Source organism: Bidens hawaiensis, unplaced genomic scaffold, assembly GCF_021521415.1.
Source record: "Bidens hawaiensis isolate Kalapana, Puna unplaced genomic scaffold, B.hawaiensis_p1.1 tig00004539_1, whole genome shotgun sequence".
NCBI lineage: Eukaryota > Viridiplantae > Streptophyta > Magnoliopsida > Asterales > Asteraceae > Bidens > Bidens hawaiensis.
Window position 1 is genome coordinate 262661 of NW_027491276.1, and position 72089 is coordinate 334749.

Here is a 72089-nt window from a genome sequence, read left to right on the forward strand (position 1 = left end):
GCGCAAGCTTCATTATTATTATAGCTCGTAAGTCGCCTCACGCGCAAGCTTTATTATTCTTATAGCACATAAGTCGCCTCGCGCGCAAACTTTTATTACTCACACAGCTCATAAGACGCCTCGCGCGCAAGCTGTTATTATTCTTATAGCTCGTAAGCCGCAACTCGCGCAAGCTTCATTACTATTATAGCTCGTAAGCCGCAACTCGCGCAAGCTTCATTATTATTATAGCTCGTAAGTCGCCTCACGCGCAAGCTTTATTATTCTTATAGCACATAAGTCGTCTCGCGCGCAAACTTTTATTATTCACACAGCTCATAAGACGCCTCGCGCGCAAGCTGTTATTATTCTTATAGCTCGTAAGCCGCAACTCGCGCAAGCTTCATTACTATTATAGCTCGTAAGCCGCAACTCGCGCAAGCTTCATTATTATTATAGCTCGTAAGTCGCCTCACGCGCAAGCTTTATTATTCTTATAGCACATAAGTCGCCTCGCGCGCAAACTTTTATTATTCACACAGCTCATAAGACGCCTCGCGCGCAAGCTGTTATTATTCTTATAGCTCGTACGCCGCAACTCGCGCAAGCTTCATTACTATTATAGCTCGTAAGCCGCAACTCGCGCAAGCTTCATTATTATTATAGCTCGTAAGTCGCCTCACGCGCAAGCTTTATTATTCTTATAGCACATAAGTCGCCTCGCGCGCAAACTTTTATTATTCACACAGCTCATAAGACGCCTCGCGCGCAAGCTGTTATTATTCTTATAGCTCGTAAGCCGCAACTCGCGCAAGCTTCATTACTATTATAGCTCGTAAGCCGCAACTCGCGCAAGCTTCATTATTATTATAGCTCGTAAGTCGCCTCACGCGCAAGCTTTATTATTCTTATAGCACGTAAGTCGCCTCGCGCGCAAACTTTTATTATTCACACAGCTCATAAGACGCCTCGCGCGCAAGCTGTTATTATTCTTATAGCTCGTAAGCCGCAACTCGCGCAAGCTTCATTACTATTATAGCTCGTAAGCCGCAACTCGCGCAAGCTTCATTATTATTATAGCTCGTAAGTCGCCTCACGCGCAAGCTTTATTATTCTTATAGCACATAAGTCGCCTCGCGCGCAAACTTTTATTATTCACACAGCTCATAAGACGCCTCGCGCGCAAGCTGTTATTATTCTTATAGCTCGTAAGCCGCAACTCGCGCAAGCTTCATTACTATTATAGCTCGTAAGCCGCAACTCGCGCAAGCTTCATTATTATTATAGCTCGTAAGTCGCCTCACGCGCAAGCTTTATTATTCTTATAGCACATAAGTCGCCTCGCGCGCAAACTTTTATTATTCACACAGCTCATAAGACGCCTCGCGCGCAAGCTGTTATTATTCTTATAGCTCGTAAGCCGCAACTCGCGCAAACTTCATTACTATTATAGCTCGTAAGCCGCAACTCGCGCAAGCTTCATTATTATTATAGCTCGTAAGTCGCCTCACGCGCAAGCTTTATTATTCTTATAGCACATAAGTCGCCTCGCGCGCAAACTTTTATTATTCACACAGCTCATAAGACGCCTCGCGCGCAAGCTGTTATTATTCTTATAGCTCGTAAGCCGCAACTCGCGCAAGCTTCATTACTATTATAGCTCGTAAGCCGCAACTCGCGCAAGCTTCATTATTATTATAGCTCGTAAGTCGCCTCACGCGCAAGCTTTATTATTCTTATAGCACATAAGTCGCCTCGCGCGCAAACTTTTATTATTCACACAGCTCATAAGACGCCTCGCGCGCAAGCTGTTATTATTCTTATAGCTCGTAAGCCGCAACTCGCGCAAGCTTCATTACTATTATAGCTCGTAAGCCGCAACTCGCGCAAGCTTCATTATTATTATAGCTCGTAAGTCGCCTCACGCGCAAGCTTTATTATTCTTATAGCACATAAGTCGCCTCGCGCGCAAACTTTTATTATTCACACAGCTCATAAGACGCCTCGCGCGCAAGCTGTTATTATTCTTATAGCTCGTAAGCCGCAACTCGCGCAAGCTTCATTACTATTATAGCTCGTAAGCCGCAACTCGCGCAAGCTTCATTATTATTATAGCTCGTAAGTCGCCTCACGCGCAAGCTTTATTATTCTTATAGCACATAATTCGCCTCGCGCGCAAACTTTTATTATTCACACAGCTCATAAGACGCCTCGCGCAAGCTGTTATTATTCTTATAGCTCGTAAGCCGCAACTCGCGCAAGCTTCATTACTATTATAGCTCGTAAGCCGCAACTCGCGCAAGCTTTATTATTATTATAGCTCGTAAGTCGCCTCACGCGCAAGCTTTATTATTCTTATAGCACATAAGTCGCCTCGCGCGCAAGCTTTATTATTCATGTAGCTCATAAGACGCCTCGCGCGCAAGCTGTTATTATTCTTATAGCTCGTAAGACGCCACGCGCGCAAGCTTTATTATTCATACAGCTCATAAGACGCCTCACGCGCAAGCTGTTATTATTCTTATAGCTCGTAAGACGCCACGCGCGCAAGCTTTATTATTCATACAGCTCGTAAGACGCCACGCGCGCAAGCTTTATTATTCATACAGCTCATAAGACGCCTCGCGCGCAAGCTGTTATTATTCATACAGCTCATAAGACGCCTCGCGCGCAAGCTGTTATTATTCTCATAGCTCGTAAGACGCCTCGCGCGCAAGCATTATTATTCTTATAGCTTGTAAGACGCCACGCGCGCAGGCTTCATTATTCTCATAGATCCATAAGTCGCCTCGCGCGCAGGCTTCGTTATTTTTACAGCTCGTCACCATCATGAAGAAAACCTCCCAAAACTCAAAGACAATAAAGAAAAGGCCAAAGAACAGGGAAAAAACCGCCTCACAGCCTAACACACCTCATAAAGTCCAGCGCTCCACCTAGACGCTTGCGCGTCCAGGAGCAACACTGGACTTGGGGGGGCTTGTAGGGGTATGGTACTAAACCCGGTTTTACGACCCTAAATTTATTATGTTTGGCTTATTTTATTATATGGACTAATATAATGTTATTGGGCTGAGGGGGTTTTGTGGAGGTAACCCTAATTGGGCTAGGCCTATCAGGGTACCATGATGGTGGCCATGAGACTCTCTATATAAGGAGGTCTCCACCTCCTTATTAAGGGGTCATGCTCAATAAGAGCCACCACCACTTTTTGTGTCTGTAAACAAGAGATCCTAAGTTTTTCTTAGCAGTCACCTCCACACACCCGAAAAACCATTGCAGGTCTCAAGCAGGCCGAAGAAGAAGAAGATCAAGACGTGGTTCGTTCATCTCAAAATCCGTGGAAACATCGTCATGGATCAGGTCAGATTCATTTCGTGTTTCGACATGCATCATTGACGTTCGCCCCTTTTGAAATGTGCCTTAATTTATAATAATTGATTGGAGACGCAACACATTAACATGGACGAAAAAAACTGCTTGAAAAAATACCCTCAAACGTTACTTATTGTTGGTAAACAAAAATATACACATTCGGGAGTATCGAAAGTAGATATTCGAATTTGATTCGCGTATAATTTGTTGCATAAGAATATACATTTTGTAAGATAAATAAAGTATAAACTGTAGATAATTCGTGTTTTAATTTCTAGTATGTTTTTCCGTACTATTCTCATTATTAAAATCCAACGTACTAACATACTAGGTTTAATAAAACTAACTTATATATTATAAGGTTATTATTTCCATCCATAACTATAAAAACAAATACCGTAACATCTATCCTTATTATCCACATTCCTACATTCACATTCACAACCTTAACCATATATATATATATATATATATATATATATATATATATATATATATATATATATATATATATATATATATATATATATATATATATATATATATATATATGTTCTTGACTATCAACCCCGGCCTGCTTGTAAATTAATCCCCTCTCTTATCCTCTTTGTTTTTGGTGACAATAATGGAAACAACAACCGTAACGGAGCCGCCTACAGTAACTCGCATCAATGGCAGCCGGCGTCGTTTTCTCCACCACCACCATCACATTCAACCGGAAACCACCATCCTGGTTCCCATTGTCGTCGTCATTTTTCTCCTTGCCATTTCTCTAGCTGTCGTGTTTTTTCGTCGTGACAAGTCTCCAAAACCGAATGGAAGCTCCGTTGGCAGCAAAAGTTGCATGTTCAATGCTCATAGCATCATAACATTTAATGCTACAACAGGTACTTTTTTTTCTTGAAAAAAAAAAGTTATAAATACAATAACATATCTACTTACACCACTCGGTCCTAGTAATTATGCATTTTCGGCTCCTTTTATATATATATATATATATATACACACACACACACTGTACGTGAAATGTAAAATATCATCAAATAACGTAAACTAAACATAAACACGTCACTTAAGTTAATTGAAGTTATAATATAATAATAGTGAAAAACAGTGGATGATTAATTCATTAAAGTATTTATTTATTTATATATATAAATAAATAAAACATTATTTTTAATTATTAGATATGAAGAAGGGATGTATGTATAGAGGAAGCCCATCAGCAACATCTAAAGGGGTTCAAGTATTCACATACAAAGAGCTACAATCGGCAACCGACGACTTCAACCAAACTAATCTCGTCAGTAAGGGCGGTTTCGGGTATGTCTACCGTGGGATGCTGCGCGATGGCACTCTTTCCGCCATTAAAATGCTTCACAGGGAAGGCAAGCAAGGCGAACGCGCATTTCGTCTAGAGGTATTAATTAATTTACTTCAAATTTATTTTGTGTTGAACGAGCCTCTACATATGAGATTTATGTTACATAATTATGATAAAATGACATTAATTTTTAGCTATTTTAAAAAGTTTTTTTTTTGCACCAAAATGTAAGGAACTTCTAAGTTTTTTTTGCATGCTTATGACCGGCAAAAATGTGACGTCACAATGGTTTTTCATTTGTAAAAAGGTTAAACATCACGTAAAGTAAAATGGTATAAAAGTTATTTAATCGAGTCAAGCTTAAACGAGCTTCTTTAATAAACAAGTGCCAAGTCTAATCTCATTATTGGAGCTGAGCTGTCTAAATAATCCTATTATATATACAGTTTTACTAGTTTTTATCCACTGTATTACGGGGTTGTTTTATATTACTCCGTATTTGTTTATAATATTTACTTAACTTTTTTTATTGTATATTGTTTCACAAATAAATGAGATGTTATAACCCGGTTTAAAAGCCATATGGATTTGATTAGACCCAATACATTTTTTTTACTATAAAATTGGTTTTAAAAATTATAAATAGTATATATATCTTTTATATAAATTAGATATTATTTTTAGTATATCCCTACTTTATAAAAATTTTATATCAAATATTTGGTGAGATTAGTTTTTAATTTAATGAGATGTTATAACCCGTTTAAGAAACATCTGGGTTTGATGAGACCAATACCCGTGAATTCGGGTCAAATGCATGAAAAGTCTCTATTTAAAAATCAAGCAAATCTGATGACTTCAAAAAAATGGGGAGCGACCACATCGCGCACATAGGACTTTTATAGTTTCGTTTATATATATATTATAGATTTATTATATTAGTTATATATCTATATAATGATTATTATTATAGGGTAAAGTTAAAATATAAAGGACAACAACAATGAGAAGGGTGAGAAGGAATCCGGTCCATTAATCTAAGAATTGAATAACTAAGATTATTTTAATAAAAAAAATTGATGGAAATGACATGAAGGTAATAACCCACATTTGTTGACTTTCTCTCTTCACATGCAAGACACATGTCAATTTCCCCATCATTTTAAAATGTCCATAACTTTTTTATAAGACATTTTTTTTTAAATTCACCATAATAATAAGCGTTTTTATATATTTAATATGAGTATCATATTGTTATATAAAAATAAAAAAAAAATTAATGGGTTTTTAATTGTGTTTTTTTGTTGTTCATTGTGTCATTGTGTAAAATGTTGTTTCCATTGTGTTTTACGTTTCAATTCATTGTGTTATATATATTCATAATTGTGTCTTACGTTTTAGGTCATTGTGTTATACGAATTCACCATTGTGTCGTTTTAGGTCATTGTGTTATACGTATTCACCATTGTGTTTTACGTTTCAAGTTAATGTGTAACATGTATTAATCATTGTGTTTTATGTATTAGATAATTTGTTGTTATTTTATCGTTAATTTTAAATATTATTATTACACAATGGTGTTATTAGTATTTAAAAAAAACATAATGATGAGTTGAAAGACACAGTGACGAAAAAACACAATGACGAAAAAAGACACAATGATAAACGAAAAGACACAATGGTGTGCGAAAAAGGACATAATGGTGTGCGAAAAGACACAATGACGAAAAAATACACAATGATAAGCGAAAAGACACAATGGTGTGCGAAAAGACACAATTACGAAAAAAGACACAATTATAAGGGAAAAGACACAATGGTGTGAGAAAAAACACAATGACGAAAAAAAAACACAATTACGAAAAAAGACACAATGATAAGCGAAAAGACACAATGGTGTGCGAAAATACATAATGACGAAAAAAGACACAATTATAAGCGAAAAGACACAATGGAGTGCGAAAAGACACAATGGTGTGCGAAAAGACACAATGGCGAAAAAAGACACAATGATAATCGAAAAGACACAATGGTGTGCGAAAACACACAATTATAAGCGAAAAGACACAATGACGAAAAAAGACACAATGATAAGCGAAAAGACACAATGACGAAAAAAGACACAATGATAAGTGAAAAGACACAATGACGAAAAAAGACACAATGATAAGCGAAAAGATACAATGACGAAAAAAGACACAATGATGTGTGAAAAGACACAATGGTGTGCGAAAAAAGACACAATGGTGTGCGAAAAGACACAATGACGTGATATTTATTTTAAATTTTATATAACAAAAATCATACTCATATTAAAGATAAAAAACGCTTGTTATTATGATGATTTTTTTTAAATATCATACGATAAAGTTATAAACGTTCTAAAATGATTGGGGTATTAACATGTGCATTGCATGTGGGGAGAGAAAATTTGTACAATTACCTTTATACCATTTTTCCATTGATCCTCACTTGACACATGTCAATTATTTATGGCTTTTCACACTTCTCATTTTTATTACCCTTTGTAGAATAACTTGACCCCCTATTATTATATAACTAAAATATGATAAAAACAACTAAATAATATATAATATATTATATAGAGTTTATTCTTATATATGTAAACAATAGTTAAAAATGTTAATAATTTAGTCAATTAATCAATAATAAATGAGCTGAGTCTTACGGGTCTCGAGCTTGAAAAACTACTCATGAACTAAACTCAAACAAAAATATGAAATGCAGGTGGATCTATTAACTCGTTTGCATTGCCCATACTTTGTGGATCTGCTTGGATATTGTGCTGATAACCAACACAAGCTTCTGGTATTTGAATACATGCCAAATGGTACTCTTTATGATCACCTCCACCCTATTGATGGTCGACCTCAATTATTAAGTTGGGGAATCCGAATGAGAATCGCACTCGATTGTGCACGAGCCCTCGAGTTCCTCCATGAGCATACCACGCCATCGATCATACACGCTGATTTCAAATCCACCAACATCTTGTTGAATGAAAACTTCAAAGGAAAAGTATCTGATTTTGGGTTGGCCAAGATTGGTTCGGACAAGCTCAATGGCTTGATATCGACCCGTGTTTTGGGAACTACTGGATATTTGGCACCCGAGTGAGTTGTTCGTCTTTTGAGTCGTGGGTTGTATTTTTTTAAACCGGTCTTTTGAGTCATTGGTTAAAACGGGTTCATATCAAAACATATACTTTTAACACGGGCCAAATAAGGTTGGGTTGGGCTGGCTTGAAACATTTAATATTTATAAAAATAGAAATTTTTTGTATTGTTGGTGTGTCAAATATGATGTTTGATGTGTCACATCATTTGTGTGACAATGGCGTAACCAGATTTGAGGTATTCATAGAGGTACTTATTTTTCTATTACTAAGACTGATTTACCTTTTACATTTTTAAAATTTTGACAATGGTAGGTATGCTTCAACTGGAAAACTTACAACTAAGTCAGATGTCTATAGCTACGGAGTTATTTTGCTAGAGCTTTTAACAGGACGCGTACCTATTGACACCAACCGCCCACCCAGGGAGCATGTCCTTGTCTCGTGGGTAAGTTGGTATATTATTCATTTAAATACGTGCTTCCACATTTTCAAAAAAAGCAAAAAGCCCATCTTTTTCCTTGCGCTTTATGCATCTTAAACTTGGTTGATCGCAGGCTCTTCCAAGATTAACGAATAGGGCTGCGGTTGTAGAGATGATTGATCCTAATCTACATGGTCAATTTTCAAGAAAGGACCTAATTCAGGTTAGTTTGGTTTTACTCGTGCTAAATTATGATAAAGTAGAGATGGTAAAATGGTAAAAGGTAGCTTCTTTTACATTAACTGGATCAACCCGCAACCTGTATAAAGAACATAACCCGGCTCATTTTCAACTTTACTTTCAAATTGGCCCGTTTGGCACAACACCTGTAAAACTGACCACAATAAGTAAAGAGATGATCAAATCAAAGTACTTTGTTTCAATTGCAGGTAGCCGCTATTGCAGCAATGTGCGTGCAAACCGCAGCTGATTATCGACCTTTGATGACAGATGTCATTCAGTCGTTGATTCCTATAGTGCACAGCATATCTTTTGGCTGCTCCACGGGTTCTTTCAGGTTTAGTAAACGAATTAGCCCAAGATCATAGGGCCACTTTGGTTGTTAATTTGTATTGTAGTTCATATATTCAGTTATATTCAAATTTCAATACATTAAACGATGCATTGACTAAACTAATCTAAATTACTCGATTCATTACAAAACTGATGTGGCATATTTTCTTGTACACAATAGCAACAGAGTGCGCGAATAAAGACATTAACTAGATTAAACTTCCTAATCACATTATTATTTTGGGTTTTCATGTTCTTTTTGATTATTTTCGGTACCAACTTTCTCCTTGTATTTTGCAAAAGCTGCTGAAAGAGCTGATTTAACGGTTAGATTTGGTTCCTTTTTATCGCGCTTGCTTGAACGCGTTATTTCCTTCTCGTCTTCTTTAGCTTCAGTTGGAGTGAATTGTTGTGCAGATGTTTCAACTGTTGAAGGTTGTTTAGGAACCGTGCGTTTAAATGGCTCGTGAAATGTGTCATACAAACGCTTTACCTGGTCAACAATAATTATTACAAGAACTGATTATTACTGAAAATAAATTAAACATAATAAAAATATAAAAATGCATACTTTACGCTCTCCAATGCCGGGACAATGAGCCAGGTCTTCCATTGAGGCATCCATAATATGAGACAGTGACTGAGAACAATGGTTAAAATGTCAACAAAACAAGATTATTATTATTTTTTCAAAGTTAGTTGTTTTAGCTAAAAATATATTATATAAAGTACCCCAAATGTAGAACCAAGAGTAACCACATCTGTCTTATTGACATGTCGAACTGATGTTAGCGCATGTGAAAGCTGCAAATGCATAATATTAGGACAGTAACAGATGTATAAAAATCAGGTAAAACCCCGTTAAAAATGTTGAATGAAAGTGAAAAAAAAAACACAAAATCGTACCCTTGATAAGTAGTCTGTATCCATTTGGCCTTGAATGAGGTCTGCAGACTTGTTTTCATAAACTTTTATTGTCTCCAAATACCGACCACATTCTTCCAAACTGAAACAATTAATATAAAGAGTTTGGTTAGTTCTCTAAATTTTTAACAAAATAAGATTCTCACAATGATTTTAGTTAGAATTGGGAATTTTCCCAAATGGGTTAAGTCACTCAAAAGTGCATTTTTAATTAATACAACTTACTAATAAGATTAACTAAAATAATACTATTGTAATACTGCTGTATAAAATTTAGATTTGTACATTTACATCATACCTCCAACCACACAAGAGGGTGCAGTCATGAAGTAGAGCTGTTCTTGTGACTTCTAACAGCGGTTTCACAACATCTTCCTAAAACATGAAACAAGAGTGTAAAAACAAATTAAAAGCCACTATACCGTCAAATAGGTATACACTCAAAATAATATAAATTGAATCACTATTATCCAATTTGAATGAAAATGTTATAAATCATAAATAATGGTTGAAAATACGTGAAAGTACAATGACCACTTCAACAACTTTTGCCAAATCAGGTTGCAATGTTGTCAGAAATAAACTATGCTATAATTTATACCGTAGTAATAAATCAAATATTCAGCTGCAGGTATACAGATCTTACAACATCAACATGGCATAGCACAACACGAAGCTTGAAGTTTTTTCCCAATTCCCTTATTCGGTAATATAAGTAATCCGGGTGAAGCAAATGATACCTAAGGCTGCATTTGAAACATCATAATGAATAAATAAGATTAAATAGAAGATAAAGTTCAAATCTTTCCAATAAATAATGTAAAAACAAGTGCATCCAGCTAATTACATACAAACCTTAGATAAAGAGCACATGAATTTTTCCCCAGCATGTAGTCACAAACAATATCTGAAAAAGTCCATTTAACATTTCTTATATGTTTGAGCAAAGGATTCCCCTTCTGCATAAAACATTGATAAAAATTAAGACAAGAAAAACGAACCTATAAAACAGAACAACTTTTTCATTTAAACTGCTTAATGAGATCAGCGATCTACTCAATCTTGAGTCTTGATCATACAAATATATTACTACTTTTCTTCATGAACAATTTATTAAACACATTAAATTGAAAGAGAAAACTAAAGAACTCTATACTCCATATATTCTGTTATTGGAGCATATAAACTACTTATATGCAGTGTTGAAAATGAATCCCAAGAACATGAACACAGAACTTGATCTCAACTAAGATCAACTCTTTCTATTCACTATAACTTTTGAAACACTAAGTGCATACCCCTAACCATCTATTTATATTAAATAACTCCTAAACATACTAGGACTCAAACTCCTAATATCAGTAATTCAAACAGCTTGCAAAACATTCAAAAACTAATAGTAAACAATTTAAACTTTCAAACCCATAACTAAACTCGTTCTAAATACCCCTTTAACTTTCACAGTCCTTCAAAAACGCCCGTTAACTTTCTTGATGACCCGTTTTAAGATTAACTTCTAATATGCATTATATGTAATGTAGGGCTGTAGACGAACCGAAGTAAACCAGACGAGACCTTGTTTGTGTTTGTTTGTTAAGCTTTTACCGTACAAACAGACATTTACCGAACGAAATTCTGTGTCCGTGTTCGTTTGCTAAAGAATTGCGCTTGTTCATGTCCATTCGTAAACGAACGTAACCAAACACAATGAACATATATTAATTTTGGAATGTTAATCATCACTAAATCACCCAAAAATCCCAAAGCGCATCACATAATACTAAAAAAAGCTTAACATAGTCATCATAAACATAATTATATCAAAATAGTAGCCCCTAGCAATAGTAAAAAACGTAAATGAACATTAACCAACGAACCTAAACAAACACATTACCGAAACAGTATTGAACGAAGGCAGCCTCTATTCATGTTCATGTTAGCACAATTATTAACATTTGGTTCATTTAAAGCCCTAACTAAGTATATGTAGTGTGTATGATAAAAGTATCTGACCTGTCTATTACTAACAAGTATCGAATTCCGATTGTTATTATTTGTAGAAGCCGAAGACGGAGGAGTTGAATTTTCCCTTTCCCTAAAACCATAAAAGAGAAAACCCTAATTTAAGAAAACCCTAATTTAAGAAAACCCTAATTTAAGAAAACCGAGATAAGAAATCAAATAAATCCGGTACTACCTTGAAATTGACGGCTGGGATTGAGGCGGAGCGTAAAACTCAGTGTTCTTAATGTAATTAAACGCTTGAGTGAAAGATGAAGGAGAATTGAAGAGAGATTGAACTGCTACTGGGGCTTTTGATTGAATTACTTGTTCGTACGAAGGGATTTTGATGACGAATGAATTTGAATTGTTATTGTTGTTTGGATTTTGATTATCGTTGTTTGCCATTTCCTTTTTATTTTTATGTCTTTCTTCCCTCCACAAATCATTCATTTTTATAGACGCCCTAAGATTATTCAGGTTTCGGGTTATATTTTGTTTTATCGAACCGGTATACCCAACGCGTATTTTAACAAAACCCGAAACCCAATAGGTAACTTCCCGATTAAAACCCGACGGGTTTGGAACGGACTTTCATAATCGGGTATGAATTTAGAAATACTTAAACCCGACCCATTGTCATACCTAGTTTTATGTTATAGGAATCCTACATGTTTGCCGACCCCAAATAAGATTCTGGTCACAAGTTGGAATGTGTATTTTAAAATTCATTGAAATGTCATATATAAAAACACCTGATGTGATTATTCGTTCAAACTCTGCAATAAACACACACGTTACCTAAAAAAATGTTAACTTAAATAGGCATAAAGCTAAACTGTATCAACAAATTGTGTAAACTAAAAAGAAAACGTCAAATCGTCATATTCACAATAGAGAAAATACATCATATATCTACATGCATGCGTACAAACAAAACAGCATATGGGAGGAAAACAACTATACTCTTTTTAACCCAATTACCAAACTAAATGTTGCATCCGGATTTTGGGTTCCAACTTAATCGGGTTCACGTTGTTCCCGTTCCGTCTTAATCGGGTTCGGGTTAATTCTGGTCGGGTTTCGATAAAATTGACACCCCTACTCAAACGTGTTTCTAACTACAAATCTCCCTCAATTTTAATCTTGTTCCTAATGAGTGTATTCGTATCCCACCCTCCTTAAACCATGCTATAAACAATAACTTACGAGGTTTTATAAACACTAACACTAAACTTAAGTGGTCATATGGAAAAGAACCATAGGTATGGAACTTGTTTTCTTTTAAAAAAAAATTCAAGTTTAATTTGAGATATCATAATAATGTATCTGTATAAAAAAAATTTATCAAATAATAATCAAGATTGATAATTGTATATAACAAGGGTTATGACCGTGTGATTGCATTCATGGAGGAAATGAGAGAGAGAGAGTATTAAGATTAAGATGAAGAAGATAAATGATAGAGATGCAATGAGAGAGAGAGTATACATGTGTGGCTGAGGAGAAGAGATGGAAACATAATGTGTGGCTGAGAAGAATGGGATTTCATAAATAGTGGATTCATGAAACTGATAATAAATTGGTTTTTAATATTTATATAATGATCGTTCAATTTAAACAATAACAGGAAACTTCATAACAACTTAACAATTTCAAAACTTAATAGTTATTTATAAATAAAAGGAAAAAAAATTACTTTATTGAAAAACAATAACTTGATTGCTAAAGTTTGAATGATGTGATTCTTGGTTTAAACTTTGTACAATATACATTCTATACCTGGGTTTATATTTGCTAGTCGAGGCGAGGCTTCAATGCAAATAGGGAACTCCAATGGGCAAACCCGAAAGCCAAAAATTTTGTACAACAATGGGATGGATGTTCGGGTATGGAAACCGTTTTAAATAATTTACGGTATGAAACATGTATAGTGTTAGATGATACTTAATTGGACCGATTACCAAAATATGCATGTCTGTTTACTAGCTGAAGAAACGTGGATCGACTTACTAGTAGACGATCAACTTTCCTCGGGTATGAGTATGCTATATCACCGATGGTTTTCCGGAGTATGAATTCTTCCACCTACAAAACGAGCAGCACCGTGAACTTACCCCTCAGAAAGGGACAGAGGGGTCCTCTTTGGGGTAACCGTCCGGTGTGAGAATAAGATATTGTAGGAGAAGATAATAATAATCTGAAAGTGAGTAAGGATTTAGAGTGTATTTTCTTGCTTACCTCCCACTGTGGAGGTGGTGTGGTATTTATAGTGTTAGGGTTTCCAATGATTGGGCTCAGACCCAATTAGGGCCTTTTTGGCCTCCTCCTATTGCTTCGCGCCACGTGTCCTTAGGACACCTGGTGCTTTTTCATTGATTATTCTCTAACCAAGGTATTTCACCTGACCCATGTGCAATCACGTGGTAGCACATGGGTTTTGCTGAGTTGTCTACCTTTCATTGGCAGCTGTCAACATCAGCATATTCTTTATTCCTTAAAGGATACCTTCTGGAAGGTTTTCTGATGAGCACAATCATGGTTGTCCTTATCCTGATTTGGATAAGGACGTGGTTGATTATGTGCATGTGTGATATGCGCCTATCCTGGGGATGCGCGAGGTCTTCTCTTTATTCTCACGCGCAGATGTTTCATGCGCAGATGTGATATGCGCAAGCATATGTAATATGCGTGAGCATATGTGATATGCGCCACGCGCAGATGCGCCACGCGCAGATGTGATATGCGTGAGCATATATGATGCGTGAGCATATGTGATATGCGCCACACGCAGATGCGCCACGCGCAGATGTGATATGCGTGAGCATATATGATGCGTGAGCATATGTGATACGCGTGAGCATATGTGATGCGTGAGCATATGTGATATGCGCCATGCGCATAGGTTTTGGCTTTGTGTCTTCATGACATCCTGATTTCAAGCCTCTTGTCTATATCTTGTGGGTTGACCCGCCCCGCTCGATGTTAAGGCGGGTGCATACCTCTTCAAGCCCCCCCCAATCTAATGTGTGTCTTGTCTCGCGCGAGCGAGGTAAGACAGATATTAGACTTAATAGTTTGCTCTTTAAATAGGGTTTGTCTTTTCTCTTTTTTTTTTTCTCATATGTGCGTTGCGCGAAATTCTATCCTTTTGGTTGAAATGAATCGTCCATGTACGTGGTTGGTTGGTGCTGACATGCGTCAGAGATGGAGACGTTATGTGTCAGACTTTTCGTGTGCTCGAGGTGCTACAGTGGCCTGTCATGTCTCCTCATATAGTGTCAGGAACACGTGTCGCGCTCATGTTGGCCTGCACCTGCGAGTGGGGGCGCGTGAACTCTGATCAGTACCTGTTTCTTTCTCTCTCCTGGGCCTATTAAAGCAAGCCTTCTGAGTGGTTTTTCTTCATCTTCATTGTTATTTCAGAGCTCTTTCTCCTTCAATTTTTATTCCGATTAAGAGCCTTTGTCTTTTGCTTCCAGATTTCTGTGCTTAAAGTAACCGCTGTTTGATTCACCTTTGTATGTCTGATAACCCAGACACCACAATTTCCCCCAGCAAAGGCCGTGTAAAATCATTGGTTATGTCCACTTTGAAGAAGACCGGCAAGGGTAAACGGGCTGCCGAGGCCTCGTCGGAGGAGGTGGGGAAGAGCAAAACAGTGAAGAGATGGGATGAGATTCCCAGCAAACTGAAACAGTCTGATTTCGACAATCTCATCGCCTCTCAGGGTTTTCTCCCTGAGTACAGCTGTCTGCTCCCGGCGGCCGGGCAAACGGCGGCAGATCCGCCCTCCGGCTATATCTCTTTATACTCCCACTTTTTCACTCACTGTAACCTTCGTCTCCCGATGACAAGGTTTATGGGTGCGCTGCTTCCATTTTATGGGATTCACATATCCCAAGTCCATCCTTGTGGACTAGTGCGCATGACTCATTTTGAGTTCATGTGCAAAGCTCAGCGCGAGGAGCCCACTCCTCGGCGCTTTCAATATTTTTACAAGCCAAAAATCCAAGATTCTTGGTTCTCATTCATACCGCGCAGTCAGAAGGTTAAGTGCTGCACTGTTTCCTTCAAAAGCCTTCATGACTGGTCTGAAAAAAATTTTTATATTAAGGCTGGTGTGATTCCCATCCGCATGACCATGCGCGCGATCACTTCTGCGCCCGCGGATGAGAATGTTCTTAAAAACCCAACTGGCACATGGGTTAACAAGTTGACTGCTGAACCATCCCCCGCCAAGAATATTTGCGAGGAGGCGCTGGTGGGGGTTGGTATGAGCAAGAGGTGGACCGACAGCGCGACTGAGCCTGTCATTCAAGTTGATGGCTTAGGTGAGTTATTAGCTCATTGCATTATTTCTGCGCGAATATAATTCGTTTTGCTGATATCATTTGTCTTGTATTATGCAGTAAGCAAGGAATACGTCCACGCCGCCTATGATGAGCATATGGAGGGTGGCTCTGTCGCGCTGGGCGCTGGGGAAGTTGCTTTCCCCGATCGCTTCGATGATATGTTCATCCCTGTTGATTTGGATTTTGCTTTGACAGCGATGCGCCTGGTAAGCCTTTGTACTTATGCTTATGCCTTTAGAATACCAAATTTGGTTAACATTTCTGTTGCACGTATTGTAGATGCGCTCGAGAACTATGAGCTGGAGCTTGCGGAAGAAGAGGTGGAGGAAGAAGCTGAGGCGCCACAACTCAAGCGCAAAGCTAAGGGCAAAACTGGCGCAGGGGCCAGTAAAAAACAGAAGAAAAATGATGCCCCTGTTGCCCAGGATCCTCCTACCCAAGCGAAGGGACTTGAGAAAACCAAGGGATTTACCTCCAAGTTTTCCTCGTCTTCTTTGCCTCGAGGTGTGGGCAATCCTCCTGTCCACACGAGGTATGGTGCTGCCACCTCATCTCTTCACGCGGCGGACAAGGAAAGCGGCGCTGCGCCTGCTGTTTCATCTTCTCCAACAGGTATACTTTGTTTATATTTTGTGGTTTTATGAGCGTGATTCCGATAGAGTTATTAATGAAGCTTTGCTCACTCAAATGTTTGTAGAGCCGGCGACTTTGGTGGCTCAACCTCAGGCGCAGCAAGGTACCGAGGCTGCGCCGAAGGTTGCTTTGAAGTCCCCTGTTTTACCCTTGAAGAGGGGGAAAATGGACTTCATGGCGATGCTCAATTCGCGGACGGCGGTGTGCCAAGGTATTTATTGCGCTTTGATTTTCTGATTTTTTCCTTTAGATCAAGTCATGAATCATTTCTCATTGTTGGTTTTTCATAAGAATTATAGCTGGCACACAAGCTGCTGGCGGCACTGCTGGCGCCGGCGCCATTAGTTCTGCTCCTGCTCCGACAAGCACTGAATCTCCTCTCATTGGGATTACTAAGGAGCAGGAGACTATTTTACGCGCTGATCTAGCGGCGTCAAGGCCTCCCTCACCTCCTCCTGCGCGCAGCCCTCCTCGCGAGACTGTTTTTGATTTTTCCAAGTCGCAGGAGAAAAGACCTGTTACAGAGGATGATGAGGAGGTCAATTTTGAAGATTCCGATGGTGGCCGCGCAAGCCCTGTAGCGCCACGAGATTTCGTGGCGCAGCCTTCTTCTCGTGGGGCTGGCGCTGACTTTTCTGCAGGCTCTCCGCAGGTATAAGTTTGTTTTTTCTCCGCTGTGCGGACTTCCAAATTAGTGTCTAGATAACTAAAACGTTTCTTTTGCGTTGCTTTGTGTTTGCAGGAAGCCGATCACATATACCGCCCGAGATGGAATATTACTGAGGATAGCTCATTTCAATCCATAGGCGTGTGTGAAGACTTCTGGGCTCACTCTGTGCCTCCGGCTGAAAGGAGGTTTCAGGAGGACCGCGCTCGCGTGGACTTGCTCAACGACCACCTTTTTGCTGGGTCTGCGTTCTTTGCTGCCTCCCAAGAGCTTCGCAATGATTATATAAAAGTGCGTGATGCCCTTGTGGAGGCCAAGCAAGAGGCTAAGATTTCTGCTTGGAATCTTTCTGACGCTCGAGAGAGAGCTGAGAAACTCCAAGCAGAACTTAGCGAGAACCGAGCAAGTGCCAACACTGCCTTTGTGAAGCGCGGGCATGAGCTGCAGGCTGCGCGGGAGAAGCTGCAGGCGGCAGAAGCGGATGCGGCCAGTTACGCGCGCCGAGCGCGTGACTTGGAGTTGGAGGCAGAGGCGCGTGATCAAACTCTTGTGCAGGCTATCACTGACAAATCTTTATTAGAGAGTGAGGTTGCGTGCCTGAAGAAAGAGCTCGAAGCTGCGCGAGCAGAAAAGGACGAAGCCTTGGCGGCAGCAGCGTCTGGACGAGAAGAGCTCGATGCTGCGCGAGCGGAAAGGAATGAGGCCTTGGCGGCAGCAGCGTCCGACAGAGAAGAGCTAAAACAGACCAAGGAAACTGTTGAGTTGTTAAACTCTCAGATTCCTGCTCTTGAGACGTCTGTTTCTTCCCTCGCGCAGGATCGCCAATGGCTAGTTTCACAGGGTATGACTTGTTGCGCTTATGCGATGAAATACTCAGACGAGTTTCAGACCCTTGTGATGGATTGCAATGCTGCGTCGCGCTTGGTGGGTCGAGCTTAAGGGTTTAAGGATGGCTATGAATATGGCATGTGAAGAAGAATCCATCCGACTACCCTTATCAGCTCGACGTTGTCTGCGCTGACATGGCCGAGGTGGGGGAGAAGTATATGAATACTCCCATTCCCATCCTTGAGCAGGTATTTTAACCTTAATGAGTTTATCTTGACTTATTTTCCTAATTTTTTGTACTCATACTTTTCCTTGTGACTTGCAGATAGCCGCGCTTGCTGACCAGCCCGATCTCGGCGCGCTATAGAAATTACTTGACGAGTGTGAAGGGACTGGTGGCAGCGATGATGGCGCGGGCAATGCTGCCTCTGCTAGCGGCTCTGGCATGGCCAAAGGACCTACTCCTGACACAATCGTGATAGAAGATGACTCCATTCAAGACGAACAGCTTGATTATGGTAAGTTTGGAGATGACGAGGAGCGGGCTGCGCCAGATGCTGAGGGAGGAGCTAATGATGAGGACGATGAAGAGGCCGATGTTGATATAGAGACTTGAAAAGCCCTTCATGTTTTTTTTTTGTTTGTAGTTTTTATCTCATCATTTTGTAAATTTGTAAACTTCTATGTTTTGGAATGAAATTTTGTTTTTCCCTTATTCGCATCTTGCGCATTCCCAATTCATCTCTTTATATTGCATGTTTATGCTTGTTGAATATAAGATATGCTTACACATTGAAACTTGGACAAGGCTGTAAGGAAATTATTTTATTTAATCCTTGACAATTGTCACATTTCAAGTTATTTTGCAATATTCTGAATATGCTGACACGTGCCTTGGCATTTCATTACTCCTCTTTTGCGCGACATTATCGCGCATTTATTATAGGGAATTATGAATGAGTTTTTTAGCCTTTACGTGTCAGTATGTGTTACTCTGATATCCATTACAATCCCATGCGCGACCTCGACCTGAGACCTTAACAACTATGTTTTGGCATGTGCTTTGCCTTAGCTGTGCTTAGGTATTTTTATGGTCGAGCTGCGCAGCATGTAGGATGGATGTTGTGAGTAATTTGAGCTAAGGCTCGTATTATTGGGCTAAGGCCCTGAGCTAAGGCTCATATTATTGGGCTAAGGCCCTGACGTTTTAGAGTTAAAACTCGTTAACGCGTTTGAGCTTGAAGCTCGCGCATGTATGTTTTACTTCTTTTTATTTTTAGTTTTGATGTCAATACAATGTTGTCATATTGCTCAAAATTAATAAAGGGAAGTGTGAAACATGTATGCAAAAGGTAATAGAACACACATTAAGAGAAAATAGCGCGTATCATTATTCATAATGGCTTAAAAAGCCTTGATTACAAACTTGACAATTTTTACATGAAACATTTTCTAAGCTGCGCTGCGTTCCATGTGCGCGGGATCTTCTTTCCATTTAAATCTTTTAAAGCGTATGCGCCTTTTCCCAATTCTTCCGAGACTTGATAAGGTCCCTCCCAGTTGGGGGACATCTTTCCCGGGGGTATCGCGCGACTAGCTTCATTGTTCCGAAGGACAAAATCATTCTTCTTGAAGTGGCATTCTTTCACGCGCTGATTGTAATATTTTTCTAGTTTTTTCTTGTATTTGGCTTCACTGATGATAGCCGCCTCTCTGCGCCCTTCAAGTAAGTTGAGATCCAACCTCCTTTCTTGCTCGTTGTCTTTTTTACTCATCATGAGCACCCTATAGGATGGGCATCCAATCTCTGCTGGAATCATGGCCTCCGTTCCATAGGTTAGGCTGAACGGGGACTCGCCATTGCTGGTTTTGCTTAATGTCCTGTGCGCCCACAGGACATTAGGTAGCTCCTCGACCCATGCATGGGATTCTCCCTCCAACCTTTTCTTCAGCCCATTCAGCAAGCTTTGGTTCGCGCGCTCCACTTGGCCATTCCCCTGAGGGTGGTATACTGAAGTGAAGACTTGGTTGATGCGCAATTCCTTGAGCCAACTGGATATCTTCCTGTCAGTGAATTGTTTGCCATTGTCGCTCACAATTTCCATTGGCAGGCCAAAACGGCATATGATGTGGCTCCAAATAAATTGCTTCATTGCCTCGGCTGTGATTTTTGCTAGTGGCTTGGCTTCAACCCATTTTGTGAAATAGTCTACTGCCACTACCAAAAACTTTACTCGCCCTTGCGCTTGTGGTAAGGGACCCACAATATCGATTGCCCATTTGTGAAAAGGCCATGCGGAGGTCACCGGAATCAAGTTGTTCTTTGGCCGCATGGTGTTTGGCGCATAGCTCTGACACGCTTTGCATTTTTGGATCTCTTTTAACGCGTCCAAGTACATGCCTGGCCAATAGTAACCTGCGTTCATTGCCTTGGCAACCACCATGCGCGGGCCAGCATGTATTCCACAGATTCCTTCGTGTATCTCTCTGATCACATAGCTTGCTTCCTCGGCATCCAGGCATTTCATGAGCGGCCCGAGATAAGAGCGTCGATATAACGTACCATCAAGCAGTTCGTAGTTCTGCGACTTGTGTCTTATCTTCCTCGCCTGTGCGCGATCGTCCGGTACCTTTCCCTCCTTCAAGAATTCCATTAATGGAGTTATCCATGATGAAGGTGTTGTATGAATTACAAGGACAGACTTCGCTCCCACCGACGGGTTGCTCATTACTTCCACCCTGACATCTTTGCCAAAGTGATCGAAGCTGGTTGATGCCATCTTGCTCAGCGCGTCGGCAGACTTGTTTTCACTGCGCGGAATATGTATGATTCTGAAGAAGTCAAATTGCTCGGTGAGTTTCTTCGCCTGCTCTAAATACAGAGGCATAGTGTTCTCCTTGGCATCATAAAGGCCATTGACATGTGCTGCTACCAAGTATGAATCGACATGAGCCTCTAGCTTTTTAACTCCGAACTTGTGCGCGATGCGCAGACCAGCCAGCAGGGCTTCATACTCAGCTTCATTGTTGGTGCTCTTGAAATCCAACCTGATTGCGTAAGTATACTCGTGATTTTCTGGATCCACCAGTTTGAGGCATGCGCCGGACCCTTCGTTGTTTGAAGCTCCATCAGTGAATAATCTCCAAACATTTTCTTCATTATTGGCTTGCAGAGGGTCTACTTCACGCTGAGCCTCTTCGACTTTTCCTTCAGGGATTTCTGCAATGAAATCAGCTAAAACTTGTCCCTTGATTGCTGGACGAGGTTTGTAGGTGATCGTGTGCTCCCCTAACTCCAGCGCCCATTTTGTCAGCCTTCCTGAGAGCGCGGGACGTCGCAAGACTTGCTGGATGTTGTAATCAGTCAGGACTTCAATGGGATGACCATTGAAATATCTATGAAGCTTGCGCGACGCATGTGTTAGTGGTAAAACTAACTTTTCTATGATGGTGTAGCGCGTCTCAGGATCTGTCAGCACCCGACTTACATAATAGATTGGTGTTTGGATTCCCTTGCGATCCACCAACAACACTGCGCCAATGGCGCGCTCTCCTGCTGACAGGTACAACGTTAGAGTTTCGCCAGGTAGTGGAGCTGTGAGCGCAGGCAGATTTATCAGACATTCTTTTATCTCACTGAAAGCTTGCTCGGCCTCAGGCGTCCACTTGAATTGGCTTTTCTTTAAGCAATTTCTCAATGTGTTAACGAATGGGGTAGATTTGCTTGCATGGTTCGCTAGGAACCTGTTAATTGATACCAATCTACCATTCAACTTTTGAACTTCTTTCATGGTGGATGGTGAGGGCATGTCAAGGATAGCCTCCACCTTCTCTGGGTTCACCTTGAAACCATCCTTGGTGACCATTACACCGAGAAATTTCCCTTCTTCGACGCCGAATGTGCATTTGCTCGGGTTGAGCTTCATGTTTACTTCCTTTAGGCGCCAAAGGGTTTCTTCGATGTCTTTGAGCATTTGTTTTTCCTCCCTGCTTTTAATCACCAAATCATCCACGTAGACTTCTAAGTTTCTTCCAATTTGCTCGTTGAAAACCGCATCCATGAGTCTTTGGTAAGTGGCTCCTGCATTCTTCAAACCAAAGGGCATTTTTGTGTAATAGAAAACACCCTTGTCAGTTCTGAAGGCAGTCTTGTCCTCATCTTGTAGCCATTTGAATTTGGTGATAGCCCTTATAGGCATCCAGGAAACATTTGAGCTTGAATGGCGCCACAGAGTCTACCTTCGCGTCAATGTTTGGGAGGGGGTAACAATCTTTTGGACACGCTTTGTTGAGGTCCTTGAAATCAATGCACATTCTCCATGACCCATTGCTCTTCTTTACCATCACAGGATTGGCTACCCATGTTTGGTATCGTATTGGGCGGATGATATTTGCGCGCAGTAGATCTTCTACTTGCTCATTCATGGCCCTTGCCTTCTCATCCCCCATGACTCTTTTCTTTTGAGCAATTGGCTCTACAGACTTGAATGTGTTGAGAGAATGCTGCGCTAGGTCTCGCGGAACCCCAGTCATATCAGAATGTTGCCACGCGAAGACCGATATATACGTTGTGAGCAATCTTTTCATTCTCACCCTTGTGTCATCTGATATCGTAGCTCCAATTGTGATTGTTTGTTCTGGGAATTTTGGGTTGAGAATCCATTCCTCTGGCGCGTTGTTTGCCATTGGAAGCTTCATTCTCCCTTCTCGCGGTATACTTGTTACTGCGCACAAATGATCTCGGTATACAAATGTTACACCTGTTGGTGTTGGGAACCCCAACGCGCCGTGCGCTGGTGACGGTATGGCGTTGAATTGGGCAATCGTTCCTCTACCCAAGATCATATTATGGCATGAAGTGGTGGGCAAGACCAAGAAGTTGACAATTTCAGCTCGCTTGTGTTTCTCATCCCCCATAGTTAGTTCGAATTGTATCTGACCTAGGGGGTGAATAATTTCATTTGAGACACCCGAGATTGGTGCATTCACAATTTCGAGCCTTGCTTGGTCTGCTGGATCCAACTTCCTGAAACATTGCTCATACATGATGTCTGATTCACTGCCGGTGTCCACCAGGACTTTTGACACCTCATAATGAGCGATGTGTGTAGTAATGACTAGAGGACTGCTGATAGACGGGCCTCCTCTGATTCTCGGGAAGATTACTTGTTGCTCGCGCCAATCCCCTTGGACTTGCGCGCTTCTCTTCCTCGATCTTTGCCCTTGCCTTCCTCCTTCAGCTACACAGATTCTTTTGAATTTTTTACTGGCTGAGGCTCCATCTGGTTGTTCATTCTCTGGTCTTGGGTTTTTCACCAGGTGAGCCAACTTGCCTGATTTCACATCTCTTTCAATCGCATCCTTCAAATGGTGGCATGCATCGGTGTTGTGCCCTGTGGACTTGTGAAACTCACAATACTTGCCACTGTTTGGTGGTCCCTTATGGAGTAATGGCTTGGGGCTTTTAAACTGGACATTCTCTGTGCTTAACACTTGCGAAGGCGTTTTGGTGAGGGGAGTCCATATTCTTGGTAGAGGTCTGTTAGGCTCTCTGCCGCCTTCCCTCTTGTCACCTTCTCCGCGATTACGAATGTCTTTTTGGGGCTGGGGTGAACTTGGTTGCGCTTGCTTTTCTGCGGGAGAATAACTGGTTTGTTGCAACCTAGACCATACAGAGTTTTGTTTGCCCCTCCTTTCATTGTTGCGTGGTGCTTCTGTTTGATGCCCTCTATCTCTTGCTCTGTCTTGGGCAATTTGTTTTTCATTTCGTGTGAAGACTCGCGATGCTTCCATAAGCTTAGCCCAAGTGGTTGGCATGCCATCTCTGCTCACAAGAGCTCTGCGGAGTAGATCACTGCGCGCACCTTGTATAAAGGCCACGCGCAAGAGTTGTTCAGTGATACCTCCAATTGCAAGAGGTTCCTGATTGAAACGAGTTATGTAATCTTCAATGGTTTCATCATTCCTGCGCACGCAGTGCATGATATCATCGAGGTCGCGCGTGTGTCTACGCTGCTGTACAAAGTGAGCCTGGAACTTCTCCAATAGCTCTTCGAACCCATCGATTTGTCCAGTCGGCAAGCTTTCGAACCAGACACGCGCTGCGCCCGTGAGGCAGCGAGCAAACATGTGACACCATGTTGGCATCGTCCAGCTTTCTAGGTTTCCAGTGTTGTAAAAACCTTGTAAGAAATCATCTGGATCTGTTTTACCATCGTACTTGCCTAGACCACTTGGCATCTTGGTTTTGTGTTGAATGGGAGCCTTCGCGATGCGCTCAGTGAATTTTGAATGCTTCACCAAGATGGCTGGCCTATATGGTGTGGTTACGTCCACTTGCCCTCTCGCTTGTGGGTTGTACGGTGTGTATAGATCCAGATCGGCTTTGGCTCCAGGCGCTATGTTCATGTGCGCGCGGAGCTGTGAACCTCTTGCATGAGTATCTCGCGTCTTCCTCATGCTGTGCACCTCTTCCTCATCACTAACATCAGCGTGTTCGGTGTGAACAGAGTGACCATCTTCCGGCGCGCGCCCCCTTTTTGTTGTTCCCTGAATGGTTTGTTTGTCAAATGCGAGCCTTTGTGTTAAGTCAGCTAACTTTTTGTGTTTGACCAGCTCATTGTAATTGTCCATTAAACGCCGTTGTTCGTTTATGAGCCATTCTTTAGGGTCATTGGTTTCAACTTCCGGACCCATTGGTCCTTTTTGTTTTGCACCAGTCATATTTTGGAACGTGAGATCGTCTGGAGGAGTTTCAGTCTGGCTATGAGGTGTTGTGATGAAGGGATAGTTACTGGTGGTGCGCGCAGTATCACGCGGCGCCCTCAGAAACTGCTGTCCCTCATTAACATCCTCAAGCTCATTATCCTCCAGAACTTGATCGCTGTTTCGAACACCGGAAACCATGGTGAAGATTTTCAGAGAGAACTGATGAGATAGTGGTTTTGTTGCCGTTGTAACAGGTGATAGCGCCAATGAAGAAACGTGGATCGACTTACTAGTAGACGATCAACTTTCCTCGGGTATGAGTATGCTATATCACCGATGGTTTTCCGGAGTATGAATTCTTCCACCTACAAAACGAGCAGCACCGTGAACTTACCCCTCAGAAAGGGACAGAGGGGTCCTCTTTGGGGTAACCCTCCGGTGTGAGAATAAGATATTGTAGGAGAAGATAATAATAATCTGAAAGTGAGTAAGGATTTAGAGTGTATTTTCTTGCTTACCTCCCACTGTGGAGGTGGTGTGGTATTTATAGTGTTAGGGTTTCCAATGATTGGGCTCAGACCCAATTAGGGCCTTTTTGGCCTCCTCCTATTGCTTCGCGCCACGTGTCCTTAGGACACCTGGTGCTTTTTCATTGATTATTCTCTGACCAAGGTATTTCACCTGACCCATGTGCAATCACGTGGTAGCACATGGGTTTTGCTGAGTTGTCTACCTTTCATTGGCAGCTGTCAACATCAGCATATTCTTTATTCCTTAAAGGATACCTTCTGGAAGGTTGTCTGATGAGCACAATCATGGTTGTCCTTATCCTGATTTGGATAAGGACGTGGTTGATTATGTGCATGTGTGATATGCGCCTATCCTAGGGATGCGCGAGGTCTTCTCTTTATTCTCACGCGCAGATGTTTCATGCGCAGATGTGATATGCGCAAGCATATGTAATATGCGTGAGCATATGTGATATGCGCCACGCGCAGACGCGCCACGCGCAGATGTGATATGCGTGAGCATATATGATGCGTGAGCATATGTGATATGCGCCACACGCAGATGCGCCACGCGCAGATGTGATATGCGTGAGCATATGTGATATGCGCCACACGCAGATGCGCCACGCGCAGATGTGATATGCGTGAGCATATATGATGCGTGAGCATATGTGATACGCGTGAGCATATGTGATACGCGTGAGCATATGTGATATGCGCCATGCGCATAGGTTTTGGCTTTGTGTCTTCATGACATCCTGATTTCAAGCCTCTTGTCTATATCTTGTGGGTTGACCCGCCCCGCTCGATGTTAAGGCGGGTGCATACCTCTTCACTAGCTATAATCTTATAACATTTTGTTTTTATTGTCCATTGTCTTTGGGTAATGCAATAATATACTAATACACTAACTTTGATTTTTTCTTTCGAAGGTGAATATTGACACAAACCTTGTGGTCAAGTGTGTTTGAACTTTAATGATGTGGAGTTATAGACAGTTTTAACAATCATTTAGAAGCAAAAGATTTAGGACCGTCTCAAAGCTAGCAACATGTTTCTGTACATGAACAAAAGAAAAACACGACTAGGATCCAAATTCAGTTTGTGGTATCTAGCGCGACTCTGATGTTTTAAGATGAAGCATTCTTCCTTGCAGCATAAACTCGATAAGCAGCTAACCCAACAACTGCAACCGCAGCTCCCACTGCAGTCATAAAAAACACGCATAAACATTTACAACCTAGGTCGTTATAATTGTATCATCGTTTTAAGAGCATTGTGGTCATTTTGTTCTTGTTGATAAAATTGATAAATGGAATGCTTTTATAACACAAGACATAATACCTGAAACGGCCGTTAGGGAACGATTAAGAAGCCTTTGATAATGTTTCCGAGTTTTTGCAGCTTCAGTTTCAGGAATACTCAAATGCGGGTGAGATGCAGCTTTCACAATTTTCCTAAAAACGTAATTGAACTCTCCCAACCTTGTGCTTATCGGTATAGGAGCCTCCAATCCCATATCTTGGCTCACCTAAGAAAACGAACATTATTTCATATATTATTTAATTTGTTAACTTGAAATGTATATGAAATTGTGAAATCATGGATGAGCTCGTGCTTTAGAAACAAAGCTCGAAACGAGGCGAGCTGAGCTCGATCTCTAGTAGGTCCTTTACACCCCTAGACAGCCACCCCCTTAAAGGTTAACGGGCCAAACAGGTTGAAAGTTGCACCAAGTTACTACTTTATAGAATAATATTAATTATTCATGTTTATTACTAATAATGATGTGTAGTTGTATACCCTTGTTGAATCTTGTATTGCGGTTGTACTAGATTCGAGGTCGTCTTTAGCTGCGACAATAACGCAAGGAACCTCATAACCCGTGGTTTCCCCATGCCTCGCAACTTCAACAAGTAACTTTTTTGCTCGTATCCATAAAGGCTCCATCCAGCTACAAATTGACCATGAAAATGTTTTGATATTTCTAATAGAACAAAATCCAGATGATCAAACATACCTGTCATGAATAACAACCGCTACGTCACATGCTGCCAAAGCATCTTGATGACTCACCAAGTTTTTAACTGCGTCTTCAGGTATCTCTCTTAAAATCAAAGTTTTTTGTGTTCCCTGTAAGAAGTCGAATAAAAATACAAATTAACAAAAATATGTAGAGGTGGCAAAACTGGCGGGTTAGGTAACGGGTCAACAGTCAAAATAATGTGTCGTTTTTGTAAACGGGCTGAACGCTGGAGGATTGGGTTAACCAGAAAACACTTTTTACAAAATATTGAAATTATTGTAAATCATTAGTTTCAATATGACTAAAATAATAATATTTTCAAAAAAGCAAACTAAGTTTCTGCATAAAACGATATGAAGCAAAAGAAGCATGTAATCATCAAAGATTTGAGTTGTATAACATGATGCTTACAATAAATGTACTTACATCAGACTGATCAACAATATTAACTGCATATCGATCCTCTGTCGTTGGCGTGTATACTTCAGAAAATGGCCTGCAGTTCAAACAATTAAAAAGAGAACATCATGAAAACTAGTAGGCAGAAAATAACCTTTTTAATATAATATTCAATAAGTGAAAAAGATTTTATTTTAGAAATATATGTGTGTGTGTGTGTGTGAATATGTAATTTATTAAATTAGTTATAAATCATGAAATAATAAATTGCATAGTCATTTAAGATATAAGTATAACCAACACTAATCAAAGAATGTAAAATAAAAAAAAGTGTCTTGGGTCAACGGCACCCACCACATTGACATGTAAAAAAACTACCAGTATTGACCAACCCGACCCCGCCCATTTTGCCATCTCTTAAAAAACTTATCTAGTTTAGATGAAAGACCTTCTAACAAAAGAATGCAAAAATGAGGATTTTCCGGCCTCTTTTGGTCCAAAAACAAAGCACTGGAAGACATTTCGGTCAGAGGTTCGCTTCTTTCGGTCAATACGTCTTTGCTGAGTAACTCTTACAGCAGAAGCAAGATCACCAGCATATCCAATGTATATCAGGTTCTCAACAGCAAGAACTGGATCTAACACTGTCATTAAAGCCCACTGCACCCCACAAAAAAAATTAAAAATACGTATAAATACATAAATATTTATAACTGCATTCATATATACATACCTCCGACAAAAATCCATTGAGTGATAATCCTCCTAATGCGTTTTTTTCTGCAGCATTTGCATATGGAGCTTCATTCCAAGGACTGTAATGTAAAATAGCAAATTTTAAATGAAATTAATACACATAAAAGGAGGAAAAAGAAAATAATAGCTATAATAATTATGGGAAAAGTTGCAGTACTTTTCTGGTGCAGTAGAGAAAAGGTCATCAAGCTCAAGTGCATTGAGAGCATCATCCTGACCAAAAGACGAGCGGAGAGAATTTCAATTAATTAAAAATTAAAATATTTGAACAAAGAAGGTTTGAAAATTTAGAAATGCCAATTCGGTGAAACCATAGATTCAACTTCTAAAAGCTCAACAAAATTGCCATGAAACAGAATAAGCTTGGGATGTGCAACAAAACAAAATAACCGACATAACTTAACTGAAACAACCAAACCTAACAAAACCCAACGGTTGGTTTTGTGTTTTTTCAAAAACCGAATTTCCAGTTCGGTTTTGGATTTGCATATACCTAAAACCGAAAAAACGGAACCTAACTCGAAAAAATAGGTTTTTTTTATTTAATTTTATTTAATTTATCGATTCTAATTTTATTGTTGATTTTATTGTTGAGCGTTTCAATTTACAAGAAGCTTATAGATGGTGCACCCAAATTACTTTTAGGCCCAAATGTGTACTAATCAATTAATTATTTGTTAGCAAAAAAAAAAATTGGGCCCGAATTTATTATTTTGGACCATTTTCTCAAACCAAAATTCCAAGCCCAAATGACAAAACTAGAAAATAGAAATTAACCCACTATGAAAACCCAAAAACCAACTATCAGTTTTTGGTTCGATTTGAGCCCATAACAGGCCCATGCACACAACTAGAATAAGCAATTAAATCTATATTTGAGAACTTAAATCTAGAAAGAAAAAGAAATAAGTCAAACATACACCATCAAAGTCAAACAAGGTAAAAAGCCCTCTGAGAAATTCCACAGCTTCACTTGTCAACTCAACAGTCTACAAGCATACAAAAAACAATAATATCCCGGATTAATATCGATTCACTTGACATTAAATCAGTTACCATCATCTTCTATACCAATATCAGACCACAAAAAATACAATAATAATTACCTGATCTGGAGTCTTTTTAATTGGAGGCAAAAGCTGATCGCCGGCAAGTCTAATGTCATTATTGTAACCAAATTTCCTTAGAACAGTCCATGTCGTCTCTAAACGCCCCTTTTCAATAAATAATGAATGAAGAAAAAGAAAGCCGGATAATGTTAGACCGCTGTCATTGACACCTTCAGGCAGTTTTTCTTGCACTACTCTTTTTACTTCCACTATTTCTGAGGGATGCAATGGTGCACTAAAGCATTTGACCTATTCAAAATCATAAAATTAAACTCTTTAATTCACGTTCTACAAATTTCCAATGTATAAGAAACAATATACACTCCAAATGCATTTATCTCTAATGGGTCAAACAAGTAAATTTAAAAAAAAAAAAAAACTTAAAAGATAACTGGTTAGAAGCTCACCCAAATTGTATTTAAATGCATAAATCCTCCTAATTCATCATTATTTTTCAAAATATTGAGTTAGAAGCTCACCAAAATTATCCACTTTGACCGTGGACCAAACTGTCTGACCCACCCATGAAAAGTACAAGTGGTTAAATTTAAGTAAGACCGAGAAATGAAACCTGGAAATCATTCAACTCTGCATCACTTAGGGTACCATCTCTATCGTGATCAGAGAGAATAAATATCCTCTTTAAAGCCCTCACACATCGTGGTTTTAACATTTGTGTCTCCTGGTCAAATAGTGGGGCTGTTGGATGAATTACTGCCTTCTGGGCGTAGTAAAAAACCTCTGGGATCTGAAGTATATTTCAAAAACATCAAAATTCAAAATTTCAGTAATAGAAAATATTATAATGAGTGTGGAGATTTCTTTATACTGCAAATAAAAGCTTAGAAATTTCAAGAAACAGAACATTACCTGAATATTTTTGAATGCTGAAGATTCAATACAAGTTTCAATCTCACGAAACTGTTGCATTATCGGTGACATCACCTGCTCCAAACTAATTGCATGTTGTTCGTCCCTTGAATCCATCTTACAACCAGCCACTATAACAGGAACTTTCACCTGCACATGTGTATATACATCTCAGATTCAATAATAGCATAATCATAATTCTTGGTTTATAAATGGTTATTGATCAATGAAAGGAGGGTAACGTATGCTTGTAGTTCTTATTATCAAATATATGGCTCATTCATTGCATAGATGAAACCATCAAGAATAAACCAAATAGAAAGTATACCTCTAATCTTCTAAGTTCAGGAAGCCAAAACGTACTCAACCGATCAAGTGTTGAAGGCTGATCACACGCATATGTAAGAACTACTGCATCAGCTCTTTTTAGTTCATCTTCAAGCTTGCCTCTTTCCTCCAAACTGAAATTAATATATTCATCACCAACACATTCAGTTTCATGTTTCAAACTTCCCAATTTTTTTACATCAAATAGATATATTCTTCTTATTGTAAAACAATCTCTAACTAGGGAGTGCTTTCTGTTACTCAGTTTCTAGTGCTTTGGTGACCTAATCATCTTATTCTCTAAGGGTAAAAATTACTTATATACCATTAATTCAACCTAATATATACCATATTAGCACGAATGCCCCGTTACATGACAGGATAACTGGCGTTGCTTTTAATCCAACCTGTGTAGTACAGATTATTAAAAAAATAATAAAATTTATGTCATTAAATACGGATTAATAAATAAAATTAATAAAACATATGTCATTAAACATAGAATGTAGTGAATGGTATGTAGGGCTAGTGACTAAAAGACCATTTTAACCCTTCAAAATTATTTAAAGTAAATGCATTAAACCATATGAACAAAAGGTTGTAAAACTCTTAAAATAAAAAAAAACCTGCCCTTCTCATTCATATAGATATCATATGAGAAAATAAAAAAAACTGCCCTTCTCATTCATATAGATATCATATGAGGGCAAAAAGGTAATTTTACACAATGATAAACTTTTAAAAATACGATACAATCATAAATCTTAGACTATCTCATTCACAAACCAACCCAACCCAATCTTAAATTAAAATAATTTCTCTCTCTTCCACCTACCCAACCCAACCAAACTTTCCACACTCATTAGGCTCCCCGTAATGGGGCGACAATTTGCCCAAATTGGGGCGATAATTGGAGAAAACACCCCAACTCCCAGTCGATAGGTGGGGCGACAAGTGGGGGGCGATGAATATTTGTCTCCGGATTTATGTTTTGTCTATTATTATTTTATTATGTGTGTGTGGGTGGGTTGGGGAGGCCTACAACACCATTACACCCCTGAAAACAAAAACGCACTATTTGATGATTGGGCGCCATACAGTGCAAGTCACCCCATTTTGTAGCCCCTCCACTCCACTTAGCCTTAGCAACCCAATCTTCACTATTTTTTATTAAATAAATATAGTTTTTTATTACAATCGACTAGAAATATAAAAAATAATTTCTTTATTTAAAAATAAAGATTATATATTTAATTTAAAAATATGAACCAATAGAAAGTTGACAAGCGTCGATACAAATCGTAATGATTAATATTAATTATTTTATATTAAAAACATATATTATTTAATAAAATTTATACCGGACAAGAAAAAACATAAGACTACGTTTTTAGATATTTTAAAAACTAACTGTTAAAAAATTATTAGAGAAAAACAATATTAGTGTATTAAAACTAATTACAGTAGCGTGAAAGAAAAAAGAAAAAATCATGTTATGAAAGAAAGAGAGCAGAATAATAATAATAATACCTGGAAGATGTATCAATGATGGTAACGGGAACACGGTCAGGGTAGATATCCTCGGGCAGGCGGGTAGGTGGCAACACCGGAGGAAGCTTGGTCGGAAAAGACTCAGTTGCCGCCGTTATTATCAAGCTGGACTTGCCGGTACCACGGTCACCGGCAACTACGATTCGAACACCTGTTGTCGATTTCGCCATTGATATTGATTAATTAACAAAACAAAAACCCCTAATAGGAGTTGTAAACAAACAAAGGGTTTTGGTTTTGGTTTTGGTTTTAAATTTGATTGATGAGGGTTCAACCAAGATTTTATTTTATTCTATATATGGAGTATATATTTATGTCTGTCATTTCCTTAAATAATAATAATAATAAATATTACTTGTATATAATAGGATTTGATTTTTCAAATATTTTTTCTTGAAAGAAAAGTTAGGTCCAACATTTTTTTGTTGGCTTCTCTTCTAAGTATGTCAAATACGTTTTTGTTTTTTTAAAAAAACAAAAAGAAATAGAAAACATGTTACAAATTACATAAAAGTTACATAACAAAGATTAGGTATTTTATAATATTTTGGTTGAAATCTTAATCTACTAATTTTGGGCTTCACGTATATGTTTAAAGGGGTTTTTTTGAAAATAAATTGTTTTATTTGATGGCTACTACTTGATCGCATCTCGACTAAACAGGCGTTGTCAACAAGAGGGTGATTTTTGATAATCTACAATGTGTGCTTTATGGAACATTTAAAGAAACATCTCGAACACCTTATGATGAGATTATCTTCAAAACAGTATCTCTAAGGTTATGCGTAGTTGAGGGGCTATAAATGGGGGCGAATTGTGACACGTGGCACCCAGTCAGCAAATGTGTGAATTTGATTTTGGTGTGTAATGGTGTAGGGGCTACAAGTTGGGCCCACAGTGTCTTTTTTTATTATTTTTTTATAATTAAACTAAACAAATAAAAATCAAATTTATTTAAATAATTAAATAAAAATGCATTAAAATTAAAAAGAAATACAAAAAAAACATAACTAAACAAAATACATAACTAAAAATATAAAAAAAACATAACTAAAGAAAAAAAAATTAAAAACATAACTAAAAAACATACTAATATCCGTAATATTCGTGCATTTTTTCACGTCGTCGTTGAAGCAATAGCTGTTTCCTCGTGAAACCCCTCCGCTTTGAGGGATTCGTAGTCTTCTTTCATTTGACGTAATTCCAACGTCTGGTTCAGCTTTTCTTGTTGTTTGTTGGATGCTCAAAGGTCGTTTCCTATTTTCGTGGCATTTGTTTCCAAACGACCAACCAACTCGTTTATTTCATCGGGCGACGTATTGAATCGTGTTGACGACGAACCTTCCCCCCTTATTTTTTCTCGATCTCCCGCGTGGTCGAGGCAACTCCTCTACTTCTTCTTCGTCGGCTATATTAACATCATCGGCTAAATTAATCGTGTCGTCCAGGAAGAAGCTACGAGCATCGGAGGGTGTGTTTGGTGTGCTCGGATTTGTCGACGATGATGTCTTCGACCTTTTTGAAGGCCGAGATGAGCCGTTCGTCGGGCGACCGGAACGGTTAGTGTCCCGTTCCATTTCGCGCAGCCGCGTAGTTTTTCCCAACAATTCAAATACTTGAACGGTTTCCCAGGCCGCTCAAAAGTTTGGCCCTGAGCTCGAAAGTCACTCAAGGCTTGAGTTATAATGTCGACGTCGTTATGCCCGCTACGCCAGCCGGACCCCTGCAACCGGTTAATTATCCCGGCAAATTTTGACAATCGGCGTTAAGCCCCTTCCAGTGGGCAAACCGCTTCTTTTCCCCGGTAGTCTTCGGGTTTATTGGTTATCGTAAGCCAAGCTTCAAAGACTTTCTTCTAAAACTCCCCGGTGACTTGAAAGTTAGCTACAAATTAAAATTATTTGTCACAATTAGTATACATTTTAGTAAACACTAAATACATTTTTAATAAATACTTAATATTAAAAAACTTACCGACGTTGGGATCTTCCGAAATGACGATCCAAGCCCTTGCGAGGGCCACCTCCTCCTCCTCGCTCCAATGCTTGTATGGATCACGTTGCGCCATCGGCTCCCTCGGCTATTTCTTTTTGTGTTTACGGGTCGCCTTTTTGCTTGAACTGGAGGCCCGTGCGTTTGCGTCTCCGGCACCATCACCGGCTCCGACTCCGGTGGTGTAGACCCGAACATCGGCATTGTGTTTTGCGGGCTGAGATAGTTGGCGTACATGTTTAGGTTCGGGTCGGAAAATTGAAACGGATAGCTCGGTTGGTTTCGGTTCATCGGGTTCCATTGTAAGTTCGGTTGGTTCGGTTGGCTCGGTTGCGAACCATACGTTTGACCAAAAGCAGGGAATTGGTAGTTCAGTTGGTTCGGGTTGTTTCTAGGATTCATTTTGCTAATTTTTTATAAGAATTTGGATATGAATTGTGTATAAAATGTAAGAATTCGGGTTGTAAGAATTTATATATATATAGGTATTGGATCATTTCAGAAGTATTTTTAGAGCGAGAAATGCGAGAAATAAATATAACCAATCACAATTTATTTTTTTCTTTTTGAATTATTTTATTTTAAGGGCATCTTAGTAAAAAGTGATTGTTTATATTGTTAGTAACTAACTATAATTTGGGGTAAGTTACATTCTAACTTTTAGCACTATTATTTGTCACTTATATTTTTCCAAAGTATGAATAGATTGCATCTGATTCTCTTTTGAATAACTTTCTTTTTCTTTTGAATGGTAGGCTGCATCGAATTCTAACCAACCTTCTTTTTTTTAATTCATTTAAACCCAAATTATTTGATTCTATTATTTACTTTATTTCTATTCAACCAATATATTTGATCGTAAAAAATCAATTTCATTTCTTCTGTTTGCACCCATTAATGAAAATCTATAACAAACCTATATACATCATGTAAGATGAAAACATGTTTCCTTTTCTTCTATATACCTAAACTGGTGGATCAATAAATAATCCATACACACTATCATAATTAATCGCTACACAACAAACTATTGTACCTACATAATAAATAGTCACATGCATAACAGTCAACAATAAGATACCATAAAAAATATAAGTAATTCATAAAAAATTAATAATTACTCCCTACACAACAAACTATTGATTCTATATACACAAGATTTCTTAAACAAACAGAATGGTTAAAATCAGGTAAAAACCATAAAATAAAGTACGCCATTTATCCTACTATTCCTTGATCAACCAAACCTTCAATCCGAACTTAGAGCCCCCCTAATATGTGATTTCTTTGTATTTATTTTTTATAACAGAATCATGGCCACAGATTTTGGTAAACGCCACATGTTTTTTAATGTCATTCTAGTCACATCACCATTTGGTGTGTGCTTAATATTGTTTTTTATCAACCAAAACTCTCTTGAGATTGTGAAGTCTTTAAAAGCCAAATATCTCTTGGCCTGTTTAAAAAAACAAAATTAAAAACAAATTAATAATAATCCAAAACTAGCTTTCTATTTATTTTTTCAATATCAAACATCAAACAACCTTCTTAAAAAAACATAAACTCTGACGAAACATAAACCTACATAGAGCATAATATTCCTACACAATCCAAATTTATCTTTCTAGACTCTGCATCATTATCTTGTGTTCCACATTTTAATTTTAACCATTTTGGTGTTAACAAACACAATGCATCAGCCTTTCAAATGATCAATAGTCCTTAGTAACTCACAAAATAGTCCCTCTTCACAAAATTACACAATATATTTTCAATCGGTTATGTAGCGAATGAAATAAACTACTTAACAAATATGTAAATTTAGGGGTATTACCAGTTAGTGACGTATCACTAATATATTAAATAAAACCCTCTACAGTGAACAAAATACATACACAACAATTCACTATTTCATAACTATATAGCAACATAATATTTACTCCAAAACCAAACAAAAACCTTCAAATAAGTCTACATAGATCATACTAAAAGTTTTGAACCTAACATAATACAACTAACCTTCACAGAAAACAATCTACATATGACCAAAATAAGCATAAACAATTAACAACCCAGATACACAAAAATCTTAGTAAATATACACAATTAACAACATGTATACACAACAATCATTGGCCCCTACACAATAACAAATTACTTTCTAATCGACCCATTAACTCTAAACAGAAAACAAACTACATACACCCTACACAAGCAAAAAGCCTACACAATAAACAATCTACCCATTGCCTAAATGAGCATACACAACAAACAAAACACGTACACAAGTAGCCTAGTGAACCTACACAACAAACAACATGCATACACAATACCATAGTCGCCCCTACAGGGTAACAAGTTACTTACAGAGTTACAGAACATGCTCATTAACCCTACACAGAACACAAATTGCCCACACCCCTACACATGCAACAAGCCTACACAAAAAATAATATAGACATTGCCTAAATAAGAATACACAATAAACAAACCACATACACAATAATTAGTAAACCTACACAGTAGACAGCCTGCATACACAACAACCACAATCGCCCCTGCACTATAACAAAATACTTACACAACAAGCCAGTTAACCCTACACATATTATAACTGCATACACCCCTACACAAGTAACAAGCCTACACAAAAAAAATCTACACATTATCTAAATAAGCATACACAATAAACAAACCACATACAAAAGAAGCTCTAAAATCGATTTCATATATATATAAACCCTATTTTTGTTCAAACAATCGTCCCTCCATAAATAAACACAATGAATAATAATGAATGAATGTAACTATTTTATCTAAGATGATGTGAGATATAGGTTAAAACAACATAGAAAAGTTGAGATACCTTGATTCATAAAAGTCGAAATCCCCAATTTTGCAATACACGAATGACAGTTGATAGTGTCGACCAAACCCTACCTTGTAACCTAGCGCGTGATACAAACTATTACAAATTGAAGATTTTGTGAATAAGAATTCATAGCAAGATGATTTTGGCATGCTATCCTTTGTTAATTTATTATTAAAGCATAAAAAAGGGGGAACGGCAGAATGGATGGAGATCTGATTTAATTATCCTAAACCCAAAAGACACACATACCCTTTCCAGTGAAAACATATTAATTTTCTGTCCTTGTAATTACCACTTTGCCACTTCTATTGTGTACCCTTGATTAAACATAATCAATGGTTAAGATCTACTTCTTGCACTTCTCGCTATAATATCACTTCTCGCAAGATCCGTCCCCTATATATATATATATATTGTTTAAATTAATTATTATTATTTTTTACATTTGACCGTTGTCAACGGTCATTTAAATATAATATTATTATTTTCTAAATCATCAGGCGACAAATACAACCCGCCCCTTTTCGCCCAATTATCGTCGGGGGGGGGGGGGGTGTTCTAGCCCCTTCATGCCCAATTCTCGCCCGAGCCCACGCCCACTACACATGGCCTAAGTGGGTGTGATCTATTATATACATGATTGGGTCCAATTATCTAAACGGATGAATTTTGACACTTTAGAGGAGATTCTTGATTTCCGAAAAAGAGCATAAAGAATAAAGAGGAATATTACGTGGTTCAGTCTATCTCAATGATGAATGATTTGGATAGATGGAAACAACGTCATTTTCAATAATGTATATTTTCAAATGTCCAAAATAGTCAACGCCATCAAGTATGCTTCTTTCTTGTGGGTGAAATAACGTTGCAAGAGACTAAGCCTTGAATGGGAAAAATGGTGCAAGTTTAACTTTATTAATTGTGTTTTTATACTTGGTTACATTTTTTATTTGCTTGTATGTTTGGGTTTGTTGCTGATTGCTAATTGCCATTTTCCTTTAAATATAATTGGTCTTTCAAAAAAAAATAATATTTTAAAGTATGTGGAATTCTTAATTCTCCACGGCCTTCCTTCACACATGTGGTTTACACGTAGGTGGTTAGCAATGTTCCATAACGTGGTTTTTTGTCACATCGGACTATGCGCGATTTTCACGTCCCACGTTACTTAGCAATATGGTCAATCAACTTTCCATCGTTACCTGGTTTATTTTGAAGCGAAAATTTCTTTCTTATTAGTTCTAACAATCTAACTCAGCTGAAATCGAGCAAAACAAGTCGAGTCAACTTGAGTCATTTTTAAAAAAACCGAGTCAAGCTTAAGTTTTGGGCTCGGTTTAAAAGTCAACCTGAGGCTGACTTGTCTTGTGACCAACCCTCTATAATCACACCTTATGGTTAAATTTAAACAATGTTTATATCGACTAAAATTAAAAAAAAAAAAAAAGCGTCACACTTTAGTTTCCTTAGTGATGCATCTCTTGCATCCGAATAGTTCCATCTCATAATGTTGAAGAGGATTTTTCGTCACACGAGGCTTTGAGTAGATTCACCATGAATATTAAGTAAAGAAGAAGACGGCCTCACTTCGTCTTGCTCGGCTAGTGCCAAATCATGAACAACTCGATACAAGGGTTTAAGACCTCACAAGCCAATCAAAATGTACAATTGATACTTATTAAGTAAAGCTTAGGCTCAAGCTCAGCCCGGTATGAGCTTTTATCAAGCCGATGTTAAGAGTAATTCACGAATGGCCATTACAATCATGCTCCTTCAACTTTCAAATGTCGTTCATCAAGGGGAAAAAATCAAAACTCAACTCAAGATGCGGCTGCACTTGCATAACGTCAAATGATAATGTCAATAAATTAATCAGTATTCCAAAACAATGTACGAAATAGAACATTTTCATAGCAATATAGATCTGGTTTTGACCTTCCAATGTCTTCAACAGTAAGTCAGTATCATGGTTGAGTACAAACTAAAAAGATCATGTGGTCTATAAAAAACACAGGCACTAATCGATAAATACATAAGCGTAAAACCGAGCATTCATCTTAATCTTTATTTTATAAGCCAATACGACAAATCGGGTTGCTCTTAATTAGACCGAGGTCCACCTACAAAAAAGAAAAAAGTCGTGTCAAATTATGTTTTGTAATTTTTGGATTATGTTTTAATGGTTTGAAACATATTGATGTGGCGGTTTAAACTTTAAAGCAATATACCTTGTGCCCGAAGAGATCTCTGATGTTATTGATGCCATAAAGTATCATAGTTGGCCTATAAGGATATCAGTTCCAAAAATATTTTAAAAAAAACCATTGATTAGGTCTAATTAATAGTTAAAAATATGAACATACTTACCGTTCAAGAGACAGGCCCCAAGCAATAACGCTAACATCTTCCGGAAGTCCCATAGGAAGTAACATTTCAGGTCGAAACATTCCAGAATTTCCTACTTCAACCCATTTCTTAAGACCTTCATGATATCTGCCACATTAGATAGTACATATGTGACATGTTATACCAACATGCTAAAAAGTCAAAACGGTTGGAAATCAAACAAAAATAAAAACCGACCCGAATATTTCCATGCTTGGTTCAGTGTATGGATTGTAAGCAGGCTTGAAACGCAAGTTGGACATTCCTGGAATAAAAGATGGAATGAGATAATATTATATTATTTCATTTGTTTTACTTACGGTAAATTACGGTAGTGCTCCTTAACATGAAGATTAATGTTTACCCAAACGTGAGAAGAAATCATGCAGCACACCCTGTAGGTCCCCAAGACTTAGCCCACGGTCACATATTAGCCCTGAACCAATAGTGGTAAACATTTAAACAAAAATAAATTGAACAGCGACTTTCAATTGAATCTGTCAGAGTTAAACATAAAAAAACACATCATAGTTTAACTTTTTTAATCAACTATTTACAAAGTGTTTTTCAAACATTTTCTAGAAGTACAAACTTCCTGAAAACAACGTAATTTTTTTCCAACAGGAGATACGCATGTGCGTTTTTTATAGAACTATTATTATCAACTAAAAGTCAGTTTTAACTTTTAAAATGTCAACTTTTTAATTTTTCAGTAGCAGTAGATATTTCGTTGTATAAAAAATGTACAGAGACAAGTTTACCTTCTATTTGATGGAACTCAGCAAGATGGGTCCGGTCAACAGCCTCATTTCTGAAAACCCGATCAATACTATAGTACCTTTTTGCTTCAAAAGGTTTCTGCAAATTTTATAAGTTCAGCAGTTGATAGATTCATATGCAGTAATGCAGCCAAACAAATCATTTTTCCGCTCAAGGATAAGGCTGCTCAAAGAGCTTGAGCTTGAGGCTTGCTCGGACAATAAACGAGCCTAGCCCAAGCCAAGGTCGGCTCGTTGCTTTTGTGTGTGTGTGTTTGTAACTTTGTAAACATATGGCATTTTTATAGTGAAAAAATTAATATATATATATATATATATATATATATATATATATATATATATATATATATATATATATATATATTGAAAATTCAAATTTCGCTCGTTTAAAAGTAAAGGACAAATTTTATATATATAAACTATAACCCAAATTTAATATATATAAATTTTGAATTCTGTAATTTATAAATTCTGCTTAATATGTATGTTACATATACTATTTTCAGCTTTTATATACACATCATCATCATCATCATCGTACTCAGTATATCCCACCAATAGCAATGCTATGGTAGGGTCTGAGGAGGGTAAGAATACACAAATATGTGTAAAAATATGTCTCATTAAAAATACAAAATTTTAAAAAAATTTTATATACACAAATATGTGTAAAAATACAAAATTTTAAAAAAATTTGAGAAATAAAAAAGATGTCTCATTAAGCCATGAGCTGACTCAAGATTTTGAAAATGCCGAGATCGAGCGCAACATTTCAGCTCGTTAAGATAAATGAACAAAGCCCAAGCCCACCTGGCTCGGCTCGTTTACAGCCGCCCTACTCCAGAACAAAGCATGTAAATAAAAGAAGATAAAATAGAGATTTAAGCATTTTTTTCACCCCTTCCAATACTTTTTTAGTTATTCTTCGTTATTTTAATAATAATAAATTATGTTACGAAAAGCAAATCATGGTCATAATAAATGAAAAGACTGAACAAAACAATGAAAATAAAACCTTTGCAAGGGCGTACAGCATCCTCGAGGACACAGCAGTTGTATGAGTTCTTAACAAGTTTTTATTTGCTTCCTCTCTTTTCCAATCATATCCATACCTGCAAAATAAGCATTGCTAAAAGTTTTAAAAAAAATCTTAGAAAAAGCGTGAATATATAAATGCATAAATACATGTTTCATATGATGGCATACCCTCTTGACCCATGACCTCCAGACTCATGAATCTGCTTCACTCTCTCAACATAATCTTCGGGAAGCGTCTTTGTAGTAGACGGTTCTACATATTTCATTGTCATCCATTAGAGTATATTCGAAAGCAAAGACGCAAGGCACAAAACTTTTGTTTAAAACATACCGCGTAGAAAGAATGTATCATGTGAATCACGAGCAGGGTGTTGTTGCGGTTGGAAAAGTGCATCAAAATTCCAAAAGCTGCGATTATTATCACATAATTTTAGCATAAAAAAAGTAATTTTTGCAGACCATATCCTCATATAAAATCCTTATTTAACTTATAACACCGAATATTCATAGGTAGGCAAGGTTACATATTAGTATATTACAAAAGAGACTGGAATTAATATCCGAATATCTGTAAGCAAACCAAATTTTCAGTGAACAAATCGTAAAGCATTCAGCTAGAAGTTTGTTTATGTTCATATACTTAATTAAAAAACAAACATGAACAAAAGGATGTGTTCATTTAGTTAAACAAACGAACATGAGCACATGCTTCGTTCTTTCATTTATGGTTGTGAATGTTCGTTTATTTAAATTTGTTGTTTGCGCATTAACGTTTTATGTTCGTTAGTTTACGTTAGTTCATTAATATAATGATTTAAAAATTATTGGCCCATTCCAACTTAGTTTAGTTTTATTAACTTTTTAGGCCCAACACATTGTTCTTCACATTACTTTTAACTGGTTTACTTCAATTATATTTGTTCATCTATGTTCAGTTATGTTCGTTCGTGAACCATTCGCTTATACTGTTAACAAACGAACATGTTCGTTTTTTAACAAACACAAACAAAAGAACTCCATTCGTTTAATCTTCGTGTCCGATTGTCTGTTCAGTTAAAAGTTTAACAAACGAACATGAACAAGCTGCGTTCATGTTCATTTACAAGCCTGCCAGTCTGATACTGTAACTAGACTGTATGGGAAGTCCACAATATATACAGGTAAGAAACCAAAAACCCTAGATAAACCTAACTTGGGCCTACTGGCCATAAACTAATAGACCGTAACAATAACTAGTAATAATTATAATTTACACAATCAAACTGCATGAATAAAGGAGAACAGTAGCTACCTGCTTTCAACATAATTATTTGTTGGCATTTCCTCAAATCTGTAATCAAACAAAGCAGTATTGTAAAAGCTATTATTAATTAAAATGATGCCTGAACAAAATGTTATTGTTGACATTTACCCCATTTGAAGAAAAATCATCTGCATTTGTCGCCTTACCTGAAATGACTTGATATTTAGATATAGGAATCTGATTTGATGAAAATTTGCTTTATCAATTAAACTTTTAAATAACTAATTGATATACCTCAATTACATAATTGTTTATTATTCCAACATAATTCAAGCAAAAAATCAAAGAAAATAAATAAAAAATGACTAATTGTATTCTTGCCTTGAGCAATGGATGAAGATAACCACATTCAACTGGTAAACCTTTTGCAAGAAAGTTATACTCTTTAAACTGCAATTCCTTCCACTCACCACTGGAAAACAAAAAAGAAAATACAAGTATTAAATTTAGTTATTAAAAGATTAAAAAATTTTGTAAATGTGTTTTATCACAACAAAAAATCTGAGTTTAGTTTCTTGGCCGATCCAAAATAGAAAGCACATGCTTGAGTTTATTGACTTAGTAAGGTGATGGTTATTAGACCTTTATAAACACGGTTTATCTTTTCTTTTAGTTGTAAACACTAAACAAGTGAAAATCAAGATTTTAATAATACCTTTGCAGATTTTCTCGGGTTAAATCAGTGGCAGGCTTCTTTCTTTTAGGGGCATATTGAGGACCTTTTTTAACAGAGTAGCCTTTCCATATCCTGTAAAAGTGAAAACACAATAAAAATCACACATATAAGATTAGGATGTAACATGATATATTGAAAAACTGTTGTCAAGTACATAAATCATGAGCAATAAAGTTGGTACAAAATAACCAACTTATTATGATGTATGTAAAACCAAAAGCATACAAATAGGATAAGAACTATTACTGGGGAGATATAAGTTTTCTTCGCTTCAGAGCATCAATATCTTCTTGTTTGAGAACCTGAAATACATTATCTCAATGGTCAAAGTATGCAAGGATACTACGTTGAGTCAAAGATATAATTCATATTCAAATATAAGAAATAAGCGGTCTATGTGCTTCTTAAACAATATTATCATTTCAGACAACATAAAAGATGATGTTTCAAATTAGGAAGATATGTAATTCTAGCCAATAGTTTATTAATATTCTAAGCAAAGTGAAGAGCTTGGTAAATATGCATACCTCTCCATCTTTTATCTTTATGAGCAGAGCCTTCACATTATCATCAACATGTGCAACCTACAACAAGTCATAAATTAAAAAGATTAGTTTTTATACATCAGCTAAAAAACAAGACTTCACAGCATATATGAAATTTACAATGTAAAGAAGATGCATGAGCACAAACACTGAACTATGTTATGGCTTTTATAGGTAGTTATACTCAATTAACTAACATTTCAGCTTATATGAAACTAACAAGTTCAAACTTTAAATACTAAGCAAACAAATAGTAACTTCAAAGAGTGAATTATACCAATTAAAAGAAGTAACAATTTCAAAAATATACAATCATCCTTAACATTACTCAATTAACTTTACCTTTCTAGAGACTTGTGTCTTTCCCATCTCCACCCAGTCATTTTTTCTCGCTTGCTGGCTACCTATCTTGAAAACAGAGTCTCCTAACTTTTTCTGCATTCAAAAAAATCAATTCATTCAGTATACCTTCAAACAAGTTGATAGGCAGACAATGACCCACAACCCAATAGCCCAAGTGGACCCCAGCCCAGCCCACAAATGGGTCAGCCTCGTTCAGCTGGATGCTTCAAACGCTTGATCGCATGTTACCAGTTTTATTTTATGCCCCCACGTTTTATTCCACAGCATTTTAATGTTCATTTTGTTATTTTTATTTTATTTAGTTAGTGGTCAAAGTAGTTGTTTTGATTATTCCACAAGTGTAGGGAACGTGGGTGGTAGTGTTTGTTAGTTTTTGTTTCTTGTTTCACAATATGTACTGGAAAATTGGAAACCAATGGCAGTTTTTTTGAGTTTCCTAATTATTTTATTCTCTGTCGTCAGAGGGTAATCTTGTTCCATTGCTATTCTAAAATTTAGCAGGTTTTAGAAGGTGATCTTGGAGGCTGGTTCTTGTTCTCGTGGTGTGGCTGTATCGAGAATCGGGGCTAGATTAATCTGCTCAACGAGGCTTACGAGTGGTGTGACTGTATCTCGTGGGAACCATTGTTTGTTTGTTTGTTATTGTCGGGTATTTTCGATCCAAATTAAGCTTATTGCCATCACAAGTGTCCAACTATTCTCAGATGCTGGTATCAAATGCTATTAAAATTTACATGTAATGTAACTACATCCAACAAATCAAATTTTCATGACCCATAATGTAAGTAGAAGATTGTTTGTTTAACCTTTAGTTCTACTGGTGATATACCCTCTGGTGGGATGGCCATGAATAGTTGGAATTCTGGAGATCCGCTAGCAGCATAAGTTTTTCCTTCAGTAGTTAGTTGCGATCTCTCTTTCTTTATATCCTATAGACAATGCATAATGGCATATTATGGTTTACATACAAAAAATTAAAACCAAACTCGATATCTCTGAGCCAAACAGAACAAAATGTCACTATGATACTACAATAATTTCAGCTGTATACTCAAACAAAAGTATAAACCAAAACACGACCGTACACGCATAAGCATTCATTTACACAACTCATCTCCAACTATAATCACAATGGTTGATACTTATCACAAAAACTGATTTAAATGAATCAATGATTAACATTCTCTGTGCCAATTTGTTCTTCCTCCCAACATATAGTCCCAAAATGACCTTTTGTGCTAGTGACCTACTGACCTTAACTAATCAGACAAAAATGGTGTAACTGACATGACTGTGTAGACTACAAATACAATATCCGTTCACGAGTAAGTAGACCACTATGCTATATTACCATATCACTGTGAAACATCTATTTATGCTTAAACCACTAAGAATATAACAGTACTTAGTAAAAAGTAAAGATTAACAATTTTGATCCAACTATAATTCAATAAGCCACTGTGTATTTTCAAAACTCTCTAAAAAATGATGCAGGGATAAAACAAGATCTGTCTAATGTCTCTGAACATATTATATACGAGTATGCATATCTAAATAAGCAATTCTGATGGAGATCCGATTCAACAAAAAAAAAGTAAAATAATCAAATCTCAAAATGTCCAAGCAGCCGCGTTATTATTGAAGTTTATTTCATTTTATTTGTTCTATTTTAGTTTCTTTGTTTTAAATTTCATCCACATTTAATTCCTTTATAGTATCAGTTAACTTAGTGGGGTTACGGGTAGATTTTATATTCTCTTGCAATTTGCATGTATTAAAGGAGGCTATGAAGAAAACATGTGTGTTAATTTTATGTCAATAAATTTTGAGTTAAAATTGATTTGTCGGTGCTAGCTCAACCGTGGTGCGTTGAGTGGTGTTCTTAGACACGATTATCTAACCGTAGTGGTGTGAAATCGTATCTCCGGTTGGGTATCGTTGCCCTATTGTTTGTTAGTGTGGTGTTCTGTATCACAAGCGAGCATTAGATCTATCTGTTTATTTAATTTCAATAATATATCCATTTCGCCTGGTCCGGTGTCTATCCTCAAATTCATTTCCAGAATCCATGTGTTCAAAGTAAAAACTTATAATTAGGTATAGCAAGTAACATAATAAGAATGTAGGCAAATTCAATTACATATATTATTAACCTTCATATCATCATCTACTATATAATAATAATAATAAGAAGAAGAAAATGTGAATAGAGTAGAAAACAACCTGAGCATCAACGAATCGAAAGGCGTTGAGGCTCTTAATGACGTTGACGATCTCTTGATGACTAATTCCTTTGTCCTCAGCAAAGTCACCTGAATCTACAATCTGTTCGTTATGTTCCAGAAACCCTAACACTGCTTCTTCCGCCATCTGCTTCTTAATTGTAAATGACTATACCTACTACACAAATAAATAAATCAAATTATAAAATTCAAACAAGGATAAGAAGTCGATTATAACTTCAGTTTGATTAAGTTAATGTCAATAACTTGTTGAATTATATTTAAAGAAAATATATATATACACGTAAATCGATATTAATATAGGCATAGTGACCTGATGGATGTAATGTAATACTAATGAAGGAAGATGTATAGTATACTTACTGTGTTTGGTGTTAAAACAAAGGGTTTTGGTTTGGTGTTGCACTCACGGACGGTAAAGGTACTAATCAAATACGGTAATTCAACATGTCGAGAGTCAAAGTTTATTTAGTAATTGCTATGAATTAGAGAGAATAGATATTTGAAAGACATGTTATTCGTATATCTACTACAATACTAAAGGAATTACTTTTGAAATGGGATCTTCTAATGATAAATTTGATAAGAGAAATATGCCCAATATCAAACACATACTCAAATTAAGTGTGACCAAAGAATGGAAGCTGAAAGAGAGTAACTAAAATACCTCCAAAAGTATCAATGGTTCTAGAAGGATTAAGGACTTATTTAATCAATCTAAACAAGTTGGTAGTAACATCCCAAAAGAAGGGATTAGAACAACATATGCATCAGGCCAATGGACAAGACCTAAGTCAATGAAAACAATGGTCTAAGAGAACGCTCTGTCTAAGAAAACGCTCATGGGTTAAGAACCAACATGTAAAGGGTGGGGATCTTTCATTTGCATTCACTCAATTTCCATATGGAAGAATAAATACTCACAATAACTTAGTCAATCATAGTTTAAGATGGATCACACAAGAGGTCACGACTAAGGTAGAATAGAGACTTGTTGTAAGTCCATTATACTTATCATAAGTAGCAAGCACAATGGAGTGGGACGACTTGAAGAAGTTACCCTCATAAACAAGAGAGGCAAGCCCAATAACATTGGGTGGCCCAAAGGATTTATAATTGGGCCTCCGAGACAATAAAAAGGGTAGGCCCAACAGTAGCTGTCACCCCCCCCCCCGGCCGAAGACGGAAACGACGGGGCGTGCGTAGATTGAAATCATGCACATGGTATTAAATGTAAAAGAGTAAACTGCGGTTTTCGTCCCTGTGGTTTGTCCAAATTTGTGATTTTAGTCCAATCAATCAATCAATCAATCATGCCCAGTAAAATCCCACCGACAGCAAAGCTATAAGTAGGGTCTGGGGAGGGTGGGATGTAGGCACACCGTACCTCCATCCAAAGGAATGAAGAGGTGGCTTCCAGAGAGACTCTCGGCTCTAAGTACATGTGAATGAAGCAAAATAAAGGAAATCAAAGTTTAACAGTTATATACAAACTACTACTAATTATAATAATATTAATAATAAGATCACAGTTTAACAGCTATATAAAAGCTAATAATAATTATAATAATAATAATATAATATATGTAAGGGAAATACCATTATGGTATGCGACCTAAATAAGTTAAGTCTAAGCCCTAAGGTATTCAATTCTCTCTAAAAATCCTTAACTTTAATTCTACTTCTCCACGAATTCCTATCCTCAACCATGTCCTCGGAGAGGTTTAGGTTTATCAAATCATGCCTAATCCTCTCATCCCAAGTCAATTTCGGTCGTCCTCTACCCCTCCTCCCCTCTATAGTAATGTTTTCTACGGGTCTATCAGGATTCGTCGTCTGTCTTCTCTTTACATGTCCAAACCATCTCAATCTCCACTCTCTTATCTTGTCTGCTATGTTCGTCACCCCTAATCTCTCGCGAAACACAACGTTTCTTATTCGGTCTAGCCTTGTGTGCCCACACATCCAACGTAGCATTCTCATTTCTGCTACCTCCATCTTCCGCACTTGTGCCTTCTTGATGGCCCAACACTCTGTTCCATATAGCATTGCAGGTCTAACTGCCACCCTATAGAATTTTCCCTTTAGTTTAGTCGGGAAACTCTTGTCGCACAATATACCTGTGGCTGCTTTCCATCTACACCATCCTACCTGAACTCGGTGGGTGACATCACTGTCTAATTCCCCATCGCTCTGTACAAATGATCCTAAATACTTGAACTTCGTTACCTGCGGGACCACCTGCTCTTCAATTGTGATCTGTGCGTCTTCATTGTCGTTTATCCCACCAAAATCACAGTGGAGGTACTCCGTCTTAGATCGGCTAATCTTTAAACCTTTTGTCTCTAAGGTTGTTCGCCACTCCTCAAGCCTCATGTTTAGATCTTGTTTTTTCTCAGCAAGTAACACAATATCGTCTGCGAACATCATGCACCACGGGAGAGTCCCCTGAATCGACTTTGACAACTCATCCAAGACTACTGCAAAAAGAAACGGGCTCAACGCTGACCCCTGGTGAAGACCTACCTCTACAGGAAAGAAATCAGTATCCCCCACTAGCGCACGGACACTTGTTTCACTCCTGGTATACATATCCATAATTATCTCTATGTATTTCCTGGGCATTCTTCTACCCTCCAAGCACTCCCAGAGCACCTGTTGTGGCACACTGTCGTAGGCCTTTTCTAGGTCAATAAACACCATGTGTAGATCACGCTTCTTCTCCCTATACTTTTCCATTAATCTTCTTAGAAGGTGTATTGCCTCTGTGGTGGAACGCCCCGGCATGAAGCCAAATTGGTTGACCGTAACCTGAGTTTCTCGTCTAAGTCTACCCTCAATCACTCTTTCCCAAAGCTTCATAGTATGACTTAGTAGTTTGATTCCTCGGTAGTTACCACAACATTGAGCGTCTCCTTTGTTCTTATAGATAGGAACTACAACGCTGCTCCTCCACTGGTCTGGCATCTTACCTGATTTGAGAATACTATTGAACAGAGTAGTTAACCACATGACTCCTTCCTCCCCCAGACACTTCCACACCTCGATGGGTATGTTGTCTGGGCCAACCGCCTTAGACCTTCCCATCATCCTAAGTGCATCCTTCACCTCTTCTCGTGTGATCCGTCAGCAGTAGCAGTTAGTCAAATAGTTTCTAATTGTCTTATTTCGTCCATGTGGTTTCATTTTGGTTTCAATTATATCCTAACCAACTAACCCCGTTAAATCCACCTGGTTATGTCCATCATCTTGAGGGGCAGTTTGGTAATTGTACTCCCAAAAGAAACCCCAACCAACCCTAAATCTCTAATTCCCATACCACTTTTTCATTCTTTTTGTTGTCTGTATCATCTTCTTCATCCCAAGATAGACAACATTTGAATAGACAATGTCGAGCTCCTCTAACACACAATCACTTCGTCGCCGAGCCAACAATTGAATGGTGTTTTGCTCATGTGGTTCAGTTACAACCATTCGCACGTCTTGGACCGATGCCAATCCTGGTAGACGATTTTACTGTTGCACGAGTGTAAGTTTTTTGATATTGAAACTATATTTTGTTTTTTTCCTAATTACTTCAAAATCTTACCAGGCATCAAGATGTGGTTTTATTGATTGGGTTGTTTCCCCATTGTGCCAAAGAGCTCAAGAAATCATTCCTGGTCTATTGAGATCCACCAATAATCACGAAGCCATGGCAAGAGCTAATGCAATTCAAAACAAAAGGCTGAAGATTTATTTAGGTTTAAGTTGGATGTTTTTTTTTGTTGTATTTGATTTTTAAATGACCTAAAACTTGTAAAGGTCACTACCTTTATGTTTTTATGTTGTACTCTTAACTATCGGATGTAATTAAATGCACTATGTTGCAAATTTTGTTGATGACCACTATTAATGAAATTTCGTATTTTGGCTACCATACGACAAGTTTGGTTTATTAACGTTAGGGGTGCAAATGAGCCGAGCTCAAGCCTAAAAATAAACTCGTTGTATAAACGAGCCCGAGCCGAGCTTTACTTACGAGCTCGAGCCGGCTCGCGAGCCTAAAAATAAGCTCGTTTAATAGAGCTCGAACGAGCCAAGCTCGAACTCGAGCTATGTATAAGTTAAACGAGCCGAGCTCGTGCCTAGTCGAGTTTATGCATTATAACAATAGGTTAACACGGAACATTGAATTTGTCAAAACTGAGTTTGTCAAAGACCACCATTTTTGTCAGTTAATGACACTAGAATGCATAATTCAATGGCTTCTTGCAACTAGTTTAGGGTATGAAAAGTTTTCCTAATATTTTATGTACCAGCTCTTCGTTTTTTAATCAAATAATAGAGGTCATTTGACACCTTATCTTGTTAATTAAAGATATTTACTGTAGTGACCTGTTAGCATCATATCACTTGGAAATGCTAAAGACAATTACCTGGATTTTAAAAAGACAATCAGATACTAAAACATGCAACTTGTCAAAAACTAAATTTTAAAAAGACAATTACCTAGGAAAACTCATATTTGTCTATAAAGTCAAACATACCAGTAAATAACAACCATATAATCACAAACATACTAAAACATCCATACTTCAACCAAAACATAGCATCCATTACATAAAAACTAACATGCAACATCTAGAGTCAAAGCCTTGATATACAAAACATGATAACCATTAAACATAAATACTAGATTATGTTTGGGAAAGTATTGCAAGTTTGACTAAAAAGTCAAACATGCCAAAACATGATAACCATCAAACATATTAACAGTTTCAAAAGACAATCAACACAAACACCATTCAATCAAAGACCTTTGGTGGTGCCTTTCTTTTTTGAACCTCCCACATGTGACGCTTTTTCTTTCCCTTTGGTGCTGCCCTTCTTTTTTGAACCTCCCACCTATGACACTTTTTCTTTCCCTTTGGCTGTGCCCTTTTTCTTTTCAGGCTGTGATGAAAACTTTGGTGCGGTACAAGACCTTATATTATGCCCCTGTGTTTTTCAATTCCTGCACGTGACCGTGTTACTAGACCTTGGCGTTTTCCCTTTCCTAGAAAGTTCGCTCAACTCCTCAGCACTTTTCTTTCGTTTCTTCTTTGGCCTTCCAATTTGTTTGTGGTGCTTTGGAGGCTTAAGAGTTGTTGGGCATTCTGAAGGCATCCACATTTGAACACCGTTGATTGGGTCAATGGTATGACCATACACCTTCTTCCATGTATCAATCAAGTAGACTTTAGAGATCCAAGTCTCTGGAATGTCAACATCCGTGCCATTTTGGGCCATATTATAATTGACTGTCACTGCATGCTTGCATAGCATGGCAATCAACTCCCACATTCCGCATGAGCAAGTCTTCTTGTCAACATCGACTACACATTGATCTTGTGAAGGCCCACTTACTTGGTACTTGTTCATCCCATTCCATATGACTTTGTACAATAATGCATCTTTTTTAATTCCTTCAAACAATGTTGTTGTTTTTGGAGTCAGAGGACCGTCACACTTGGAAATGCTTTTACGAACTAAAACAATTCTCTTCATCAAATATTCCCTGATAAACTCCAAGCAGGTTATAATGGGCTTGTCTCTTTCGCTAACCAGTTGCCTGTTGAACACCTCACATAGATTATGTAAGAGAACATCACTTGCTGACCTTCATGCAAAGACACAATAGCTAACATAATTAGGGGTGTGTTTTTTAATATAAGTTTAGATTTTAACTTTTTTAACCCGAATACTGATCCTAATTTACCAGAACCATTTAACCCAAACCCCGAACAACCCGACCCGAAACCCGACAAAATAACCAGAATCGTACCATTGAACACGTAATATTTTTAATTTTAAAGAATCGTACCACTAAAGTATGCTTTAGACCTGTGCTTTGGGTGGATTTCACGTAGCCAATCATGTAAAGCCTGATCTTGGACCCTCACTTATGTCATTGCCTTCCCAAACTGTGGAATAGTAGTTGCTGTAGCACACTTCCAAAGTAGATCTTTAAACACATGACCCCTCCACTTAGACTTCATATTCTCATGAATGTGTCTCAAGCAAAATCTGTGTTCAGCACTTGGATATGTCTTCTTTATAGCTGGTATGATACCCTGATTAATAATAAACCCAAGTAAACACAATAAGTGATGACAAAAATAGTAAACACAATACATGAACAGTTAAAACTTGGATGCACCTTTTGTCGATCACTAATGAAAGTGAAGTTAGAATTTGCATATAGATCAAGATCACGACCTAGGCACTCCAAGAACCAAGTCCATGATTCAGTTGTTTCAGCTTCGACTAAAGCATATGCCACGGGATATATGCAATTATTTGAGTCTACTCCCACTGCAGTTAGAATCTGTCCAGGAAAAGGCCCCTTCATGAAGCAGCCATCCAATCCCAATAGGTCCCTACCACAAGCTTTAAACCCTTCCCTCAATGGAGCTAAAAAAATGTAAACCCTCTTGAACTGCCTTGTTAAACTAGATGGGTTAAACTCTTTCTCTACCTCAATCTCCACAGAGGTTCCCGGATTAGCTCTAACTAGCTCCTTACAATAGTCCCTTAGAAGTGTATACTGAGTAGTGAAATTACCATCAATCTTCTACCTAGCCATGGCCCTCGCCCGAAAAACTTTAGTCTCTGAGAGTTGTATTTGATATTTCCTCTGGAATTGATCTTGTAGTGCTTTAACTGGTATGTTTTAGTTCGATGCAACAATTTGTTCAGCTTCTTTAGCAATCCAACTCACAGTACACAACTTGACATTTCTTGTATTAAGGCATGTATGCTCATTAGTAAAGGTCTTCACAACCCAAAAGGATAATTTATTGTGGTTGGAGATATGTAAGACAAAAGGACAAGTGGAAATCAGATTCTCTTCCATTGGTTCTTTCATTGCTTTTTTTTGACTTATCCACCTTTTGAGACCCACCAACTTTACTCTTCACAACTACCTCTTTGGACCCACCAACAACATGTGTAACTCCAGCACACAACACCCTTACTCTTTCTTTATCATTTTTTTAAAGTAAAGTTGCCTTCTACTCTCAATGCAAAACTTCTTCACTAGATCCCTAACTTAATCCCTATTTGAAAACTGTTGTCCAACATAAAAAGGTGCAAATACTGGATCTTTGCCTTTTCTATTATTCTTCCTAGCCTTTTTCATTGCCTTGCTTAAAGGTGTTTCATCTTCATCCATGCTATCAAAATCATCTAAGTCAAATTCAAAATCACTGTTATCATCTTCACTAGCGAAGTGTTGATGTTCTTCATTAACAGGTATATCCACCACAGATCTAAATTCATTCATGTCTACTTCTAAATCATCACAGCTATTATCACTGTCAATAAAGAAATCAGAATCCTCAGAATCATCTTCATCGTTACTCTCACCATCCCCATTGTTATCTTCGTCACCACTCTCACCATCCCTAGTGTTATCTTCGTCACCACCCTCACCATCCCTATTGTCATCTTCATCTGAGTGATCCTTAGTCCTAACCTCATTATCTACTTGGCTTACTTGACTTTCATTAATAGTTTATGTAGTGCCTATTTCCTGGCATCCAAGCTCAATGTATATCTCAATAACCTTAAACTCCTCAACATACTTAAACAACTCATCAAGATCAGTGTCATTTGTTAAAGCCCTTAAACCATAATCAAGATCACTGTTTGGAACCTTAAAATAGTAATACAGTATTTCATCTCCTACATGAAGATCTAAGCAATCTATCATAGATTCTAGTTCGTGGAACCCAAACTCAAAAGAGTCAACCATATCAAAAAACCCTACCTTTCCATTAACATAGGTTCTGCCTGGAGGCTTTGTGAATCTCCCACCATAGTTAAACTTCATGGAGAAAACCTTTGGGTGACCCCCTGTTTAATAAACAATATCAGTAAAGATTTAATAACTATTGTTGATCCAGACAATTATGGAAAAAAGTTTAAAGAAACCAGAGATCGGTACTTACCATATTCTTCATCGGGGTCAAACTTTTCATGTGGAGATCGAAGCCACCAGAGACTAAGCGCCATGATCAAAGATTAGTGATGAATCGTCGTTGTTTGTTCGTCTAGAGTTTGGAATTGTGGTTAATTGTTCTTCTAGGGTTTGGAATCGTGGTGTCGAACAAAACAATTGAAAAAGACAACTGGATGGTTTTTTAATCAGGGATTTAGGGCTGGTTGGGGTTTCTTTTGGGAGTACAATTACCAAACTGCCCCTCAAGGTGATGGACATAACCAGGTGGATTTAACGGGGTTAGTTGGTTAGGATATAATTGAAAGCAAAATGAAACCACAGGGACGAAATAAGACAATTAGAAACTATTGGACTAAAATCACAAATTTGGACAAACCACAGGGACGAAAACCGCAGTTTACTCAATGTAAAAACTCTTCTTAAAATAAACCAACAAATTGTTAAAACCAAACATAATCCAAAATAGAAAACACGACATAGCAATTTATTCATTAAACTTCTAAGTCAGACTCATCCCCTGTATGAAACTTCAAGAATCTTCCTTAATTTCCATTACCTGAAAAACATGCGAGAGTATCAACTAAAAATAGTTTGTGAGAACATAGGTTTTTAAATAGAAAAATATGTATTATGCTGAAAACATATCTTATGTGTTAAGTTACTTTATATACTTTAGTGATTAAAACCAAACCTCTGACACGATTAGCGTGTTGTCTAATCCACGATTAGACTATTATGATTAATATCTAACGATTGTCGGATTTTGAACACACAGTACCCGAGGCCTGAGTGAGCGGGTCCAGCCAATAGATCTATCATCATAACAAGTTAATGGTTGCACATGCGATTAAGTATATACTCGTATTGATCACACACAATGAATATTATGAATAAAGCTTGAATCGAATATCATTTATAAATCATTGAATAAATAAATTGCATGTTTCCACCCCAAAGTATAAAACGTTTAAAAACATGTAAAAGGGGCTATGAACTCACCTTGCTTGATGGATGAACACGAGCGCGGGCAAGAGTTAGTTGAACCATTCACAGGATGCCCTAGATTAAGTTTTGATTTTTAAATTAGTTAGAGTGTCGCATACTAGAATGTTCTAAACCAAGAGCATGACCTCCAACAAGTTGATTCCCAGGTAAGAGTCACGGGTCTAATGGGATTATTTACACCACTCTTGCCTTAGGCAGAACCGTTTGCTTGTCAGATACATAAATACCCGGTTTATACTCTATTTGTAGTGTAACTCAAAATGTTTTTATAATGGTTTCGATTAATCAGAAAGTACGAGGTTAATAGTGTAATATCATATAGTTTTGTGTATTTATTGTCATTTAGGAAAGTATAGGGTTCTGACGTGAGGTCAAAGACTCACTAAAAAATAAACCGATTATAACTAATTAGATAGCGGCAGGCGGGTGTCGAACACAGGGAGTTTGTGGAAAATGTGTTGTTAAGTAGCACAGTAATTTATCTATATTAAACTAAGTGCAAAAATAAATTCAAAGATTTTGTTGTTTGATTTTGATAAACAAAAAGAGCAAAAGCAATAAACGAGTTTTAAGCAATATGAGAAACAATGCTCTCCCCCGATTTCTGGTTTTCAATATTGATAAAGTTAACGTTTACTTGTGGGATGAACTACAAAAATATAGTTCGCGAAAATGCGTTTGAATGTGATAAAAGAGGACTAAGCACTTGGATTATAAAAATGCAAGGTTGTCACTTAATAATCAGTTTTATATAGATAATCCTAATTCTCTTTTAATAAATCTCGATTGCCTATGGCACCAAGAAATGATAATCAAGAACACAGATTTACCCTATACTAACAATTACTAATCAAACTCACATAGCAATCTAATCATAGAATCAAAAGACTATCCCACAAATAACATAAACGAATAACCAGTAATCAATTGAAACCCTTACAATTCGGGAGAGGACACAAAGAGTACTAGCCACACATCGTTTGATTAATCATCACATCAATTAAGATAATCCTACGAATCATAAACCCAAACGAATGATTACAATCACCAAAGTATTGTTTTGTACTCCAAAAATCGTCCTTAGGGTGTCTAGAATGGAAGATATGTGAAAAGACACCCAAAAACGGAATAAAAACAAAAGAAAACGGTTGTTGCAGTCTCCGGACTGTGGCCCATGGTCCAGACCGTGGCCAATGGTGCCTCCCACGATGCCCCCAAACTCACGACACGGTGAAAACTGTCATTTTTGGTCAATTGGACCGTGGCCCACGGTCCAGACCGTGGGCTACAGTGGAGCTCTTTCTCATTTCTTGTTTTCTTCATATCTTTCTCGTTTCAACTCCGTTTTCCTCGTCGTTTTCGCCCACGTTCTCGTGATTTCATCCTCTGTCTCCTCATACCTGAAAATAACCACACAACAGTAGTTATCTAGTTCCCATGAAATTAACCCTTAATGCATAGATTTTTATATCATTTAAGATCACTTACGGGTCATACTCCGATGCACCTGTAACAACTCGGATTTTTATATCAATATTTTAGTAATCGTTACCCAACCTGTTTATACGTTTGGGAAATTTTTCAATAAATCGCGCTTATCGAGTAAACTAATTATTATAATATTATTTTTATTCACTTATTTAAAATATATCTCTTTCAAAATATGGCAAAAACTACCCTAAACTAAACTATTGCCTGAATGTGTTTCCATCTTCATTATCTAGGGACTAAAGTGAAATTTTGCATATATTATTCCACCCAACCAGTATCCAAGATCCATAACCCATTAACCCGTATCCAAACTCGCAATCCGCAACTCGCTTGATTTCTTGCACCATAATCTTCGCTCTATAGATAGAATTGATCTGTTTATATTAATCTCCTTACCATAATCGGCTAGGGGTGAGCACGGTTCGGTTCGGTTCGGTTATTGGGTGAAACCCAAACCTAAACCTAAGCTATCGGTTATTTTATAATACCAACCAATCGGTTTTCGGTTATTTGATTATTCGGTTATTCAGTTTTTGGTTATTTTTTGTTTCGGTTTAGGTTATTTTCGGTTTTTTTTATTGTGAGTAGACATTACAAAAAAAAAACAAAGAATTCAAAAAAAAAAATAGAGTACCTCATACATATTGAATTCAAAATACAAAAATAGACACGTGTTATGTGGAACCAAACAAATACAAAGTTGTTTAAGTAGTAAAGTTTAAAATTCAACAACGTTCTTAATAAAAAAAACTAAAGGTTTCCCGAATCTTTATTCATTGTCTTATTCGTCTTCAAAGTTTAGACCCAGTCTTGATCATCTTCATCACCATTAATGGTAGATTATTTTGGTGTTATGTTTCTGGTCATTACATCTTAAAAAAAACAAGTAGAAAACATAGGTTCGATTAATCGGTTCGGGTCGGTTTTTTTCGGTTTTATTAAAATGGATAACCTAACCTAAACCCAAAAATCGGTTTTTCGAAAAACTAAAAATTTAACCGCCGGTTAATACTTCGATTCGGTTTTTTTCGGTTCGGTTTTTTCGGTTATTCGGTTTCAGTTCGGTTAATTCGGTTTTATGCTCACCCTTATAATCGGCCTAACTGACCAATTGATTAGGAAATTCGGATCAATTATTATACGTGTTAACATGCCGACCTAACGCATTCATCAAAATACACCCTTACGAACTCTAAATCGCAATTAAACCTAGCTGTACAGCCGCATTAGCCTCGCGAATCAAACATACCCAATTAATTGTGTTATACGAGCCTGCTGATATAACTTATGTATGCATTATGGGCCGTCGAGTTATGTCTCCATTCATAATCATATCGTGATTGTTTAAGGTATTTGTTTTTGTGTAAACTAATTGTTAATCATCAAGAATCAATAGCCCTATGATTAATTACACTAAACTTCAACGAATTTAACGATTCTTGTAATTAGGGTTCATCGCATTTGGGGGTTTTCTGGGCTTCAATATTTAAATTTTCAATATGAACTTTAATCCATCAAACGTTCCAGTCCAGTTGGTTTGGTGCGTGGGTTATAATCTGGGGGTCTCGGGTTTGAACCTGACCACCCAGATTCTTTGTTCTTTTTGTTGTGTTTTGTTAGTTTTTTTATATATTATAATAAAGGATAAATTATATATTAATTATTAGGTAAAAATTATTTTATTAAAACCGACATCTTGGAGATATTTCTTGTCAAGTCCCGTTAAAAGTTTTTGTTCACACACACACACATATATATATAGGATTAAGTTCATTTCAGAAGTGATTTTATAGAGAGAAGTGCGAGAAGTGATCTCAACCATTAGATTATTAATCAATGGTTGAAAATTTATTGCATTAATTATAACTAATAAAACTTGAAAGACTTTGAAATTAATAATAATAGGGTAGTTTACGTAGAATAAAATAATTCATCATTTAATTAATATCATCTATCCCTAAATAAAAGCTCAAGAATTTATTATTTGTAAGTTACAATTTATTTATTTTATTATATGTTAGTGTAAGATTTGATTTTGCTATTTTTTCACCAATAAAAAGTTTTTAATTTATAACATTTAAGCAAAATAGTATCTTCATCATTGATTGTTATTTTGAAAAAAAAAATCTGAAGATGTGTATGATAGAAAAAAATGTGTACGAATAAACTGGAAATGTGTAGAAAAAGAAATAAGATGTGTATAAGAAAAATAAAGATGTGTAGGAAAAAAAATTAAATTGCGTATGGGAAAATTAGAAATGTGTAAGGAAAAAAATAAAGATGTGTATGAAAATTAAAAATGTGTAGGAAAAGTTTGAATATGCATGGGAATAAATTAAATACGCGTAGGGAAAATTGAAGATGTGTATGACGAAAGAAAAACGTGTTCGGCGAAATTGTAGATGTGTAGGAAAAAATATATTGTGTATAAGAAAATTAAAGATGAGTAGGATAAACATTAAGATATGTATGAGAAAATTAAAGACGTGTAGGAAGAAATTAAATATGCGTAGGAAACATTTGAAGATGTGTAGGACGAAAAACATGCGTACGAAGAAATTGAAAATGTGTAGGAAACATATTTAGATGTGTACGAAAAAATTAAAGATATGTAGGAAAAAAAATGTTGAGGTATAGGAAAATATTATAGTTGTGTAGGGTGAATTCAAGAGATAGGGTAAAAAATCATAAAGATTAATTTATTGTTTTATGGATTTATTGTGATTATATTAATTATATTAGTTAGAAATGTAACTTGTATTGGTTTAATTATATATATATATTAATTGGAGAGAGAATACATTTATATTACTTTAATAACCTTTTTATATATTTTAATGATTCAAGATTAAAAATTAAATGAGTGGTCCAGATTAACTTCTCGCACTTCTTGCTATAACTTTACTTTTCGCATGAACCATCCCCTATATAGATATATATATTATAAGTTTATGTTTAATAATAATAAATCAACATTACCTTATTAAAACCCGACACCAATATTGGTGTTTTCTCCTCGTTGAGCGTCGTTATAAATTTGTTATATATATATATATATATATATATATATATATATATATGCATATGTATCATTGTTTAAAAATTGTAACAATTGTATTTTAAACGTGCTAATTATATTTATAAAAGTTGATTTTCGTTAATAGTCCAGGATATATATTGTATGATTAATATATGTATTTTAACGTCGTCTTAAATTATTTAATATATTACGAGTTATATTTATATATGTATACATCTATAATTTGAATTAAAGATTATTTAAAAGTTCATATTTATTTATTTAAACTAATAATAAAGATTTCACAATAATAGTATCTGTAATTAACATCTCAATCCCAAACATAACTCTAATCACATCGAGATCTTAAATCATTAAATTATGTTATCTCTATAATTAATTTTATTACTATTATTTAACCAAGAATACTTGTCAGTGAATCCTGAAGGGTTCATCATTCTCACATCACCACTTATATTTCGTCATCCGATCAGGTGAGTAATCACTCCTCTATTTTACCTGTTTTCAAATGTTTTGGGGGCACTTGCGTACCATTTATCAGATTATTTATCTTATTATTTCTCAAACGCAAACTGTGATCTTTGTGCCGTGTATCAATTGAATGATAGTCTGATACTTATTTGCTTACTTGCTTACTTGAATCGCATTCAGAGAGGTCCAACATAATCTCATTATAGTATGATCATACGACCGTCGTAGTGGCCGGAGCCCGATCGCATTGGCAATGGTTTCACCGACACCTCATTTTTGGTAACCAATGCCCATTCGCATGGCAACAGTTTAGCCCTTTCTTTATGGTTGATTGTTTATGTATGTGCTATGGTTTAATTGGTTATACTCACAGATAACAATTTTGCCTATTTTTATTCACTTATATCATTATATATTATTACCATTTTTTGTTTGTGTCAAAACTGGTGATCTACTCACTCAACATGTGTTGTTGACAAACATATATTTTGTACGCATTTGCAGGTTATAGATTTGGATTGCTTATCGAACTGAAGCTCACATAGAGATGACTTTAGGTTAAACATATACAAGAATAGTTGGTTTTGTATTTGTAATTTTCTTTATTTTTGTTGTATATGAATGATGTTTGATAATAAATAAATTAATTAGATATTGTCGCTTTATAATTTAATGATAGTAACCTTGTGAGCTGTGGCAATCAGTTCACGCCCCGACATTTCTGTCGTAGGTTGGGGTGTGACAGATTGGCATCCGAGCCGAAGTTTAAGATAGGTCGTTAGTGGTGCCTTAGTAACATGCTTAGGAACCCCATACGTGCTTATTTGTTTACCTAATGTGTTCCATTTGGTTGTTTACAGCTTACGTAATTACTTGTTAGATTAAATACTTATTTAGCTGCTTAGCTAATTATTTATTTTATTGTCATGTACACACACAACTCCGTAGCTATGCTTCACTCTCAAAATATTTTATTACTCCAAGACTGTGTCTCATCCTCAAAATATTATAACTCCGACGCAATACCTCATTCCCAAGATATATATTTACATTTAAATTTTTGTTGGTTGTTTTCGTTGACGGGAATTTCTTTTAGGATTTCCTAAGTTTTGTTTTTACCTTTTTAGTGTTTATCGTAATCAGTTAACGGTTACATTTTTTTTCCATTGCGTTTTATTGTTATTATTTTATTACTTTTTAAATGTCTTGTCGGGTGAAAAATCCATGGGACGCCATGGACACGCCAACTATTCATTTTCACAATTATTATATTTACGATATTTGGTTGGAACATTATCACGCGTGGTGATACATGAGATACTTCAACTACTCATACTTACATTTGTCATTCGTTATTTAGTTTGGTCGGTTAAAACGGCACGTAACACTCATGGACCAACAAAATATCATGAATAAGCTCATGGGAAACCCAATATATCGAGAAACTTATGTTATTTATTATTTGTTTATGTATTTTATTCTATTTGAAACAAGTTACGACTTGACTCAATTATTTAATTATTCAATTACATTGAACCAAAACTTATTGATTCAATTCATTCACATACTCACAAATATTTTCATTCCCATGATGAAGCACAAATCATTCACTCACTGGGACTCTGATATCACAAGTTCATCTAAACAATTTACTATTTAATTATCTAATCGGTTATCTCGCACTCATATTATCACATTCACAAATTATCAAGAGCAATTAATAGCTATTTTCTCATACGCATATTATAACATCATCAGACTATCAAATATAATAAAAGTCTTATTAAATACCTTAATATTTAAACAATATCCCTCATTTTCCCGATTATCACGTTATCAATTAACGAACTTATCACAAGTAACTTAATACCCCCAATAACTATCAATTACATCTCAGTTATCACCCTCAAATTTTAAGTATTAACATTTTAATTTGTTATGCTTCGAAAAAATATCATATCAAATCATCTTATTGATTATATCACCTACTTAACGAATTATCGAATAGATTACCTCATTTAAATTCTAACTTATCCTTAAGTCATGATTAACGCTAGCACAACTTATGTCGAATTTCACTTTTTCTTTAATAACTAATAAGAAATTTACACAACTTATTATTTATACTCATTTAATCTCAATTTACATAATTATAGAATGATTTCTACATCAAACAATACAGTTGATATATTCTCTACACCCGATTTATGACCACAAGTACTGTCAAAGTGATAGCTCCTACAATCTCTAGGGTATAAATTTTAACTCAAAACACTAATGCAATCAATTTAATCTTGTTCACTAATTTCTTTCAGAGAAATTTCGATTCATTTACCGTTACTCACCCTCATAACAACGATAATAACGATAATAACAAACACAAGCTTAATAATCGAGTTTAGGTTATTAAGTAAACCAGTTATCAATCTCAACGAAATCATAGTGTCCCAAACAAGAAACCTTACACCGGAATACGCTCGTTACGTCTTATTCGCGACTTTCGTCATCCAACTCATTTCTTGTGTTGTTCTTACACTCACTATAACAGTTATGGTTATCCTGTTAACACTTGCCGTTACGCTGCCTACGACACAAAGACATCCCACAACGGTCGTCGACATAGATTTATACACCTGCTACACGTGCCTTCTACAATTATGGAGACCCTAATCACCTACGCGACGCATTGTTCTTTACTCATTCACGCCGAGTTCAAATTATACCGACACCGTACCATACTACCCATGCTCATTTAGCTTAAACTAACCAACTCTATGCCTTTCAGGCTTTCTTCATGTAACAAGGTCGTTCTCGCTTACTCGATTCTAGAACCGCAAGACTTAATTTCACCAAGCTTTCCTTAGTCAAAACTCGTTTTCACACTAACTTCTATATACATCACTGACTTCTCTTTTTTTTTTCTCTTTTTCTTTTTTTTTTTCACTCAGTACATAATACTTTGACATTGAATCTCTAACAATTTTTTGTTCTTTTCTTTTTTTTTTAGAACAAGCATAATAATCATAATGCTTAATACTTCCTATTGATGAGTACTAAAACAATTACAAATACAAAGAAACCTATTAAGCCGGATCATCTCGCAATTTTACATCAGGGTTGATTGAATAAAAGAATAAGTCCAACAGTGTTTTCTAAGGGAATCAACCCCCGCCCTTCTCACTATCCACGCTCATATATGTAATGTATGAGGCCCAACCCCAAAACCCACACTCGCACTCATCCATACGAGGCTTAACCTAAGTGCTTCTATCACTTTTGCACTCATGCCAATCTAAGATCTCGAAATGCACTAATTGTACAAGTTCTATCGGAGAATATCAACCTTCTTACCAATCATTACTTTCTTAATTCCCAAATGTAAACGAATATGTTATGCAAGTTATTACACCGAAAGCATGCTAACCTTGATTAGAAAATTACATAATCTCCTTTTAAAACCACTATGCACAGTTTATCTAGGGAATTGTGACCATGAAAAGGGACCAAAACCTTACCCCGCCATCTTACCACTTTCCGGTTTCTTTAATTTTTTTTTTAATTTTCAGATTTTTTATGTTTTTATTATTATTTTTTTAAATTTTGAAAAAGAAAATTCCCCCATCCCACACTTGGTATACATTGTCCCCAATGTATGGTTTTGAGAAAATAAAAACAAAGACACTACTAAGTAAAACTCCACTTCCTTCCATGAAAAACCCGGGTTATTCCCAACACAGTGTCGAAGAGAAATCCATAAGAATTTCCCCACACTTGGTTTTTGCTAAGATGGTAGCTTAAAATACCACTAATAACAAACAAACTAGAAATTATAATGCAAAATAAAAATTAAAATATACAAAATATACAATTACCATATGATTACTATGTATGATGTATGAATTTGTATGTTATTTATGTATATCTTAAATGTGAAAGAAAGCTTGTCGGTGTGTGAACGATCTTTGGATATTGCATTTTTGAAACTTTTATGACATTCAAGGTGGGTGACTGGCCCACTCCCGTGCAGCTTTCTCGTTATAAGCACGCTCCTTTTCAAACAATTGTTGCCAGTCTTCCGGAAAACCAGGGTCAGGCCCGAACATCCGCATCCTCCACCATGGATCATTTAGGTTAGGTGGATGTCTCTTTTTTGCATTTCTTAGTCGGCCACCTTTTTCTGCCGCCTTCTCACTTTGTTGATGTTCAACTTCTTTCTTCTTAACTGACCTGTCAATTACAAAACACTCCAATTTCGTGTGATCCTTGCTCAAGGATATTGTTAACAAAATCCGCCTTTAGGCTTTCCTTGTCAACAAAAGAGTCAGTATTATTTTCAAATAATAATAATCGTTTATCACGATTCACACACTTTATTCCAGTGTCCCCTTAGAACAATCAATCACTGCAAGTGAAGTGGCAAGGAAGAGTCTACCCAATATGACTGTGGGTTGCGTGTTAGTTACATTTTTAGCATAATCAAGTACTAAAAAGTCAACTGGGTAACAGAAATCCTCCGCATGTACCATCACATTATTTATCATGCCTCGAGGAAGTGTATGGGTTTGATCCGCTAAACCACGGTGGTGTTTACTTTTTGTAGAGGACCAAACTCATACTGATCATATAAACTACCGGGCATGATACTAACACAAGCTCCAAGATCTAGCAGTGCCCGATCAGTTTTAAAATCACCAATTTGGATTGATAAAAGGGGCACTCCTGAGTATTGAAGTTTAATCAGAATAATATTATTATCAACCCTCTCATCCCTTATTTTGGTTAATTCGTTATTTAAACATTTATCACAAGAACAATTTTCACAAAAAGATGTTTCATTCGGTTGTAATTCAGAGTTATTTTGAAAAATTGTTTCTTAATTAACCACATTTTCAATCCTATCACTGATATCTTCTACCACCCCCTCAACAAACTGTGGTGTTGGGTCAACTTGAAACTAGAAATTTCAAAATTAGGTAAAAGACTTACCGCATTGATATGCACGTTGTTCCCCTTCTTTAAACTCGAGCTGTTTTTCTTCAAATTCACCACATCGGTTGCAAGTTGACCCATTTGAGTGGTCAACGATTGGATAGCTTTGTCACGGATTTCATCCTTTTGCATGTGCACTTCTTTAGTTGATTTCTCCTTTGCATGTCTTGTTGCATCATCTTCAACATGTCCATAACTTCATTTCCACTTGATGAACTTTGACCCGTTGACCCACTTTGACTGCCACCTCCTTGACCTTAAAACCCTTGATTATTCCCGCCATGAAAATTACCTTGGTTATTATATTGTCGGCGAGGAACATAATTGCCTTGATTTCCTTGAAAATTCGGGTTAGATTGAATGGCCGAGTTTCCATAGCGAAAATTTGGGTGATTTCTTAACCCAGGGTGGTAGGTGTTGGAGTTCATATTGTAATTCCTACCACCTCCCCCTTGAAGTGCATTCACCTCCTCCACCGGTGCTTGACCCACCATACACACCCCCGAAGCATGACCCAACTCGTTGCAATTGCACAAACATCAATTACCAGATTAGTGGTTTGTACGTTTTCTTCTTCCATGGCTTTCACTTGAGGTCTACCGATTGCCGGTATTACTCGTCTTCTGGTTTGGGCCTTTCTCTTTGAAGTGACCGCCATTTGTTCCAAATATGCCCAATAATCTTGTTCATAATTGGTACCAAATGTACCATTCGTGATCGACCTCAAATCTCGTTCATCCTCCATACTCAACCCTTCATGAAAAGCATTTAACAACTCCCAAAGAGCAATACCATGATGAGGACAATTCTTGATCATCATATTGAATCTCTCGAATGCTTCATGAAACATTTCCCCTGATTTTTGTTGGAAGGTTCTCAAACTTCTTCTTGCATCGTTGGTCTTTTGGGCAGTGTAAAATTCTTCCAAGAATCTTTGTTGCATTTCGGCCCAAGTATATATGGACGCGGAAGACAAAGTATAAAACCATCTCTTTGACTTGTCTTCCAACGAAAACTGAAATAGAACCAACTAAACCTCATCCGATGTAAAACCTTGACCCCCAATCGTGTTGCAAATGGAGTCGTATGCCTCCAAGTGAAAGTAAGGTTCCTCCGTTGCTAGACCCTATACTTCGGGAGACTTTGAAGGGAATTGGTTCTCACTTCAAATGTCCTCCCTTGTTGATTGTGAGGAGTAACCACCGGAGACGGATTATTAGTAACTACCGGTCGAAAATGAGCTTCAATACCCCTTACCATCTCTCTTGCATGCCTTCTTGGTACCCCCATTGGTACTCTCGATTGACCCATTTGCCTATAAGCGAGCCTTGGAGGTGCAAATTGTTGAAACTGTGGTTGGGGCATTTGTTGTTAAAATTGTTGATTTTGAGGTTGCCCTTGTGGTTGAGCTTGTGGTTGTTGAATAATCAGTGGCGGTTGAACTTGTTGAACAACAACCGGTTGTTGTGGAGCTTGTTGTTGAACAACCGGTGGTGGTTGTCTATTAATCTCTTGCAACGGTTCCGATGATTGCCATTGACCATAACCAAAATTTCCCGGATTTACCCTTTTGCTTCCATCACCTACCACGTAGTAACCTTCCACTTCATACCCCTCAAATTCACTGTCAAACCCATATCCGTATCCGTCACCTTGTGATCTTGAATGTTGCATGAAAGGTAGGGGTTGATATTGGTAGCTTGATTGTGATTGTTGAAAGGTTGGTTGTGGGTTTTGTTGAGATGACGATGCACCAAAGGTAGGAAAAATGTTGGAAATAGATGGCAATGTGGATGATGTTGAGTAGGTGTAATGAGCAGCTATGGGTTCGGTTGTGTGAGTTGGTTGCAATTCACTTGATGCTGTAGGTATAGTAGTAGTGATCGGTGGAGGTGGATTTGGTGGAGGTGTGGTTGGGATTGTTTGACCCGAAGTGGGAGCTGGTGAATCCATGGTGATGTCTGATGTAGTTGGAGAACCAAGAAGCTTGTTCTCCCTGAGTAAGACTCGGTTTCTTCGAAGCGTTCTGTCAATCTCGGGACCGATTACTTGTGGTGATGACCTGTTAGAGCCTCTAGTATGCATACACCTGTAGGTATGCACACTAACACAACCAGTGTAAACCCGAAAATAACAAACAAAAACTACTAAAACTAACACATGTTGCGCACTACTCCCCGGCAACGTAGCCAAAATTTGACGTGAGGTCAAAGACTCACTAAAAAATAAACCGATTACAACTAATTAGATAGCGGCAGACGGGTATCGAACACAGGGAGTTTGTGGAAAAGGTGTTGTTAAGTAGCACAGTAATTTATCTATATTAAACTAAGTGCAAAAATAAATTCAAAGATTTTGTTGTTTGATTTTGATAAACAAAAAGAGCTAAAGCAATATACGAGTTTTAAACAATATGAGAAACAATGCTCTCCCCCGATTTCAGGTTTTCAATATTGATAAAGTTAACGTTTACTTGTGGGATGAACTATAAAAATATAGTTCGTGAAATGCGTTTGAATGTGATAAAAGAGGACTAAGTACTTGGATTATAAAAACGCAAGGTTGTCACTTAATAATCAGTTTTATATAGATAATCCTAATTCTCTTTTAATAAATCTCGATTGCCTATGGCACCATGAAATGATAATCAAGAACACAGATTTACCCTATACTAACAATTGCTAATCAAACTCATAATCACCATAGCAATCTAATCATAGAATCAAAAGACTATCCCACAAATAACATAAACAATTAACCAGTAATCAATTAAAACCCTTACAATTCGGGAGAGAACACAAAGAGTACTAGTCACACATCGATTGATTAATTATCACATCAATTAAGATAATCGTACGAATCATAAACCCAAACGAATGATTACAATCACCAAAGTATTGTTTTGTACTCCAAAAATCGTCCTTAGGGTGTCTAGAATGGAAGATATGTGAAAAGACACCCAAAAACGGAATAAAAACAAAAGAAAACGGTTGTTGCAGTCTTCGGAGCGTGGCCCACGGTCCAGACCGTGGCCAATGGTGCCTCCCACGATGCACCCGTCAGGTTCATAGTGTAAATATTATAGTTTATGATATTTATCATAATTTTATGAGTTTTTGAAGATTATAAGAATATTCATAGTTGTTCATGGAAAAATTATACTTTTGATCCAAGATCTTGAGAAAATAATTGTGATTTCTTGGAATAACATGATCATCATAATGTTTAAAGCAGTAAGTAAGGGTTTTATTAATAATCTATGATGATCATGGTGAGAGTATATGAACAACTATGAAGATATAAAGGAAAACTCAAGAGCATAAGAACAAACAATAAGAAATTCATAATATAAAGCAAAAATGTATAAGAACAACAATGAAAAGCAAAATAATTATAAAGACTTACTTCTTAATGCTTAGAGAGAAAAGAGAAAACGAGATTTGGTGTGAAAATAATGAGAATGAGAGCATCTATTTATAGTGGAGGTAAGGAGGTTTGAATACAATTGAGATATAGATAAATGTTGTTTAAAGATCAAGAGATAAACTAATGATAATGATAAAAATATTAAAAACAATAATAATAATAATATTAATAATAATAATAACAATAATAATAATAATAAATAGTGTGTGTGCATAAAATAAAGTGCACGGCACTTTAGTTTTTATTTTCTTATTATTTTTTTTTCTTTTTTTTCAAAGTTAAAAGATTAGATAAACTAACTTAAGGAACAAGATTTAACTTGGAAGTTTTTAGAATGTTTCATTTTTTAAATCACATGGTTTATTTAAATACTTAGGATAAACATAATATTAATAATAATAACAAAATGTTCTGTTACATATTATAAAATATTAATCTAGGCATTCCGGTTCAACGTGTCATATTAACGATTAAGCATGTTTATGATGAAATGAGTATAGGATCATATAGTTACGCATTCAAAGTTAATGTTATTCCATAAATAACATATAATTCAACAATAATAAATGTAGACGATGAGATGAATACGATAACTTTATTAAATGAGTAGAAAAACTAGCGTTTATTAACAAGAAAAATCCATAGATGTTACAGTAGCCCAGTCAAAAGTAGCCTGCAAGCAAGCATATGTTGAACAAGATTGGAAGAGGCTTAGCAAAAGCCCAAGGTAGAAAGCCCAAGTAAGAAGAAAGGATAAGAAGGAAAGAATGAACAAGTCAAAGGGGGAGATGTCCAATATGGAGAGCTTCCAATGCATTATTCCCCTTACCAAAGCGAGATGCTCAAGACAAGCATGTTCCTGGGTACAAACCAAAGTATGTTGGGTAAAGGAAAGCAAGATGAAGACTCAATAGAGGATGGAAGAAACCACGATATAATGCTCCATAGATAGGGAATAAGAAGATATTTTGTGTAAAAGGGACGATCCTCCTCTTTATATGAGGGAAAAGGATCACCTGAGACTCTCAAGTTGAATGTATCAGGAACTCAATAAACATCCATTCACTCATTTTCTTCATGGCCGTTCTCTTTAGAGCACCATCTTTAATCTTCCTAATCACACAACAATTCAAATAGGGTTCAAACATTGGCGCCATCGATGGGACCTTAAGCTCCGGCAAAAGGTTTCCACCCACACACTCTAAAGAATGGCCGAAGACCACCATAAAATCCACCACCGTCGTCATGGTCTCGCCAGAAAACAGTTTTTGGTGTTGTCCGTCCACTGTTTCGGCAAACAAACACCAACCCAGTTCAGATTCTATGGCGGCATGTCTGTTGCCAATATCTTTTTCCGATTCTCCAGAATTTTCCGAGAATTCAAGAATCTTGAAATCTTCTCTGGCGAGCCTTGAAAAGTCAGGCATGGCGATTGCTGTCAACCAACAAGACACATACCCGTTTTCTTTTACTAATTTCAACCACTCCGGCGACATTCCACCACAACCACCCCCTGTTACACAATCACGCTATTGAGAGACCCAAGTTAACACCATATTTCGTACGAACTCATAAAGACGCTCTGCATCGAAGAGCAAAAGCGGGAAGAAAATTGCAAACGAACAAATCTGTTTCTCTTCGTGTAATCTGCACGATCTTCGGATCTACACATGTTCAGGTTCCAAATCTCCTAACTCTTTAAAGCATAATCTGCTAGTCTCATACTTGTTATAGCATATTTTCTTTACTTTAATATATTCTATGAGTGGCAAGACCTATTCAAGGTCACCATTGAAGCTTTGAACCTAATCCACATCGAAATCTTAAGTTTTCTTTTAAAGAATCAAAATAAGTCAAAACGGAAATATGAAATGAAGCAACATTCATCCATGTTTCTTTATAAAAAAGGAAAAAACTAAGTAATGATAATATATTTATAATACAAAAAGAAAATCGATAAGTTTGATAAGAAAAATCTTTTGACAAATGATAACATATGTATGCCTACACTGGGCTCTTGAAAGAGCTACAAGTATTCTGGATCATATTTTTATGTTATTATTGGTTTTCATATAATACATAGAAATAAACGAAAGTAATAGTAAAACCTAGCTAAATAAGATGGGTAGTAGGTAAAGTTTTTTTTATAAGTTCTTTTCATAAAGAGTTAAGTGTCATTTTTTTAATTACGCAACTTTAGTATCGATTCTGAATTTATTGCAAATGGCTACTTTACGTTTCTAAAATTTTCCATTTTAGTAATTTTATGTTAACCACGTCTATTTTATCCGTTAAATCAGGGATACTTTTGTAATTTAATTACTTTCTTTCTTTTTTTCGTTTTCTCTCCCCATCTTCCTCATTCTCAACCCCTCTTTCTCTCACCTCTATATCTCTCTACCTGTTTTCCACCAACACCACCTCTCTCTTATCTCCTCTCTTTTGCTCATGTCAACAATTCCAGCGAGATACCACATCTCTGTTTAAATCCGCAACACCCCTTTAGAAAATCCAATACCGAATCCCTACCACAACAACATCTCCGACCAATCAATAGCCCTACATCCCCATCGCCCACTTGTTTTACCTACACAATCACCATGAAACAACCATTACAATTGAACAAGAAATTGGTACATACACAAGGGGATACCTAATTCTGATAAAATAATAGTAGTTCAACAAAAATAGATACCATAAAAATTGATTGTATCTTTGACTTTATTCAAAGAAAAGAAACAATCGACAAATGGAATACTGAAATTAGTTTAATTATCCAGTCTAATCCAGAGGAATTTTCCAATGCTAAGGCCTTATTGTTATTAATAGAACACAAGTCTGCAAGAATAGTACAAGATTTCATTAAAGGAACAACTTGGAATGAAGATTTACATGGTGAAGATCTCTTTGATTAAATTATTAATGCCATGTATATGATGTTCTTAGGTCTTGATTTTCTTACAAATAAAGATCATGATAACCAAAAATTGCTTGAAAAAGCAAGACAAACATTAAC

General features: G+C 36.8%; 3 protein-coding genes and 1 pseudogene across 4 annotated transcripts; 1 reads left to right on the forward strand and 3 right to left on the reverse strand.

Moving 5' to 3' along the window:
• The first annotated feature begins 3904 nt into the window (after window positions 1–3904).
• Window positions 3905–9010, forward strand: LOC143626925 (putative serine/threonine-protein kinase PBL7). The gene is made up of 6 exons (XM_077096854.1): window positions 3905–4238; window positions 4539–4771; window positions 7424–7809; window positions 8127–8259; window positions 8369–8458; window positions 8685–9010. Exons 1-6 carry the CDS (start codon window positions 3977–3979, stop codon window positions 8841–8843), a joined length of 1263 nt encoding a protein of 420 aa, XP_076952969.1. The 5' UTR covers window positions 3905–3976; the 3' UTR covers window positions 8844–9010.
• Window positions 8896–12141, reverse strand: LOC143626926 (DNA excision repair protein ERCC-1-like; annotated as a pseudogene). Its single transcript, XR_013152511.1, has 9 exons — window positions 11927–12141; window positions 11746–11827; window positions 10588–10691; window positions 10379–10478; window positions 10031–10107; window positions 9715–9814; window positions 9541–9612; window positions 9380–9448; window positions 8896–9301 (listed from the first exon to the last, which is right to left on the reverse strand). The product of XR_013152511.1 is annotated as a DNA excision repair protein ERCC-1-like (transcript).
• Window positions 12142–26376: 14235 nt separating this feature from the next.
• On the reverse strand, window positions 26377–32692 carry LOC143626910 (mitochondrial Rho GTPase 1-like). Its single transcript, XM_077096842.1, has 14 exons — window positions 32451–32692; window positions 30922–31054; window positions 30594–30743; window positions 30295–30471; window positions 29721–29972; window positions 29535–29603; window positions 28772–28827; window positions 28592–28673; window positions 28307–28518; window positions 27886–27955; window positions 27454–27566; window positions 27237–27387; window positions 26778–26964; window positions 26377–26637 (listed from the first exon to the last, which is right to left on the reverse strand). The coding sequence occupies exons 1-14, from the start codon at window positions 32639–32641 to the stop codon at window positions 26564–26566; spliced, it is 1917 nt and encodes a 638-aa protein (XP_076952957.1). The 5' UTR covers window positions 32642–32692; the 3' UTR covers window positions 26377–26563.
• A 6493-nt stretch (window positions 32693–39185) lies between these two features.
• Window positions 39186–46794, reverse strand: LOC143626928 (phenylalanine--tRNA ligase alpha subunit, cytoplasmic-like). Its single transcript, XM_077096855.1, has 18 exons — window positions 46648–46794; window positions 45231–45353; window positions 44404–44496; window positions 44044–44100; window positions 43763–43818; window positions 43496–43588; window positions 43162–43252; window positions 42949–42986; window positions 42829–42867; window positions 41869–41945; window positions 41706–41790; window positions 41515–41611; window positions 40482–40578; window positions 40085–40156; window positions 39919–39985; window positions 39703–39828; window positions 39564–39618; window positions 39186–39455 (listed from the first exon to the last, which is right to left on the reverse strand). The coding sequence occupies exons 1-18, from the start codon at window positions 46792–46794 to the stop codon at window positions 39405–39407; spliced, it is 1464 nt and encodes a 487-aa protein (XP_076952970.1). The 3' UTR covers window positions 39186–39404.
• Between the last annotated feature and the right edge of the window lie 25295 nt (window positions 46795–72089).

Bases quoted from the DNA above. Each gene is read 5' to 3' on its own strand.
- LOC143626925 (XM_077096854.1), top strand. From the start codon at position 3,977: ATGGAAACAACAACCGTAACGGAGCCGCCTACAGTAACTCGCATCAAT. The intron at 4,239-4,538 runs GTACTTTTTTTT...TTTAATTATTAG, and splicing joins AACATTTAATGCTACAACAG to ATATGAAGAAGGGATGTATG. The intron at 8,459-8,684 runs GTTAGTTTGGTT...TTTCAATTGCAG, and splicing joins CAAGAAAGGACCTAATTCAG to GTAGCCGCTATTGCAGCAAT.
- LOC143626910 (XM_077096842.1), bottom strand. From the start codon at position 32,641: ATGGCGAAATCGACAACAGGTGTTCGAATCGTAGTTGCCGGTGACCGT. The intron at 29,973-30,294 runs GTTTCATTTCTC...GATTTTGAATAG, and splicing joins CAGAGTTGAATGATTTCCAG to GTCAAATGCTTTAGTGCACC. The intron at 27,567-27,885 runs GTAAGTACATTT...GACTTCTTACAG, and splicing joins ATATTGTTGATCAGTCTGAT to GGAACACAAAAAACTTTGAT.
- LOC143626928 (XM_077096855.1), bottom strand. From the start codon at position 46,794: ATGGCGGAAGAAGCAGTGTTAGGGTTTCTGGAACATAACGAACAGATT. The intron at 43,253-43,495 runs GTATTATTAAAA...TTTGTTTTCCAG, and splicing joins ACCCGAGAAAATCTGCAAAG to TGGTGAGTGGAAGGAATTGC. The intron at 39,986-40,084 runs GTAAACATTAAT...CTTTTATTCCAG, and splicing joins TGATTTCTTCTCACGTTTGG to GAATGTCCAACTTGCGTTTC.